The sequence below is a fragment of the Ambystoma mexicanum genome, chromosome 1q, assembly GCF_040938575.1.
Source record: "Ambystoma mexicanum isolate Mex_15411 chromosome 1q, UKY_AmexF1_1, whole genome shotgun sequence".
Classification (NCBI taxonomy): Eukaryota; Metazoa; Chordata; class Amphibia; order Caudata; family Ambystomatidae; genus Ambystoma; species Ambystoma mexicanum.
The window spans coordinates 1,549,869,140-1,549,941,228 of NC_090922.1; the positions used below are offsets into that span (position 1 = coordinate 1,549,869,140).

The 72,089-nt window shown below is 49.6% G+C and overlaps 1 protein-coding gene across 1 annotated transcript; it reads left to right on the forward strand.

Moving 5' to 3' along the window:
- The first annotated feature begins 1,917 nt into the window (after positions 1-1,917).
- Positions 1,918-42,632, forward strand: LOC138552051 (zinc finger protein 268-like). Its single transcript, XM_069642515.1, has 3 exons — positions 1,918-2,130; positions 7,180-7,243; positions 36,997-42,632. The coding sequence occupies exon 3, from the start codon at positions 37,999-38,001 to the stop codon at positions 39,619-39,621; it is 1,623 nt and encodes a 540-aa protein (XP_069498616.1). The 5' UTR covers positions 1,918-2,130; positions 7,180-7,243; positions 36,997-37,998; the 3' UTR covers positions 39,622-42,632.
- The last annotated feature ends 29,457 nt before the right edge of the window (positions 42,633-72,089 follow it).

Genomic DNA, 72,089 nt, shown 5'->3' on the forward strand with positions numbered 1-72,089 from the left:
ATGCCAACCCCCACAGTGGAGCAGTCGCGACCACCTCCCGCCACCAACTGCCACTAACTGCTAGGCTCAGCAGACTCTACGGCGCTCTGTGCCTGAAGGCAGGTTTTGTACTGCCTCCTTGCAGTACCAACAAACAGCCAGCGAAAACAGACTGCAGACACTGTGGCGCACTGCGTCTGAAGGGAGGTTTTGTACTGCCTTCTTGCAGTACCAACAAACAGCCAGAGAAAACAGACTGCAGCACCAGCGCATTCTTGCCAATCCTACTGATTTAGGCAGTAGGCTACCGCTTTTTAAGCCGTCCTACCACCTACATTTTGGGCAACAGATCCTACTGCTTTTTACAGTGGCAGGTAAATTATGTGATTCTAAGGCAATTCATTTGACTGTGCCGTGGGCGGGTAAGTGATACATTTGAGTGATGGGCTAATATCAATCCACTGACCTGACAGCTACATGACTGCCCTGCACTCTTGCCGGGACAGACCTTAGGTGAACCACCAGTGAAGGCAACTAGCAGAGTGTACCACCAACACACAGCATCTGCCTTTCAGACTGAGGAGGGTATCAGTCTCCATGTCATTCAGTCTTCACCTTGCACTGCAGGAATACATATGTACTGCCCGGGCTGCTGCTACAGAGCAGTGGCAAGCGTTGCCTTACCAGTTAAGTGTGATTACCTTCTGTAAAGTTTGTTAATTGAATTTGGTGTTAACTTACCAATCACAAATATACATGTTAAACATTTGAGCATCTTTCCATGTTGTGCTGTTTATGGGTTGTACTGAATGCTCCAGTGGTGCCAACAATGTATGTTTTGTAATTTCCTGTGATGTGATTGTTATGCTGAGTATTATTTTTGAAACTTGAAATATCCTACATCTTTTTGGTCATAAAATATTGGCAGGCATGCCACGTTCCGACTCCACTAACTGCTAGACTCAGCAGACTCTATTGCAACCTATGGGAATATTAATTTCTCACACTTTCTATGGTGAAATCTTCCTCCCACATGCCCAGAATGTTGACATGCTCTTTCAGATAATTGTGTTGATATTGTATTGTGCTGTGGTGACTGCTGAGTCTGCCCTGGGGCATCACTGCGCATGCTCTTATCTGCAGCTCCTTACTGCGCATGCGCAGATCTCGCAGTCTAGCACTGCGCATGTCCGTGGCTCTACCGAGGCTTAGATCATGATGGAGAGCTCGGCGATCTCCGTGAGGGTCTGAGTGAAGATCCTGTTTCATCAGCGCGCATGCGCTTTCATCAGCGCGCATGCGCTTTCAGTAACCCCTATATGCGCATGCTCCGATCAGGGTTTCTCAGCACTGCCCATCATGGTTTATAGAAATAATGCATTTTTGGATCATATAAGTGTCTCCTCTGATGCCTGCCTTTCCCGTACGGATGTTTTCGGAGTCTTATTTAGTAGTAGTGCGTCAATGGGCATGCGCCTCTCCTACCCACTCTCTGCGCATGCCCTTTGCGTCCGTTCCTCTTCCTGTTTATCTGTTCTGCGCATGTCTATCTGCTCTTCCCGTGTCTCTCTCTGTCTGCTCTGCGCATGTCTGTTTGCTCTACCCGTTTCCTTTCTATGCTTTGCGCATGTCTATTTACCAGCTCTGCGCATGTCTGTTTGCTCTACCCGTTTCCTTTCTATGCTTTGCGCATGTCTATTTACCTGCTCTGCGCATGTCTGTTTGTCTTCTCTGCGCATGTCTGTTCGTCGGCTCCGCGGCTTGGAGGCGCTGCTGGAGTCACGTGTCACTCTGCGAAGGTGCGGGCGTTGGATTGGTTCCCTCCTCCCGGTTTGTCCGTGAATCGTCAGCGCGCATGCTCTATCGAGTATCCCCTTTCTACGCATGCGCTGCTGATGCGTGTTCCTGCTCTGCGCATGTGCAGTTATCGGCTCCACCGCGCGGGTTTTCTGCTTTGTCCGGGGTTCTCATCTCAGTCGCTCTGTGAGGGTCTGGGCGGCGGGTGCCCCTCCCCCCAGCAATCCCGTCCACCCGTCCACCCTGCCCCCCCCCACCCTCCTGTCCTGCTCATTTACATCTCAAAAGCTGAATTCTGACATGGAAATCACTGCCCAAGTGAAGACCCAGTAATGATGTCATGATTTACTGGGGGTGAGTGACAGGGGGCAATTGCGCACTTTTGCAGTGAGAACATGATATGATATGTGCGGGGAGGGCGGAGGGGGGGCGGTGGGGGTTGAAGGGAAGGGGGCAGTGCAGTACATGGGATTGAAAGTAAAAAACAATAGAATACATAAAAGCAATAAGTAAAAAGTGCAAGAGTAACTGCACACATCAGGTGTCAAGGGCTGGTAGAAGCTGTAGGGAAACAGTCCCCAAGTGAGGGGGATGCCAGGGAGGCAGTGCAAGGGTGAAACTGGCGGGGGAGGGAAACTGGGCCCGAGATCGGAGGGTTGCCAGGTGACCAGTGCAGTTTCAGTCAGAAGTTCAGCAGTGGAGAGGAGGAGAGAAAGCGGAAGCTAAGAGGAAGGTTTTGAGGTGCTTCCAGAACCGGAGGTGATTCTTGAGTTTGAGGCAGGCTGTTCCAGGGGGAGGCCCCAGCCGAAGAAGGTGATCTACCACCAAGTCGCTGCTTGGATAAGTGACTGACCCTGAAGGAGTTGGTGACGGATGAGCGAAGAGCACGAGAAGGAAGATATTTCGGAAGCGAGAGTTGAAGGTAGTGAGGCCACAGGCCCCAGAAGGCCTTGTGGACAATGCAGAGGGTTTTGAACTTAATCCTTGCAGCCACTGGGAGCCAGTGCAGATATTTCAGTCCTGGAGAGATGCGATCCCTGGGCTTGAGGCCAAGGACAAGTCTTGCAGTCCTGTTCTGGATGAGTTGCAGAGGGCGGAGAGTAGCAGGCAGATTTAGAAAGAGGCTGTTGCAGTAATCCAGCCTAGAGAGAGCAAGAACTCTGGAGACAGTGAACTTCTGCAGGAAGGAGAGGAAAGGAAGAATGCCTCTGAGGAGGTGCAGCTGGTACTGTGACTTCTTAGAAGCATCAGAGATTTGAGGAGAGAAGGAAAGTGTCGAGTCGAAGATGACCCTGAGGTTTTTAGCCTCACAGGTGAGAGCAGGAAAAGAGCCAAGGGAGGCCGGCCAGAGAGAGACAGGAAAGGAGGGAGCGGGTGTGCCGATGAGGAGAATCTCAGTCTTACTGGCATTAAGGCAGAGATCATTGGTGACACACCACTCCTGGATAACAGACAGTCAGAGATGAGGTGGCTGAAGGGAGCCTGAAAATAACCTGAGTATCAACTGCATAGCACTGAAAGTTGGGCCAGAGAGCGGCAATGCAGTGGCTAAGCAGTGGCAGGTATTGGTTGAACAGCTAGGGAGAGAGGTTGGACCCCTGGGGAACACCACAGGTAGAGATAGAGATAAGGAGAGGAAGGACCCAAGTTGGTCCTGGGAGGGTCAATCGGAGAGAAAGGAAGTCAGCCAAGCCAGGGCCTGATCGGTGATACCCAGGTTATCACAGAGATAGTTGAGCTGGAAGGCATGGTTGACCGTGTTAAAGGCAGAAGAGAGATCAAGTAAGATGAGGACACATGGGGTGTTGGAATCAAGGTTGAAGAGCAGGTCTTCACGGATTTTCATGAGAGCAGTTTCTGTGCTTCTGGCAGGTTTGATGTCAGACTGATGGGCATGGAGACAGCCAACAGATTCAGAGTGAAGATTAAGCTGGGAGATGGCCAGCTTTTCCAGGAGTTTGCCCAGGAAAGGAGTGATGGGCAGGACGGTTCGGCAGACAGTTTCTTAAGAAGAGGGTGCACAAGGGAGTGCTTCAGGGGGGAAAGGAAGACTCCAGTGGCGAAGGAGTGGTTGCAGAAGTCAGCCAGAGCAGGAGTTAGGGGGTCTATGTAGGCCTTCATGGTTTTGGAGGAAGAGTGGTGAACCTGTTTAGACTAAACTTTCGTAGACCAGACTTGTCTAGAGACCTCGTCTGGGGATAACAGGGGAAAGGCAGAGAAGGAGGGAGGAGAGGTGGCTGAAGAAAGGCCAAAGGAAGAGCAGGGAGTAGAGGTAGGAGGGGGAGGGGAAGAGAGAGAGGCAAGATGTCCTGAGTTTTATACATGAAATGGGAAGCCAGAACCGTGCAGAGGGCCTGGGTGGGGACAGCTGAGGTAGAGACTGCAGTATGATTTGCCAGCTCCCTGCAGATTCTAAAGAGTTTGGTCAAGTTGTTAGATGCCGCAGAGACGCTGGCTTGGATTTGAGCTATCTTCTTGTTGCGGACAGAGAGCGGGTATTGCCTTTGGAGCAGGCGGCAGGCCAGTTTGCTAGAGGATGTACGGGAAGCACACCATTTCCTCTCAGCCACCTGGCACTTGCGTTTGAGGGTGACAAGGTCTAAGTCGTACTAAGAGTTGCACTTGGCTTTGGGCTTCAAGCGGTTTCTCGTGACGGGCAAGAACATCAAGAGTATCAGATATAGTGGAGTGGAGCATGGAAAGGGCTTTGTCAGGGTGTGAGTCAGCTGAAGGGGGAGAGGGAGTGAGAAAGTGGCGGCGAAAGCCTCAACTGACACACGCATCATGGTTTGGATAACCGAGAAGGTGGGTGGCAGTGCTGGAGGTGGCTTGGCCTGAGGGGTATAGAGAGTGAGCTGGGAGGAAATGAGAAAGTGATCACTGCAGGAGAGAGGAGTGGTGGGAATTATAGAAAGGGGAAGGTCTGAAGAGATCAGAACATCCAGAGTGTGCCCTGCAGAGTGAGTCGGGCCAGAGGGGAGAATAGAGAGTGAGAGAGAGAGTTGCAGAGGTCACAAAAGAGTCCAGAGGAAGGACAGGAAGCATCCAGGTGGATGTTAAAGTCTCTAAGAAGGAAGAGGTGAGCGGTCGAGACCAGGAGGGAAGAGGACAGGTCCGCCCACCCAGAGAGGAAGGAGGAGATCTGACCAGTTGGCCAATAGATGGTAACCACAGGAAGGGAATGGCTAGGAGAGAGAGAGAGCCTGCAGATGAGGCATTCGAAAGAAGAGTAGGCCTATGTAGGAATGACAGAGGCAGGAATCCACTCGGGGAAGATCAGGGCTTCAGCCCTTCCGGAACGGTTGGACCTGGGTGCAGAGAGGATCTTGTAGCCGTCAGGGAGTAGAGTGTCAAAGCTTGTGGCAGAGCTGACCGTGAACCATGTCTCGGTGAGACCGAGGACATTGAGGTCAAGTTCTTCCAGGAGGCGGCATATATCAGAGGAGTGTTTGACAGCTGAGCGAGAATTAAGAGTGGCAATATAGATAAGGTTGCGGTCCTTGAAAGAATTCCAGGGAGGGGTACAGATGAGAGGTACGCCCTGCGGAGGTGTAGAAGATGCCCGGGGGGGGCAAAAGAGGAAGGAGAAGAGGGCAAGGTAGCCAAGCAGGGGAAGGCAAGGAAGCCGGGGACAGCAGCAGCAACAAGAAAGTTGTTGAGGCGTGTTAAGCGTCTATCAAAGAGGAGACGACTTGCCTGAGGGCCTTGGACCAAGACAATACCATTCAGGTAAACATTTATGATGACCTTAGAGGAGTCGAAGGAGGTCAGGAGGGCCTCACACCGGGTGCCTCCATTAATGGAAGAAGAAGAGAGAGGAAAAAGCACAGATACCATATGTAAAGTCCATAGGTCTGGTGAGGGAACGACAAAGAGGATGTCAGTGAGGGTTTGCCTAGAGGAGGCACTGGTATAGGCGTCAGGGATAGGTAGGCCTGCTTTGGAGACCAGGATATCCTTTTTAAACTTCTTCCTACCAGATTTAGAGTGGAGAGCAGGGTAGTCGATAGAGAAGCAGTTGGAAAAGATAGGAGAGACAGATCACCATAGAGTAGGTGGGGAGAAAAGAGAAGAGGAATGGGGGAGAACACTACAGAAGGACGCAGGGAGGGGCGCAGGCAGGCTAGACAGAGAGAGACAATAAAGTTGGACAAGAGGACATGCGCTCAGACTATGGTAGAAAGTTTGCTAGTTGAATACCTTGCTAAGAAATCAGAACCTCAGAGTGGCACCACTTTCACAATTTAGTTTAGATACTGGAGATAAAACACACCTAAGTCTGAGAGTCCTGTATAGGGGGAAAATGCCTACGTTTCACAATGCAATTTCAAATACTTTCAGAATACAATTTTGTTTTAACTACTGGAGAAACACACCTAAGTCTGAGAGTCGCTATGTGGCAGGGTTGTCCAGGTAGATAGCAGGCTCTATTCCTAACCTGGGCAACTCCTAACTTGCTTAGTCGCTGCTGGTTGACGGCTGGTCACTGGCTTCCCATGCCAGTGACACGATAAGGAACTGCCTCTGCAGGAGCTGCCCTGTGCCTTGGGGCCCTTTGCATAGGCAGGGAGCTGCCCTGGGGAGTTCGTTAAGTGGAGCAACCAGGCCAATAGGGGGAGGAGGGAGGGGCAGGAGGAAGGAGGGGAAGGGAGCCTAGGTGGAAGAGGGTTGGGAAAGAGAAGGTGGCTGCCAGGGCTGGGAGCCTCTATCACCTTTACAAATATGGGCAATCAAGACCCTGGAGGGTCAGAAAAAGCGCAGCACTCACCTGGAGGACCAGGCCGAAATGCTGTTCTCGTGGATGTGCATCGTCTTTTCAGGATGCAGCCTCCCTTTCACCACCCACCATTCACACCTCTTAAAGAACATGCCCAGCTACACATACCCCTCTCGTTGCCTGCAAACAAGGCGGGGCCTGCAGCCATTCATACGCAGATTGCTGTAATGCAGTGCTTTGTGGCTGCCTGGGAGTGGGTACAATCTATTGAAATAAATAACCCCGAATCCAGCACCTTTAGATAGCTCAGTCCGCTGGTGCACTGGTTTGCTTTCCTCTGGGCTCTGGTTCGAGTCCCCTGTATATAGTTGAAGTAAACAACACAAGTATGTTTTTTTAAGTTGCTTTCCTGGAACAGTATTCTCAGTTGCATAAAGTATGGGAACGATGAAGGATTGCACAGGAAAGTAAGGGAATGTCATACCCTTTAGTTCTCGCCCACTTTGACCTCTGAATGGAGGGGGTGTTATGATAGTGGGGGCAGGAGGTGGGGGGTGAGAAACACAACTCTTTCTTTGGACATTTCAATGTTCTATTTTCTCTGTCATGTAAATGAATGGAGTATTTAATTAAGATTATTCTTATTGTACATGAAGTAATCATAAGATAATGTTTGCTTTCTCCAGACCTGAACACTTTACTGTTGTGTCCTCGTGTTCAGCAAAACGTCAGGATCACAGGCTACAAAAGGTAAATAACTTCTGTGATATGTTTTGCTCTCTGATCTTTGTGTCTGAGGTGGCTTGTCTCCTGGCCTACGTCCCGTGCCCTCATTGTCTCCTCTTCCCTTTCTGTACAGTAACCCCCTCCCCCACCTATCTTACCCTATCCGTGGACTAGTAACCAAAACACGCCCTGGAAATTCTTTTCAAAGAAGCATAACAAGCAATCCCAACCCTCAAGAGAAAGTTTGGATGAGAGCAATAGTATGGATTTTAAATATTTTAAACTTATTTTAGGGGCCCCTTAGAGACCCATTTCTCTTTCCACTCAATCAAACAAAATGTAGAGATCCAAAATTATGTCGTCTTACAGTCAAGACTTTGTGTGTGCAATTTATAAATGCTCACTAATATATATATATATATATATATATATATATATATATATATATATATATAATTTGAACAAAGTCACACACTATATAGGGGGGTCCCAAAATGTGAGTTTTTACCCATAGACACAATGGAAAATTATTTGCTCACTCCTACAGCCGAAACCGCTGAATGTTTTTTCACCAAATTGGTTGCAGGAGCAGCGGTTTGGTCCCGAAATTGTGCTTTTGTAAATTTGTTGTACATCCATCCTGTAGTTTTTTTCAAAACGACCAAAAAGTGCTCATTCTTTTGTGATATATGGGTTTGGTCCGCATACTCACTTTCCTGTTCGGTCCACGAACGGGCCTCCTATTGATACAGGGGCCAGCGTGAGGTCTGCGGACATCGAACGCTCCCACTGATTGGATGGTGAAAAGCATGAGGTGCGTCAGAATTTTGGAAATGCCCGCCCTTGTCTGCGAACATCACAGTAAAAACATATTTAAAAACACAACATTGCACTTGTCAAACTTATCAAACAATCTCTGGGGAGATGAGGGTGGTATGGGATATGGTCTTAAAAAAACAAACAACTGGTGTTTTCCTTCCTCGATGTCTGCTAACGATCCAGGACATTCCTGTGATGTCCGTGAACATCTTGGATGTTCCGGGGCTTCTATGCTTATTTGTGAATTACATGGTTGGTGAAAAGCCGTTTTTGGATGGCTTATAACTTTGGCACCACTCAATGAAACTGCATGAAATTTTGGAATGTCATTCTTGACCTGATTTTAAATGGTTTTGGAAAGTGTGGTGCTGCTAAGAGGGAACAAAATTAGAGGGGGTGTTCCAAATTTTGTAAAGGCTTATAATCTGGTGCGATTTGCAAATCTGTACAAATGTTTGCAAAAAGATTTTGGGGCCGATTCATGGAACAAACGTGCGCCGAAAATCTTGGCGCAAGCGTGAAAAAACAGGCGCTCGCGCACGCGTGCGAATCATGGAAGTCCCTGCGCGTGTTTTCCTCGGGATGTGTGCCAAACCCATGCGTGGCGCCCACGGGCGCACACATCATTGCAACAGCTCGAACGCCATGCACGACGCGCACAGGGAAAGCGTACAACGTCTGTGCACACACCAAAAAGGGGACGGGACACGGGGCGTAACACGCGGAATGGGGAACAACGCGTGAAAAAGAAGGCGTAATAGGGGAAGTACTGCAAGGAAATACACGGAACGCCCACACGCACGCGAACAACCCGTGTTCATGGATTCGAATATGGGAAACAGGCGCACGGCAAAAGACGCGCACAGGCGTCAACACGTCTGCCATACGAAGGCAGGCGGAAGCATCCCCGCGCACAGCATAAATGTGCGCGCAAACAACAAACACGTATATACCGCTACGATGAATGCCCCATTTGTCGCAGCACTGATCGTGGGACACCGCAGGAGGAGGAGAATAGCCAGAGCCCGCATTTTCTTTCCACGGACCAGTCTTTTTGGGTTGCCTAACGACCACGTCTATGACAGGTATAGGTTTCCACCTCATATCATCCTAGACTTTGTCAGGGAGTGGAAAGATGACCTTACATCACCCACCTTGTGCTCCCAAGCATTGAGCCCCTTGGAGAAGATGCTCAATGTCCTGCATTTTTTGGCCACTGGGTCATTTCAGCGGACAACTGCCATAGTGGGGGGGGGTCTCACAGGTCCCGCAGTCACGCTGCCTACACCAGGTGTTGGCAATCATCACTGCACGCCCCTCAGTCCGCAGGCACATATACATGCCCAGAACACCCGCAGAAAGGCAGGCCGTGGTCCGGGACTTTTACAGGGTGGCACACTTCCCCAAAGTGCTTGGTGCCATAGATTGCACCCATGTGGCCCTACGTCCACCTAGGGCCACTGAGCACATCTATCGGAACCGCAAGCACTGGCATTCCATCAACATGCAGGTTGTATGCGATGCTAAAGGAATCATCACCTCTGTCTATGCAAACTACCCTGGCTCCAGCCATGACAGTTTCATATACCGAATGTCCGCCCTAAGCCGGGCCCTGGAAGCTGGGCAGCATGGTGACACACGGCTCCTAGGTGAGTACAAATGCCTGTGCACATGCATGCATGTCACACACAGACAAATACCAAAACCCTAATAATCACAACTATTATCACCTCCGCAGGGGACAGTTCCTACCCTCTGAGCAACCGCATGATGACGCCAATCTGGAACCCCACCACACCACCCCAGGTAAGATACAACGATGCCCATGTTGCAACCAGGGGCATAGTGGAGCGTGCATTCGGAGTGCTCAAGTCACGCTTCCGCTCCCTTGACCGCTATGGTGGGCAGCTACTATATGCACCCCCAGTAGTGTGCAGGATCATTGTGGCAGCATGTGTCCTGCACAATGTTGCAACACGGCGGGAGGTACCGGTGGACATGATGGTGCCCCCACATCCCCAACCACAGGTACAGGCACTGCCCATGGGGGGGGACAGGGCACGTGGCGAGGCAGCCCGGACCCAGCTTGTGGCCACATTCTTCACCTAAACTCCCACCCCTGCAGAGTGCACACAGGCCTGGCACATACCAGGTGACAATCGATGATGACAAAGAGCCAGTCAACTGTCACAACCTTACTACCCTGAGAATGTTGCCACGGAAGTGCTACAATGTGTGCATCCCAAGCTACTTAAACATAACCATTCCTGTGTGACCAAAAAAGGAACACATGCAAGGTGTGTATCACACCCCCCCTCACCCAAACAGGCCATGACAATCCCTGGTATGTCACCCAAACCCTCCCAACCCACATCACCCTTGTCTGCCACACCATGACATGGCATGCAATAGCAAAAGCCCAACACATGACCAATAAGATACGAAGTGACATGTGATAAATGGAAAGTGTCCCGAGACAATGACGCCTGGCATGGAATTAGATTAAATGACTGACCAACAGCCTCCCACACATACCAAGCCATACACAAATGCTATCCACCAGTCCTACCATGAACACAACACTGAATGCCTGTTCACATGCACATTGGGCAAGCCAAAATCCCTACTCCTGAACCCATGTGCTCTGTGTGTCCCCTGCAACACACTGCTCAGCACACAGCACTTTGAGCAGCCATTGTGTTGCAGATACACCTTGAGCATCACATCACATGAAAAAGACTAATCACATCCACAACCAAATGACACATGTACATGATACACGAATGATAATAGATCATGTGCTGCATGGACACAGCGAGCCTGAGAATGCAATCTGTGTGCACCTGTGGCCATGGAAGAGTGGTTGTACGTGTGGTGGATCATTGTGCAACTGTGTGTGTCATTAGGCACATGCACTCAATATATGCCTGTGAAATCAAGTGACCCCCAGGGTCCTGTACACATCACATGTGAACATTGGCCATGTGATCCCCCCAGCATGTCAAACCACACCAATCCCCTGACACCTGAAAAGTAAACACAACACAGGGACAGGCATTGACCAGCAGAACACATCATGTACATAGTACCCCACAATTACAATGCCAGAGTGCCCAAAACACTGTAGCCCAAGCCAACTGTCCAACAACAAGAGGCCCTCCCTTACAGATCACCTTGACCTTCAGAACATCTGTCTCTGGGGCATGTAGCCTTCTTCCCGCAGGTCTACCTGGCTACAGGATCACCCTACCCCTTGCTCTCCATGTTCAAGCTTGCGTGTAAATAGAGTCCAGCCCCCTCAGAGGCCACCTTGACTGGTAAAAATACCAAATCGCAGAGAACTCCAAGTAGCCAAACCCCCAAACCAGGGAAAAAGCCTGTAGGCACCAAAAAACCCAGGAAGAGTCTCCAGTAGATGACTAGAAGTAGCAGGAAATGTCAAAGCACATGTACAAGCACAATGATAGAACAACCAAGGTAGCACAGTTGAACAATGGTCCAACAGGATGGGTACCATTTACGGTACATAACATACAATGATGATGCAACAACTGATGGGTAGTGTCACAGCTCTGGTGTCCAGGCGCTGGAGTTGCACGAACCAACCACCCCCTCCGTGGTCTGTGCGCCTGCAAGGTCAAACTTACACAGGTCTCTGAGACCCCGGCGGGGAAGGATGGTCAGGGATATGTTGCATGGACAGGCATTGGTAATCAGGAGAACCGGAAACAGGGGCAGCAGAGGGGAGGTGGATTTGCAAGGGAAAGCAGGCAAATTACAACTATTCACAAAAACACATACTCAATCAGAGAAAACATTTACATCATGCACATTGTACTAAATTAGTGAAATGCAAGCCAAAGAGACACTTATCTCTGGGGTGAGTGCTGGCCTCCTGCCTGCACACTCTCAGGTCCGGTAACAGGAGCACTTCAATGCTGCAAAGAGAGCGTGAGTTACTAATCTGAATGTGTGATTACAACACACACACACAACCCCATCCATGCCCCAAAGTAAGTGACTTCTCCACAAATAAACACCCCTGTGTGCTGCTTTGTACCCATACGTTGGCTTGGCCCACCGATGGTTCATACACTGTCAATGCAGTAAGGCAGGTGCATGTGGCCGTGTGGGAAATTGAGCACCAATGAGTCAATAATCACACATGATACAATGGTCCCTGGGTGAGCTGCTAGACACGTATAACAAGGTGCAACTTCAGTACAAGTTGTGTTCTGTCAGCCGCATATTTCAATAGGTAGTGCACCTGGCAATTAGCACACGCAAATGACATGCACTGGCCACGAGTCTGTGCCTCGTTGGGTGTCCCTGTGCGTCGTATCAGTATCTGGCTAGAAATACTACTACCCTAATAACTATGCTTCAATGGAGCAGGGGGTACTACAGGAAATGTTTGATGGCCCCTGTGTGTGCCCCTGACAACTTGTAAAGCCACATGGCATTTGGCCCTCAACGCATGCCAGCTGTACTGTGTGCTTCTCCAACAATGCCTGGCAAAGCTCCCCAGCACTGGTGCCACTTAGCATGCATGTGCAAGTGGCCTGGTGGAAGGTTGGCTGCGTTATCGGCCCTTGTGCTGCTCACCTTGGCTGGAGATCCTGGAAACACGTCTGCTTCTGTTGGACGTCTTCGCACAAGCCCTGTGCCTTTGCTTGCGCACACATCCACACGTCTGCACCACCAAATGTGCCCAGTTCTCTGGATTTGTTGTCCCTGTGTCTGCTGGCAAAGGTAGTCTGGAGGCTCATCTTCCTGCAGAAAGGACATTAGAGAAATCAATAAGACATGAAAGTTCCCTGTGTGTGTGTCTTCATGCTGGTTGTGACTGGTCCATGTTACAGAGCTACATCCAAACTCCTCCCACCATCATTGACAGGCCAAGGGTGCAGGCTACTGTCTACAGCATGAAGTGCATCAAGCACATATACAGGCAAGAAAATGACATACATCACAATCCACATCAATTAATGCATAAATCAATCACATACTCACCCAAATTCATTACAGACATTGGGTGGATGAAACGCAACCAATCCCCACTAGGGGTGTTAACACAAGTACAACAGCAGCAGACAGGCCACAGTTATGAGGCAAGTCCAAAGCCCTTGTGTAATATTTTGTAACACCGAACCATCCTAGCGAGCCCATGGATAAGGGAAGCAGGAGTGGCCTATGTGAGTAAGGACCCCAAGCTGCAAACACATACACAAGACAAGCTTGAAGGGCCCAGCTGGAACAGACAGTGGATGCTTTCAAAAGCCACAAAGCACCACCCTGTCACATGAATCCACAATAGACAAACAATATTAAACTATATTAACTAATTAAACTAACTATGAACAACCTACATAACCTAATTAAAATAACTATCAAATAGTTAATATGAACTAACTAACCTAAAAGGAAAAATCAAAAATGGCCACATACGACCCGGGGGGGCTGGGTGAGGCACCCAGGAGGGGGAGGTACAGGGTGCACCTCAACACCCACATGCGATGATGTTGAGACAAAAAAAAAACCTCCCTGGGCTCAACGCCTGCACACCACGACCTGTGTGGAAGATAATTCGTCGTCCGAGTCTACCTCTTCCTGTAAAGGATGACGTGGGCCAGGAGCCTGAGCACGCCTAGGCGCAGCTTGCCCCTCGTCGGCAGCAAGTCTGCCGGACGGGTGAGCTTGGTTCTGTGCAGCAATGACACGCAGGTCTGCATGCAGAACCTCCCTTGATACACGTGCTTCCTCTTGCAAGGTAACACGTGTAGCATAGAGTTCTTCCTGCGTGGTCTGGCTGGACAACCGATGCAACTCCCGGCAAGCATGTAGCTCAGCTGAGATGGTACGCTCAAGCTGCTCAAACCTCTCCTCTGACTGCACCCTCTGGGACATCAAGAGAACACCCAGAGTTGATCGGAGGGACGCATACTCACCCTCCATGGCCTTAATGTGTGCCTCCGCGTGTGCAGCAATTGCTTCACGCAGAGACAACATTTCAGCCTGGCGTGCCCTGTCAGAGGCCGCCATGCCCAGCCTGAGCGAGCGGGCCTTAGACTGCGCTGCCTGCCGCTGGAGAAGCACCTACCTAGCGGGGGGAGCACGGATTGCGCCACACGTTCCATACTCGCAGCAATGTTATCAAGTGCTGCCCCCTGACGTTCTGAATTGGCAGTCATGTCTTCCTCCCACTCAGTATACCTCGGTGGCACGCGGCCCCCGTGTTGCTGGGCTTGACACCTGCGGGACCCAAGGACTGGCGGTCCTCGTAGGCTTGGCACCGCCTGTGGCTGCACGGCTACATGCCCCCGTCTATGTGATGCCCCAGGCACATCAGCAACTGGTGTGGAGGGTGACCCTGCGTCCCGATCCATCACAGGCGGAGGTCCCACCACTGACTGTCCCCTCAGTGCAGGTGTCGCGGACAGAGTAGTGTCCATATCAGAATCACTCACCCCTGACGCCTGGACCTGATGCTCATTCAACTCGACATGGCTGTCACAGTGGTCATCTGGGCTGGACTCATAGCCAGCCAAAGACAAGATGGTCTGAAGCACACGTGTGTTTTCGCGGACTACCACCCCACGACCCTCACTTGTGCCGGGTGGTGGTTGTGATGACAACCCTGTGCCTGGCATGACAACACCATCCTCTGGCTCCATTGCGTCATCATCTGAAAAGTGGAGAGAAAGAATACATGAGTACACATGTCAGAAGCACATGACACACATACACATAGACATCACACAGACAGCCAACACATGAAGCAGACATGTCACACACAAAAGATAACCTGTCATGCATGCCTGGTCAATTTGACATAGTATCAGTGAGTAGGCATGTAGAACGGTGTTACATGGCTCCGAAGCAGGTTGATGCAGTGCACAACATGTGTACGTTACTCACTATCTACATTAACAAGTACTTCATGATGTGTATCAATAACCTTGAAGCCAGTGGAAGGGCTAGTTCAGGCATCACGTGCAATGTGCATGCAATGGGTTGCATGGCTACAAGCAAAGCCCCCCGCCCCCAGTGAAAAAGCAGGGATGCCTTGCTTGGTAGCAAAAGGCTGAACAGACACCTGTGTATTGGCAGACAGTGTTGACTGGCATCTATGGCATCATCTGAGTCAACTGACAACACAGCAGATGATGATGGGACAGTAAGCAGGACCCATGACAAACCCTCAGTAGTACACCCGAGTGTGCAAAAGCCACTACACCAGTTTGACAGAGTCAGTGGGCCTGAAAGTGGGGGAGGACTGTGCCCCACACAGACTGTGACACCCTAAACATGTGTGTGATGCAGGACAGGGCCAGAGTGGGCATGAGATGGCTGAAGAAATCCCATGAAATGTTGCACATACAAGACACGTACTACAATGATCATCCAGGTGAGGACACATAGGGGCATGCTTGGAATGCACATGGAGTATGAATGGGCACTCATGTCCCTGCAGAGCATCTGCCATCTGCACAGTCCAAGTGAGACACCCTGCATGAAGGGCAGAAGATGTACCCCACTGCATGTGACTGGCAGGTTGGCTGGTGGAAGTTAGCATGTACACAGGAGGCTTGAACAGGCCATTGCAGTAGCGCAAAAAGTTAAACAACAGTGCATTGGTGTAATTGGTGTGCAGGGGGGGTGGAGGGGCAAGAGGGCATGCCCACGTGGAGTACCCGCATGCAGGCAGAGGGCACATGCACGTCAGTCATGCAATGACATAGTCCCAGTGCTGAGAGGAAAACCACCCCAGGCTACATGCAGAAGGGCCAGAGAGCAGGAACATGGACCGGAGGGGCGTCTGAGTGACTAGCATGTGAGTAGGGTGCAAGTGTGGTGATGAGGACAGTCCCCTTCTGCTCTACATGTACACCATCCTGCACAGCAAGCACGCATCTGTGAAGCATTGCAGGACTAGCACATGAGAACCATGTACACATAGCATGTAGTGGCAGTCAAGCACAACACATCACACAGGCAAACCATACATGGGCCGCACATACACGCAACAACACTCACTGGACTGGGCATCAAAGTGCTGCATCTCTCCCACTCCTTCGACCATTTGTTCTGGTATGAACTTTGCAACGAGTGCCTCGTGTGGAGTGAGGTCATCCTCCTCAGGTCGTGGCCCACCGCCAGTCACCAGAGTCATGGTGTAATTAGAGGCACGCTTGGCCTTAGTGCTGCGTTTGAGGTCATCCCAACGCTTCTTGCACTCGGCAGCTGTGCACACCTCATGTCCGAATGCACTTACATTATCCGCAACATGCTTCCAGTGGGTATTACGATGGGCAGCCGTAGTCTGACAATTCGGCCCCACTATCATCTCACGTCTGTGAGCCCGCACGTAGTCCACAAGGAAGTCCAGTTCCTGCCTGCAGAAAGGCTTCTTCCTTGACGTGAAGGAAGCCGTGGCTGTGTCTGGGGTCCCAGCCTATGCTGCAGATGCAACCTTCCTGCTCTTGGGTAGTGGCGCGGACCCTGGCTGGCGAATGCCGCCCTGATCACTATGGCCAGTGGGACCGTTGGATTGAACCAAGGGAGTGGCAGGTTGAAGGACGACCGAAGGGCTGACTTGCGTCAGTGGCTACTGGGTGCCCTGGAATGGACCCTGCTCAGCAACATCCGCTGTGCCAGGGTCATTGACCGCGACTGTCCTGGTTGGTAGTCTCACAACCGGGGTGTTGTTGGCTGCATCTGCCCCTGCAGTTGCCAACACCCGGCTGTTCGGGGCAGCAGATGACATTGCTGCCCCAGGGACACGTCTCTCGGTCAGGGCAGCCCTGCATGCACCTATGGTGTTCCTCCTGACCTGCTGGAAATCTTCCAATGACTCTTCAAGTGACAACGCAGCCTGCACTGGCAGACCCTGAGCCTGGGTGGTAGTGTCCACAGCTGCACCTGCAGCTACCACTTCCCTTGGGCCCGTGGCAGTCGATAAAATTGACTGCCGAGTCACATGGGCGCCAGTGCCAGATGCAGAAGCTGCATCTCCCGGAACCACAGGGGGTGGTGGCATGACAGCACCAACACATGGCACATCATTGTGCTCAAGTGGCGCACCCTTGCCTCTTCCCCCTCTGCGGCCACCCTGGACACCCTGGAGTCCCCCTACTCCCTGGTCACCCCGGCCACGTCCCTGTCCATGCCTGCCACAAGGAGTACGCCCAGCAGAGGCGCCCCTCATCTTTGGTGGCCTCCCAACCATGGCACAGATGGAGTAGTGCTGGCACAGATGGAGTAGTGCCAATGGGAGGTGTAGACCACAATTGTCCTGGGCATTTTGGGTGAAGGGGGTGGGATGCAAGATGTTAACAGCACCCCTGCACCTGCAAGGCTGTATGTGACCCCGGTGATGTAGTGACGGGTACTGCAACGCTAAGGCACCCCAAAACTGCAGTAAAACTGTGCATGCAACCCCTGCAGCCTAGGTGCGTGGAATTAACCTCCCGCAGTACGCAGTGGCACCCAGGAACACGAAAAAAGCGTATGCGTGGGACACGCAGGCTACTATGACCTCGAAAATGGGTGCGATACACAGGGGCACCCACAGTGGGAAAATAGCATGTGCGACCCACCGTCTGACTAGCGCAATGCAGAAAAACACGCGTAGCCAATACCCCCGCCAAAAGAAGAGATACGTCCTTGATAGCTGTGAAGTTGTGATGGTGTCGAAACAACACGAAGTAGCAACACACACGTTGGTCTCCACGAAAGGCACGTACAGCGAACTGGCGGGAACTGCTCATATTTAACCCGTGCTGAGGGAAACGAATGCGCGCGTCACGTCACTTACACGTTTAGGCCCTTTCCTCGGATTACACGCATTCACACGCCGACGTGCAGTTTTTTCACTTGCTGAATCACTATGCACCCATCACGAGGGAAATGCCTGCGCGCATAACGTCAGAGGCGCTTATGCACTAAGGGCCTTTCCTTGAATTACACGCTGACGTGCAGTTTTTTCACGTGCCAAATCACTCCGTATCAAGCTGGAAGACCACGCTCCTGCCCTGAAGTCCATTTTCCTGCCCCCCAGAGCCCCGAGCACGCTCCACCTGCCATCTGCTGCTGCCTGACTGCCTGCTGCCCACATGCCCTGCTATTTGCTGCCTGCACGTCAGCCAGGGGTGCAGTTGCTGTGACCACCCCTGCTGGAACTGAAGACTCCCGACTGGGATACCATCCCTCCACAGCCCAGCCCAGGACCCAGTTGCCCACCCACACCTGCCTCTGGGGTTGCCATGTCGGGCACAACAGCATCTGGCACCACTGGCAACCCCCAGCCAGAGAGGCAGAGGGTCACCAGCTTCACTGCCAGGGAAGTTGGTGTCCTGGTGGAGCAAGTCCTGGAGCAGTATGATGCCCTCTATGGACGTTTGCGTGCCGACAATGAAGGACGGACCAGGATCTGGATGGACATCGTGACTGCCATCAGTGAGGAGGGGGTGGCAGTCCGCGATATCAAACATGTCCAGAAGCGCTGGGAGGACTTCAGGTCCAGGACCCTCGACAAGGCCCGGCACCTCTTGAAGGCAGCGGATGCCAAGGGGTGCCGGGGCCACCTGTCCGACCAACAAATGGGGGTCCTGGAGCGCATACACCCAGCGCTCCACGTCCAGGTCCTTGAGAGGCAGACCTGTCTGGATTCGAGCGGTAAGTGTACATGCATGCTGATTGGACGCTGTGCGTGTTGTGGTGTGCCAGTAGTGTGCAGTTTGCACATGTGTTTTTGTAGGGCAATGTAGGGATATGTATGAACAGGGGTGTGAGGCTGCCACATGTGAGTCCTCTCAGGTGTGAGACACATCGATGGTGTATGTGTTGGTAAGCATGCTGGGCAAATGCAGGTGTGGGAGCACACATGTTTGAATTTCTGTGTATGTACGTTGGCATGGTTGGGGTGTCACACATGGATGGTGGTTCCTGCTGCATGTATCTGAACTGTGTTCATATGCATGTGTGTGTATTTGACAAGTGTGCAACTGTGATGCAACATGGATGCATGTGACACTGACATGTAGAAGGCTGAATGCCAGATGTGACATGGATGGCGATCTCATCACTGCGACAGTTGTTGGAGATGTACACATGCATGTAAGTCTGGCGGCGTGTGTGCATGTGTTGTGCACTCCCCGTGTTTCATGTGACGTCAGGCTCACCTTCGGCTGCTGGTGCTGTTGTTTGTGTATGGATGGTGCTGCCTGGTGCAATATTGCTGTTGAATTGCTCATGTGTGTGAGTTGAAATGACATGTGTGTTGGGGAGTGTGATGCTGTGTCTGAGGTTTGACACTGCCACTCACGTGCAACTGTCATGAGTGTATCAGTCCATTGTACAGTGCCCTGATGCCTGTGTTCTATCTCTCCCTGTCTGCAGCGTCAACTGATGGAGAGGGCGGAGAGGGTGCTATGGAGCAAAGCGGCAGGGATCCCACCACCAGCCATAGACACAAGGCCCGGCTCCCCTCCCAGGTTGTCATCTCGTCGGGGAGTGAGGAGTCTGGTGCCGCGTCCCAGGCCGCATCTGCCGAGGGAAGGTCCAAGAGGCGGAGGTCGGAGGTGGACACCTCGGCAGCAGAAAGGGCAGCTGAGACCCCACAGAGTCCGACGGAGGAAGATGGCACAGAGTCATCCAGGTTGGTGGTGGGTTTGGTGGAGGAGGAGGCCCTGGAAAGGTTACACACGGGGTCTGGAGGTGGGGATTCCACTGGTGCTAGTAGTGCAGTGCATGGGCAGGGACAGGAGGGAGCACAGGCCGCCGTGGAGGTGCCTGTGTGTAATCCTGTCCCCGATCCTGTGACTGCATCATCCTGCACCAGCAGGGATGCCTACGTCCAGACCCGTTTTCAGGGAGGGGATCCGCTTACAACAACTGGCCTTCCTCCCCATGCGGACGTGGCTATCCGGGACCGGGTTGAGCCAGTCCTGAGTGGGATGGCGTTGCGTCAACAGGGCATGCGAGGTGACCTGCAGTGTTTTCATGAAGACACTGCACGTCATCTCGAATGCCTCGTTGACCACGTTGACCTTCTGGGACTGGTCACCAGGGCTGGATTCCTCCTTATGCTGGACCTTTTTCCGACCCCCTCCTCACCTGAACACCCTACGCGCCAGTCGTCCTCCATGCCATCTTCCACCCATGTATCACCTGGGTACCCTGTGGAGCTGCCTCTGACCCAGCGGCCAGGCTGGTGGAGGACACATCCCTGCCATAGTCGGGAGTCAGACGTCCAGCAGGGGTGGTCACCACAACAACTGCACCCCTTTCCGGAGGAAGACATGCAGGCAGCAAGAGCCAGAGCACAGGCACAGCAGCAACAGCAACAAGGTGGGAGCCATGATGGCTCGGTGCCATCGACATTGGAGGGGCAGGCATCGGCCAGAGGGCAGGAGGACCCAGGATTACAAGTGTCTTCCGTGTGGCAGCGGTTGGGCCAGGCCATAGGTTCGGAGCGGCGGCGGGCGGAAGAGGCACGGCTCACAATGGTCAGGGCGAGTGCATCGAGGCAATTCGCAGGGAGTTGGAGGTAAGCATGTCATCGTCCCTGCGAACCCTTGGGGCCATGGAAGAGGACCACCTCCAGGACATCGAGCAGGAGTTCGATGATGCCCTGGCCCGGGACATCGGGAAGTGAGCCGTCGGACTAGCCCGCCGCCATTGTAAATAGTTTTTAGTGTTAGGTTTCATTTTCGTTTTCATTTCTTTTGGGGTGATTGGACTATGCCCCACACATTTGTATATGGTTCTTTTCTTAGGTCGATTTTTAGATAGGTTTAATTTCTTTCGTTGGGCTCATGGACCCTTTCAAAATTCATTGTACATAGTTCGACTTTGGATTTATGTGTTCATTTTCTTTGGATTTAAGCATGGGGTAATGGATTTTGAATTTTACGTTTCCTTTGGATTTGTTTTGGTGGACAATGATTTTGGACCATTTTCCTTCAGGATTTATTTGGATTGCGTCTACATTTCATTTTTCATATTTTTGGACATGCATTTCTTTTCATGTTTGTTTAATTTTTTTGCCTTTCATATAATTGCATTGATCTTGTTAATAATACATTTTGATATTTTAATTCCATGTGTAGTATTTGCTCATTGGGTTCATGCATGTGAAATTGTGGTTGGGGGACATGAGTCAGGGCCTGAGCCTCACTGCTGGGTGGGTTGGGGTGCGGGGGGACATGAGTCGGGGCCTGCTGGCAGGTGCCCCTCACTGCTGGGTGGGTGGGGGGTGCGGTGGGACATGAGTCAGGGCCTGAGCCTCACTGCTGGGTGGGTGGGGGTGCTGGGGGACATGAGTTGGTGATCACTAATGCAAGGTGACATGTGTGCTGGCTGGGGGGCATGCCCATGGTGGATGGGCTGCGTGGGGAACATGACCAGGGGTGCAGGGTAGTCCCCTGTGGTGTGGGCTGCCTGCAGGGGCCGTGGAGCGGGTAGAGGGCACACCTGGGAGGACCCACACTGCCAATTCACGTGTGGGACTCCCCGTGCACCCCACTGGATACACGTGCCCTGCTCTGACAGTGAAATCGCGTATGAAATTCCCCCGAACCCCAGTAATACACGTACCCCGCTCGCACAGGGCCAATCGCGTGTGAAACTCCGTGCGAACCCCAGTAATACACGTACCCGGCTTGCACAGGCCCAATCGTGTGTAAAACTCCACGTGAACCCCAGTAATACACGTACCCCGCTCGCACAGGGCCAATCGTGTGTGAAACTGCACGCGAACCCTATTAATACACGTACCCCGCTCGCACAGGGCCAATTGCGTGTGAAACTCCACTCGAACCCCAGTAATACACGTACCCCGCTCGCACAGGGCCAATTGTGTGTGAAACTCCACGCGAACCCCAGTAATACACGTACCTGGCTTGCACAGGCCCAATCGTGTGTAAAACTCCACGTGAACCCCAGTAATACATGTACCCGGCTTGCACAGGGCCAATCGCGTGTTTAACTCCACACGAACCCCAGTAATACACGTACCCCGCTCGCACAGGCCCAATCGCGTGTGAAACTCCACGCATGCCCCAGTAATACATGTGCCCCGCTCGCACAGGCCCAATCGCGTGTAAAACTCCACGTGAACCCCAGTAATACACGTACCCGGCTTGCACAGGGCCAATCGCGTGTTTAACTCCACACGAACCCCAGTAATACACGTACCCCGCTCGCACAGGCCCAATCGCGTGTGAAACTCCACACATGCCCCAGTAATACATGTGCCCCGCTCGCACAGGCCCAATCGCGTGTGAAACTCCCCGCGCAGGGGGTGTACATGTATTCGGAGGGGGGCGCAGGGTTTTTTACTGGCGTTTTAGTGGTTGGGGGGCTGTATGCTGGTCCACTGGCCTGTGCGCCATGTACAGGATTTGTGCGCTGTGCATGGCACATGGGGAGGGGTTGGGGGCGTAACTGGCACTGCTGCAGGGTCGCTGCGCCACTCTGCGCCACGGCTGGTAATGGATGTTGGAATCCATGAATACGCTGTGCGTGAAAATTGATGTTGGCGCACGCGGCTGGCACAGACTGTCGCACGTGCACACTGTGCGCCAGCCGCGTGCGCCACTTGTGTGCTGAAATCTATGAATTACCCCCTTTATATCTAGATAAAAATGGCTTTGCAAAGTTTGGTGGGATTATGTCAAGAGAGAGCAACATTAGAGGGTGGGGTCCCAAAATATTCTGAAGGCTTAGAAATGTGGGGCCATTTGACGAATCTTCACACAAGTTTGCAAAAAGGTTTTAGATCTAGATATACATGTTTTTGCAAAGTTTGGTGGGATTTTGTCAAGAGGGGGCTAAATTAGAGGGAGGGTCTCAACATTGTTAGATGGCTTATAACTTTGTTGCCGTTTGACGAATGTTGACACAAGTTTTCAGAAAGATTATAGGCCAACCTTGAATGTTTGTGCAAAGTCTGAATGGATTTTATCAAGTGGGGGCTAAGTTATATGCCTATTGTATGTACATACATTTTGACACTTTTGAAAAAATAAAAACATGGACAGATTTCCAGCAAACCCATGTAAGGAGCATTGGCAAGGACCTGAAAGCATGGTTTTGCAAATGTGTCCCTGCTTTATTTTTTGACAAGTGCCATAATGTAGGTACAAAAATAGTGCTATACCTATGGTGACTGAGTTGTAGCCTGTGGCCACTGGCAGTGGCCAGATTGTCCAGGTCATGTCATACAAGGTCATGACCCGGACAATCTGGCTACTGGCCATGAGCACAAGGGACGACCAATGGGGTTAAAGTGGCCATGTCCACCAGGGACCGGCTATGTGGTAAAATTTTTTGAAATTGGAAAGGTTTGAAAGGGAAATAAATGTGCTTGTAGGTACAGGTTGAAGTGTTGTATGGGATTGAAGTATATATGCACGAGGAGGGTCAGCAAGAACTGGAAAGTATGGTTTTGCAAATATGTCCTGTGTTTTTTTTTTTTTTTTTAAACTTTGGTTTTTATTAGCATTTTGTGAAAGAAAAAAAGAAGAAAAAAAAACAGAAAAAGGGGCATAACCAAAGCCCCCATCTCCCCCTTTTCGTTACACCCCCACACTTCCCCCCCCTCCGTGCCCAATCAAAACATAACAGCAGTAAAGAGACCAAACTTCCACTTCTTTTCCTAGGTCTTTGAAGCGCCGCAACTTGTGACCAATTCAGTTACTGGCTTGAAGCCGACATCGCCCCGGGCACCCCTCATTTGGGTGTTGACCTTCACAGCTGTGATCACGCCCCGACCATCCGGGGGCACGATCTCAAAGTTAGTGAACATCCCATCCCCATATCTGCTGGACCCCGTACCATTCAGCGAGGAATGAGCATGAGTCTTTATTCACCAAGGCGGTCAATTTGTCCATCAAGAACATGTTCTTAAGTTTTTTTGTCCAATCATCTTTGTAAGGTGTTTCCGGGCTCTTCCACCTCTGGGCTAGGGCCACTCTGCCTGCTCTCAACATAGTTTCCCACATCCTTGGGTACCGGTGTATTTCCGCTTCCTCCGGGGGGAGGCCCAGCAGCATGGTCAGCGGGTTGAGGGGTAGAGGGTCCTCCGTTACCTCCGCTATCCAGTCTCTCACCGATTCCCAATAGGTCTGCACCTTCGGGCATAGCCACCACATGTGACCTCTAGTCCCTATCTGGCCACAGCCCCTCAGGCATTCAGGTGATACCCCTGTGAACATTTTCGAGAGTTTTGCCGGGTCTCTGTGCCACTCCTGCAGGATTTAAAAGTTGTGTTCCATATCCGAGGTGAAGAGATTGCCATGAAACGATATCCTGAAAATGCGACCCCAGGCATCCTCTGATATCTCCTTCCCCGCCAGATCATTCCAAAAGCCCCGGAAGCCTCGCCTAGCCTGGAGGTCATGGGTGTTTAGGACAGTGTACATACAGGAGACCGCACCCTTTCTGGAGGTCACTGAGTCGAGGAGTTTCTCGAAGGGCGTTAGTTGACTCCGCAGGTTTGGGCCCCATGCAGGGTCCTTGAGGATGCCCTTGAGACGGAGGTATTCGAATATGGAGAGGGTCCCACCACCCAGTCCCTCCCGGAGGTCCTCATAGCTCAAGAATTCTCCCTCCTTGAACAGCTGGCCCGCCCATTCCAGTCCCGCATCAGACCAGCGCTGGGATTGTCTAAACCCCCTGCTGCCCAGTTTCAGGGGGGGCCCCCACAGGGAGGTCATGGGGGACGGCCACGAAGAAAGATGCGCCGTCCGGGGGCATTCCCTCCAGATGTCCCAGAGAACCCCCAGGGTCGGGTGTGACAATACTTGTTTTGGGATAGATCTGCGAGGGGCCCACAGGAGGTCACAGACTTTTAAGGGGTGGACGTCCATGTCCTCCAGATATGACCAATATGTCCGTAAACCTTCCTTCATGTGTTCTAGGAGGACCCGCAGTTGTGCTGCATGATAGTACAATTGGAAATCTGGGAGACCAAAACCTCCCTCCTCCCTCGGGAGTGTCAGGGTGGCCCTACCAATCCGCTGGGTTTTCCCCTGCCAAATGAAGTCTTGGACACCCTTGTGTAAATCTATGAAGGTTTGAGCGGGTACCCGGGTAGGGAGGGCTGTAAAGAGGTATAAGAGCCGTAGTAGTATGTTCATTTTGACTGCCGTCATCCGACCATACCATGAGAGGATCATTCTTCCCCATCTCCTTAAGTCAGAGGCGATCTCAGTTAGCATGGGTTCGTAGTTGGAAGACCCTAGTTTTGTTAAATCCCTACTGAGGAGAACCCCCAGGTATTTTATAGAGTTCTTGCCCACCGCTATCCCGTGAAACCTAGTCAGGGGGTCTAGTACCGGGTCCACCAGGCGCATCGGAAGGAGGACTGACTTGGCAGTATTTATTTTCAGGCCTGAGAACCTCCCGAAAGAGCTGACCAGGGACAGGAGGGAAGGGATCGAAGAGCTCGGGTCCACTAGGTATGCCAGGATATCGTCTGCAAACAGGGATAGCTTGAATTCCACCTCTCCCCTTCCAATACCCCTGATATCTGGGTGGGACCTAACCGCTATAGCCAAAGCCTCTATCGTGAGGACATAGAGAAGGGGGGAAAGGGGGCAGCCCTGTCTGGTCCCTCGGGTAAGACGGAAGGATTCTGACAGCACTCCGTTCACCTGGACCCTCGCAGTAGGGGCTCTGTTGAGGGCGGCAACCCAGCTCAGGATGTGCGTCCCAAAGCCCATTCGTTGGAGGAGGAGGGTCATGTATCTACATTCTACTCTGTCGAAGGCTTTTTCCGAGTCCAGGGACAGGATGCATGCCTCGAGGTTTGAATTTTGGGCGAAATGAACCAAGTCTATCGTTTTGCGAATATTATCCGATCCCTGCCTGCCCCCTATGAAGCCCACCTGGTCCCCGTGGACTAGCTTCTGCATTATCCCCTCCATCCACCTGCCCACCACCTTGGCCAAGATTTTGACATCGATGTTGAGCAATGATATGGGTCGGTAGGACGAACACTCCCTCAGGTCTTTACCTTCCTTGGGGAGGACCACTATAATGGCTCCCATCATGGTGTCGGGGAGAGTGCCCCCTTCCAATACCGAATTGAAAACTTTCGCCAGGTATGGGGACAGGGTAGATCGAAATCTCTTATAGAAATACACCGAAAAGCCATCCTCCCCCAGGGAAGTCCCCACCTTCATCCCGCTGATCGACTTCTCCACCTCATCCTCGGTCACCCGACCCTCCAGCCCCTCTGCCTGCTCCCGTGAGAGGGACGGTATCTGTATGGAGTCGAGAATCTCTTTGATTTGGGCATCACCACCGTCATATTCGGAGGCATATAATGTCTCATAGTATTGACGGAAGGCTTCGCTGATATGGGGGGTGTCATAACCTAATGTTCCCCCGCTGTCCCTCACCTCCTTCACCATCCTGCTTCTCTGGACTTCCCTTAATTTCCAGGCCAGGATCCTATCCGCTCTGTCCCCCTTCTCGTAGTATTTCTGTTTAACCTTTTGGAGGCTCTTCTCCGTTTTGTGGAGGAGAAGGTCTTTCAATTGGAGCCTGTAGTCCTCCAGGGTGGCCACGCGATCTCGCTCTAGGGTCTGTACCGGGGAGCCTCCCGGTTGGAGGCGCGCTATTTTATCCCTCAGGTTCCTCTCCTGGGTCTCCCTTTCCCTCTTCTGTCTGGAGCCTATTTTTATAAGCACTCCTCTTAGTGTCGCCTTGAAGGCGTCCCAGAGAGTGTGCGTGCCCACCTCCCCATTGTCGTTTAGCTCGAAGAATTCTGTAATGGCCTCCAGTACAGTCTGGGCATGGACCTCGTCTCTCACAATAGCGTTGTTACATCTCTAGCGTCCCCTTCGTTCTCTGCACCAGTCCCCCGCCAAGGTGACCCTAACCAAGTCGTGGTCCGACCAAGGGACAGGGTCTATCCTGTAACCCACTATGTGTGGTCGGAGTACCTCGTCCGCGAGGATATAGTCTATTCTGGAGAAGGCTTTGTGGGTGGAGGAGTAGTACGAGAAAGAGGGGGTCCCTGCTCGGGGGGTGGGTAGCGTGTCCACTAAGTTCAGGTCATCATTCACCCTTTGGAAGCAGCGTGACGTGACGTCCAAAGCGGGGCAGGGGTTTGATGCACCCACCCGTCGTCTATCTCTGGATGGGTCTAGGACCATATTGAAATCGCCTCCCACCATCAATGGGCCCTGGACAAAGGTTTTCAGCCTTTCCCCCACTCCCTCCCAGAATTGAGCTTGACCCTCATTTGGGGCGTATACTACCATCAAGGTTATGGGCGATCCCTGTAGGGAGCCCCGTACGAAGAGGTAGCGGCCCTCGGGGTCCCTTAGGATGGAGTCTTTCACGAAACCCAACCCCCTAGCGGTCAGAATTGCAACCCCTCTTTTCTTTCCTTTGTGGGAAGCGTAGAATGTCTCCTCGATTCCGCCCCCCCACAACCTGGGCTCCCTCCCCCTCGCCCAGTGTGTTTCTTGCACGAACAGTAGGTCCAGCTTAGCCCTCCTAAACTCTCTGCCGATTAAGGATCTTTTCGTGGGGGTGTTCAAGCCCCGTGCATTCAGGGTTCCCACCCCCAGGGCCGGTCGGTCGGCAGCCATAATCGCTGTCGCCTTTCCCCTTGGTCACCGGTGTCACATGGTCGCTCCCTCCCTGCTTACTATGTTTCCTTGTTTGGATCTCTTTGAAACGTTTCCCCAACATCCCCCCCAACTCTTTCCCCGCCCTAGAACCCCCAACTTCTAAACAAACCTCCACCCCCCTCCCCGGCGTCCAGCCAATTAGTTTTTCCATTCCTGGATTGTTGGCTGGACCACCAGCCGGTTCCCCTCCGGCCAGGCGTCAGATGCAAAGCTTGCTAACGTGAGCCCTTCCCTTTCCCCTCTCGTCACTCCCCCGAACCTCTCAATTTGGTCCCTCTCCCGGGCCCTAGTTGATGCTTCTCTCAATTCCCACAGTTGTGATCCCCTTATGCCCCCTTATACTTGCAGTTCGAGGGGGTGCAGCAAACCAAGCGTCTCCAGAGTCCTTCTGGTTTCTAGTCCCGATGATCTGCGTGGGGTCGCTGGAGTCACCCCTCTGAGTCGGCCCGGTCTTCCTCCATTGGCGTTGGTGGTGTGTTCAATGTCTTGAACTTCCTCGCGCCGGTTTTTCTCCTTCTGGGGTTGGGTTGCCCGGGGGTGCCCGCATCTGAGCGCCTCCGGACCCTCTGGTCCCCTCCGGGGGGCGGGTTCGCCCACATAATCTTGAATGGCGCCCTTAATGTCTTCCTCCGTTACCAGCGTTGTGCGTTGGCCTGAATATTCAAAGGTCAAGGAGAAGGGATATCCCCATCTGTAACGGACGCCCTTCTCTTTCAATTGTTGTGTCAGAGGGCGGCACATCCTCCGTTTGGCTAGGGTGTAAGCTGAGAGGTCTTGAAAAATGGTGATCTGTGCGCCGTTGTAGGTTATCGCCCCCGCCTTCCTCGCAGCCTCTTGAACTTTGGCTTTCTCAGTATAATAATGGAAGCAGGCCAGGACCGTTCTGGGGCCCCCCGATCTTCCCCCGGCCCTGTGCACCCGGTCGAACGTGAGTTCCGTCGTCATTTCCTCAGCAAACAAGAGGGTGATGATGTCTCTCACCACTCGAATCAGCTCTCTCTCCGTCTCACCCTCCGTCTCTGGGATCCCAAAGAACCTTAGATTGTTCCGCCTTTCCCTGTTTTCATAGTCGTCCATAATCCTGGCTCTCTCTTCATCCCTCTTCTCCAGAGCCGCCAGCTGTGTGTCGAATTGGATTTCCTGAGATGTAGATGACGATTGATAATTTTCCATTTGTAGGACTCTATCCTCAATTTTGTCTACCCTTTGGTCCAGTTTCTCGAACTTCTGGGAGATTACAGATCTCATTTCTCTGATCTCCTGAAGGATGGAGGCAAAGCCCTTTTCCATCGTCATTGCGGGTTGGCCTGCGGGTTCCGAGTGGGCCATGGCTCCGGAGACTGTAGGGACCTCGATCGTTTTCTCTGTTTCTTGGAAGCAAAACGTTTGTAGGGCTTTCTTCCAGCTCATGGGGTGTCGTTGATCCTCTGCCACAGGGTCCGCTGCGGGCCGGGGGGCCTTAAGGGGGGATGCTGTGCCGTCCCAGGTCCAGTCCGTAGTGCGTCGCTCCGGTGGGGTTTGTGGTCAATGGATTGTCCCCTGCGGGGAGGGTGGGGCAGCCCTCCAGGCGGGCACTCGCCCCGCCAACTGAGGACGGGGGCCTCTCACCTGGGTTGCGGGCAGCCTGCGAGATCAGGGGGGGCTGGGGGAGCGGTGATGCAAAGGACGCCGGAGGTGTGTGTCAGTTCTCTTGAGGGGCGTGATCGTGGGGACTCCTTTCGGGGCTAGGTTGTCTATTGCCCCCCAGTTGCTTGGTGCGTTGTGGCCCAGTGGGCCCCTGGGGTCGTGCTGTGCTGACCCGGGGTCGTGGTCGAGTTGTTATGGTTCTCCGGTGCGTGAGCTCTGGTCCTTATTAAAGGTGGGGCCGCCCCCCAATCGGGCCCGATATGCGGGAAGAGGCCTCCGGGCGGGCACACACCCTACCGGGTCCTGGTGAGGGCCACACACCCAGGTCTGTCTCCTTGATCAGCCGAGTCCTGGGTGGTTGTGGGCAGGCACACGCCCTGCGAACTAGCACAGGGGCCTCCACCCACTGGGATCGAGCGCCAAGTGAGGCCTTCTCTCCCTCTGACTCCTCTGTGCTGGAGAGGTGGTGTGGATCCTCGGCCTCTTGGGAGGGGGGGGCTCCATGGACGTGGGTCGTGGCGTGAAAGCCCGCGGGATCCCAGCCGCGGGCCGCCGATGTTTGTCCTCCCCCTGGCTGCGGGCCACGATAGCCCTGATGCCCCTCTGCAGAGGGGGGCTGCGCTCCACCCACGAGGGCTGCTGCGTCCTGGGTCTGGCTGTGTCAATTTAGCCCTGGGCGGGCACTCTGCGGCATTTGCTGGGCCCGCTTTAGGTGGGGGGTCGTGGTCACGGGGCTGCTGCCGCCCCGGGTTTGCAGCAAAAGTGAAGCGTGGGGGGTTCAATCCCCGACCCGCCCCACCGCCTACCCCGCCCCCACCTCTGGGCCTCGGGGTAGCGCGAGGATCCCGTCCTCCTTCGTGTCTGGGAATGGGCGATGGGCCGACAGCGGGGGCCCGGCACTCCAACGGGAGTCCCCCGCGTCACCGGGCAGCGCCTCTTCCCTCGGGCCGCGACTGAGGGATCCTCCCTCCAGGCCCGCTCCTCACTCCGTCTCCGCGAGGCCCGTTCTCCGTTGTTCCGTTGCCACTGAAGACCGCTCCTTTGAGCCAAGGGGGCACGGGGGGTTCCGCCAGCCGAACCGGCACTTTGTAGTCGCCGGGGGGTCCGGGGGGGGCTCAATCCCCTTCGATGGCCCAGCTTCAGCGGGAGAACTGTGCTCAGGCTGCCATGTCCTGCGGGCCCCCTGGTGGCCTCCTGTGTTGTTTTTTTTAATGTATAAATAGTAAGAACAAAACACAGTGATATAACCTTGGTGTCGGGGCAATGGGCCTGGCTGTCAGTAAGGAGAAATGTGTACCGTCATTTTCTTATTGGGGCATGTGCATGACCAAAGCGGTAGGTTTGAATAGGACAAAATATTCTGCTTGCGGTTACAGCCTCAAGTGGTGGACTAGATTACAACAAACCTGCCCCACGATCATTAGCAAGGACCTGCTGGCATGTTTTTGGAAATATGTCTTGTGTTTTATTTTTCCGAAGTGTAATAATGTAAGTAGGAAAACTAGTGATATACATTTGGTAGTTGGGTAGAGGGCCTGGATCTCAGCAAACACAAATGTGTACTCTGATTTGCTTATTGTGGAATGCATCGTGGCCGAAGCCTATGCCCTATGGATTTGGAGACTGGCCATCTCTGACAGCCAGGAGCACTGGCCAGGTGTCCAGTTAAAGTACCGAATACAAAAGGAACGAATGCCAAAGGGTCGACTCAATTTGACCTAAAACAAAAGGGTTGAATGTTTTTTTTAAAAATATATATTTTTGGGGGTTTCCGTTTTGGAAAAAAAGTGGGTTTTACCACAAAAAAGGGGGTTTGGGGGGTGACCCACCCAAAAAAAATTTGAAAAGAAAAAAATACTACTAAAATTCGACCCTTTGGTTTTCGGTCCTTTTGATTCGACCCTTTGGTCATTCGATCCTATGCCTTCAAAACTTTGACCTGTAACCCACTGGCCATTGATTACAATATTATGGTATAGTGGACACTGAACTAGGATGCAGGGTAGGTGCAGTGAATAATAGTGGTGGTTTGGTTTGGCTGTGGTCAAGGTGGAGCCTTATGCCGTGGGCAATTTAACAGTGATAGTCACCCCCAGCATGCCCTGCTGATAAAAACAGATATAAGTATGTGTTGCAAAATAATTATTTCTTAATGGAGCTTTATAGTTCTTTTATATATGTGAAAAGCAGAATTATTAATAACTTATATACAGTGATATAACACCATCACACATTTTCACTTATACAAACCTATTAAATTGACAGAAAAAAACTTTGTTAAAGGGATGTTATGGACCATTTCTCCAACCTCTAGAGAAGGGAGAGGGAGGTCGAACCAGCAAGGGATACCATAGTGAACAGAGAGGGTGATAAGAAACTCTTATTCAGTATCGAGGATGTAGCGATAGCCATCAAGCCACAGAAGGCTGGGAAAGCGACAGGCCCAGATAAAATACTGATAGATTTATACAGGGAAGAACCCAGAGAGGGTGATAAACTCTTATTCAGTATCGAGGATGTAGTGGTAGCCATCAAGCCACAGAAGGCTGGGAAAGCACCAGGCCCAGATAAAATACTGATAGATTTATACAGGGAAGAACCCAGAGAGGGTGATAAGAAACTCTTATTCAGTATCGAGTATGTAGCGGTAGCCTTCAAGTCACAGAAGGCTGGGAAAGCATCAGGCCCAGATAAAATACTGATAGATTTATACAGGGAAGAACCCAGAGAGGGTGATAAGAAACTCTTATTCAGTATCGAGGAAGTAGCGGTAGCCATCAAGTCACAGAAGGCTGGGAAAGCGCCAGGCCCAGATAAAATACTGATAGATTTATACAGGGAAGAACCAGAGAGGGTGATAAGAAACTCTTATTCAGTATCGAGGAAGTAGCGGTAGCCATCAAGTCACAGAAGGCTGGGAAAGCGGCAGGTCCAGATAAAATACTGATTGATTTACACAGGGAAGAACCAGTCATATGGGCCCCGATACTCTGGAAGCTTTTTAATGCATGTAGCACAACTAACTCTGTCCCATGGAATGAGTTAAAATTGTACCTGAACTCTCAGAAAAAAATCAATGGTTCTCAGGCCCCAATTTGGTAAAACAATGAATCTGGGGGTCGACGCAGGGGTGCAGCCATTAGAAAAAGTAAGCCACTATGACTGCCTGGGCATACGGTTTAGTGATAGTGGCAATGGGACAAGCCAAAGCGCGAGAGCCACTATTACGCTGGAAAAATACAGTGGGGATACCCACTGTTTCTTTAACACACATGGTAGGGGTGCAGTTTCTCCGGCCCTGGACCTGTTCAAGAAGCACGCCACGGCTGTCACACTTTTCATGGGGCAGAATTAAGGGGATTTGTTGACTTAAAATCATTGAAAATAGTAGAAAATAAGTTTCTGAAGAGATTACTCTGTCTCCCCTCATAGATGCCCCATGCATTGTTGCACCTTGAATTGGATCTTTGCCCAATAGATGCAATTGCTGCCACAAATCCAATTCTATATTGGCTGCGGCTCTGGGGAACACCAGAACTTGACTCATTTAGAGCAGATGTGATCCACTTGATGAATCAGGAGTGGCCACATCAGGAAAACAAGCATCTTAGACCTAAATGAGCAGGAAGCATGAACCCAACTGCAGTTGCTGAACAAATTAAAGTGCAAATGTATAAAGGCAAAAATACATGAAGAATTATACAAAGGGCGTATGGTCACAGCATGTAGCAATCTAAAGTCGGCGCCAGAGTATATATGATTTGAGGCAGACTTTGGCTTCAGAAAATACACAGACTGGATTACACCACCATATGCCTGGACACTTTTTATTAACTTCAGACCGGGTTCCCTAAAGGTAGCTACATTTACTGCCTCATGGAGGCCTGTAAACGCAAGTGAATGCCCCCTGTGGAAAGAAAACGTTTTTCTTTGTTTGTAAGAGAGGCTAGAAAGTAAGATGGGGAGAGAAATGAGGGAAGAAGCACCAAGCACTAATATGGAGGGACAGGTGGACAGGGAAAGATGTTGCACGTTTGTTACATCTAAGGTAGGGGGCAGTGTTTCTCATTCTCTTTGATTCCAGCTTCTAAAGCACTCTGAAATTGCTCCCCCCTGCAGAGTGGTGTAACGTTTCAGAAGAATGGATTGGCTGGGCACATATATTGAACCTAGTTCCATAGTGGATGTCTAGGTCCAATAGGTTGGCGTTGTTTCCTTCATTCATGGTGCACGTGGTCAGCTGGGCTCATCTCTGCGGGGTGAAGGTCAGGCTTGCAGATGACTACACAGTTAATCTAACTGACTAATTCTAATCACAGGCGATGAGACTGTAAGAAACCCACACTCATAAACAATAGACTGGAATGAGAGGTGCTTTAGAGTTCACTGACAGTTATATGAGTATGATACAATTTACACCCAAGGATCTAAACCACCGCACCATAGACTCCCGGACTCAAATGCCAGCAGTATGGGGTGATTGATCTACATGATGTTCCGTGATTTAGATAGACACATGTTGTTGCTGGGTTGGAGAATGCAGGCATGGGATTAAGGCTGCGGTGGGTGTTCTGACTTGGGACAGCTCCATGGCTGCCTCCAACCTCGTAGTGAGGCCCTATATGTTTCTATGGGGTGGGGATTTATACTCGCAGTCCATGCTTATGTTTAGTGATTTTGGACAGTCAACAGGTTCTGGTCTCCAGGGATCGGGTCACCAGGTAGCGGACTCTCCTGGCAAAAGACAGCTGGACAGATGGTTGGGAATTAATGCCCAATTACTACTGTTCCCTTTTTGTTGAAAGCTATTGATGATCATAATTAACTAGGTGTTCGCCAGTCAGGGTTTCGTGCCATGCATGTGACAGAGACTGCTATGTTAAATTTGAGAGAGAACCTTGTTGAGATCACTGAAAGGGGTAAAGTTGCTCTGCAGATGCTGCCCGACCTCTCAGCAGCTTTTGACTTTCTAGATCATTCCAAGCTGCTGGAGAGGCTGAGCAGTCTCAGGAATTGCTTCGGGCAGGCTATAGATTGGATGTCATCCTTTCTCAGTTCAAGATCAGCCAGGGTTGCTATTGGTGGCTTCCAATCACAGCCAGAGATCCTAGCATGTGGCGTCCCACAAGGTGCATGCATTTCGCCTACCTTATTTAATATCTATGTACGTCCCTTATTTGATATGCTTGATGGTATAGATGTAACATTGTCCAAACTTGGATGGTCATGAACTCACTTGCTTCGAACAATGATAAAACTGAGCTCATGCTTGTCGGCCCAACTAATCGGCTCAAAGAATGACATAAACATGTCCTACAGATCAAGTCCTCCTGTGCCTATGTAAATACACTTTTGTGCCAGATCAAACCCTTTCTCACAACCACCAACCTTGCATCTGTTGCCTCAGCATAGGTTAATTCCCGTATTGATTATTGCAACAGTTTGACGATTGGCACCACTGAAAACAACATTAGAACATTGCAGGTGGTTCAGAATGGGGCCGTTAGAACAGTTTTTGGAAAGAACAAAAGAGATCACACAACTAAAGCCAGGAGGTCTCTGCACTTGCTGCCAGTACGTCATTGCATCACACACAAGATTCTTACACTTACCCAGGAATGCATTTGTCGACAAGTCTCCAGTTTGATGGGGACGGAGGCCAACAGGGTCCCATCAATGGCCTCAATAAGGGCAACTTGCGCTTTTTGCTGAGTTAGGATCTTGGTTTTTCTGGTATAATCATCATCAATGTAGTCGCCTGAGGCCTCTGAGTCAAGTGGCGAATATTAGCCACAGAAAGGCTTTATCTCACATGGCTTAACAGGTCAGTCAGGAAGTAATGCCTGAGGCCTCTGAGTCAAGTGGTGGATATTAGACACAGGAAGGCTTTATCTCACATGGCTTAACAGGTCGGTCAGGAAGTAATGCCTGAGGCCTCTGAGTGAAGTGGCGGATATTAGCCACAGGTAGGCTTTATCTCACATGGCTTAACAGGTCACTCAGGAAGTAAGTTGGAAGTCCAGGTTTATACAAACAGCCAGGTTTTTAGGGCTCTCCGCTTGTTGTTGTCTTCTGATTAGACAACAATCCACTCGTATCCCACTGTCTTGGAGGGTCTGATTCGACACCCAGCCAGTAAGTGTCCACTGTCTCCACAATCTAAACAAAGCATGATTGTTCTTCTTTGTTTCTTTTTTGAGATTCTGATAGTGGGCCTCGTACACCTCCCAATTGCATGGGTTCTGCTCCCGTTCTGATGGGAAAGAACAGTACGGTCATTGGAGGAGGTAGGCTTCCAGAGCCTGTATGCCATCTTTCTGCTTGCCTTTCCACATGTCTTTGGTCTAACTTGCTTACATTTTTGATCATGGACTGCAAGGTTTCTGGCTCGGGCAGGAATATACTTGACCATACACTCTTCTGATAGATCCTGCCTGAATAAGATCATGTCAATGTGTTAGGCATCCCCTCTGCTTCCAGAGTTACCAAGTCTTGAGCTACTCCAGAAGCGTAACAAGAATCTGAATATGTTGTGTGGTTTGCAGAAGCAGGGAGACTACTGAAGGGGGCACAACCGCCTCAACGAGAGATCCCAACACAATATACTCCCTCTGTTCCAATGCCAATGCCAAAGTCAATGCCAATGCCATGGCTGCCACTGATGTGCAGGACCTGTGACTAACTCTATGATGAAGAACACTATTGGTGTATGCTATGGTTCTGAGACAAAACAGCTTAAGCGAAACCTTTCTGCACATGAAATTATAGTGTGAAGACTTATAATCAGGACCCCATTCAAAATAAGATGTGGAATACCAGTGAGCGTGTCCCTTCTCCTAAATAACCATGTGTCTGTTCTGAAAGATAACCAGCATTGATAACTCAATCATATAAGATCCAAAGCAAACTTTATATAGGTGATGCAAATACAAGAACATATCTCTGCTCACAGTCTCTTGGTCTCTTTCTGCCTTTGTCAGGCTGAGCTTGCTCCTCCCCCTGCTCCTCACCTGTGGCTTCCGTCTGGTTGTCCTTGGAGGATGAAGACTGCTTCCATAAGGCTTTGGAAGGCTCCTTGGTTAGTTTCTCCTTGGACTTCCTGTCATGTAAATAAGGCCTGGCTCCGTCGGAGGCCACCTTGACAGGAAGTGGAACCTATCTCGGGGGGCCCCGAGGAGCCAAGCCAAACTGCGTCAAAAAACCCTGTGGCGTAGTCATTGATACGGTCCTGCTTCTTAACAATGATAACAAGAAGAACTTCAGGTAAGCAGGATCAGTATAACAAATTCCAGGTATAAGTGAAGATTCTGGTAGGAATGGAGACTCCGGTAAGCCCAGTAGCTGCCGTGAAGGATGGCCATTTCTCAGACTTCAGAGACCGCGCTTCGCCACCCTCTGTCAATCGTGGCTGTTGGCCAATGTGGCACTTCTTTATTGATTTCTGTGCCAAAGCATGATGTGGGAATGGTCAGTGAGCCACACATTTCATGATAATTGTGTTCATCCTGTTCATGAGATTGTGGATCAGTTATGCTTCCCATTTAACAAGTGTCTTCTGAATAATTCAGTAGTGTTCCAGGATTTGTATTAAGTGAAAACATGCCTATTTGCTTTTTCAAACGAGAATGTATGTGTCACTTGTGGAAGACTAATCCTGTGTTTCCTTTTTCCTTCAAACAGGGCCATAAAAGTAAGAAGCAAGGAAAATACGGTTTTGAAAATGTTCTGTTAAAAAAAAAAAAAGAATGTTACTCCGGTAGCTGTGTCTTGGGAAAGTCTTCTTCATCATGCCAACCAGTCCCAACGTATAGCTTCTAACCTTGGGACAAATATTCCACAAACTGCAATTGTTAATGGTTTTGGTGGAAATATATGGTTCCTATGTCCAGGCAATACCAGTCACTTGGCAGGTCTTATGTGTCCAACCCATATGATAACTCTGTACATCAAAGGGGGCTTCGAGCCATCACATTATGTTCACAATTAAGGTCGCACCAATATGCTCAATGTAGCATTCTGGAACGTAGAGATAAGTAACTGCATATGGGAACATACACGCAGGAGATACTAAGCCCCAGAGAGTCTATAGAAATGTGTTGGGTGGGATGAAACCTCCGCTGTGAAGACTTTGAAGAATACACTAAGGAGAGGCTAACAAGAGCCACCTTACAAATGCCATTTAACGGTAGACCACTGAATCCATACCGGGGAGAGGAGAGAATGTGAATGGACAGACAAGAGGGAAATGGCACCCACTTTGAAGTAGAGTTTTTGTACCTTCATGCATTTGGACTTGCAGACCCTCTTTACGCATTATTGTCTAAGGCAAGACACTGGTGTGCCACATTCAGTGTGAAAATGGTGCTCAACACCAACTTTGGACTTGATGCTTCAAAATCAATAACACCCCTGATGTGGGGCTAGTAGTAGTTACTGATGTTTCTGTAACATATGGCAGCATTTAAAGCCCATAAACCACAAATCTAGAAACCGTGCTCTGAACATAGACCGGTTGCAAGCAAAAGCCTTTGTCTATTTTCGGACTTGCCTGCTCTGGCTGAGGATTGCGGATCATGCTTGACACTCGTGTGAAGAAATTCACCTGACCTGGTGAGACCAACAGCGAGATTCAGAACACTATAGAAATATACAGAATTACCATTTAAAAATAACACCCTAACAATGGAGGTACATTCTGATTTATCGGAATGTGAAGCTACTTTCAAGGAAACAGGGCTTCTATGGAAACAGAAGACATTTCACTCTGAAGAGAGAGAACATAAGCGTTCTGAATGTGCCAAGGCTTTTAAAGAAACAAGTCATCTATTGAATCATCAGAAGAATCACACAAGGAAGAAACCATATGCATGTTCTGAATGTGATAAGGCTTTCACTGCGAAGGGTAACCTAGTGAGACATCAGAGGAATCACACTGGGTCGAAACCATATGACTGTTCTGAATGTGATAAGGCTTTCACGCAAAAGGGTAGTCTAGTGAGACATCAGAGGAATCACACTGGTGTGAAACCATATGCATGTTCTGAATGTGATAATGCTTTCAAGCAAAAGGGTGGACTATTGATACATCAGAGAAGTCACACTGGGGAAAAACCATATGCATGTTCGGAGTGTGATAAGTCTTTCACGCAAAAGAGTAACCTAGTGAGACATCAGAGGATTCACACTTGTGAGACACCATATGCATGTTCTGAGTGCGATAAGGCTTTCAAGATAAAGAATAATTTATTATTACACCAGAGAAACCACTCTGGGGTGAAGCCATATGCATGTTCTGAATGTGATAAGGCTTTCACTGTGAGGAGTCATCTAGTGAAACATCACAGGAATCACACTGGGGTGAAGCCATATGCATGTTCTGAATGTGATATGTCTTTCACGCAAAGGTTTCATTTAATGATTCATCTGAGAAATCACACTGGCGAGAAACCATATACATGTTCTGAATGTGATAATGCTTTCACTGTGAGGAGTCATCTAGTGATACATCAGAGGAGTCACACTGGAGAGAAACCATATGCATGTTCTGAATGTGACAAGGCTTTCACTGCAAAGAATACCCTAGTGAGACATCACAGGAATCACAGTGGGGTGAAGCCGTATGCATGTTCTGAATGTGATAAGGCTTACAAGCAAAAGGGTGAACTATTGATCCATCAGAGGAATCATACTGGGGTGAAGCCATATGCTTGTTCTGAATGTGATAAGGCTTTCACTGTGAGGAGTCATCTAGTGATACATCAGAGGAGTCACACTGGGGAGAAACCATATGCATGTTCTGAATGTGGTAAGGCTTTCAAGCAAAAGGGTCAACTATTGATACATCAGAGAATTCACACTGGGGTGAAACCATATGCATGTTCTGAATGTGATAAGGCTTTCAAGCAAAAGGGTGAACTATTGATACATCAGAGAAGTCACACTGGGGTGAAACCATATGCATGTTCTGAATGTTGTAAGGCTTTCAAGCAAAAGGGTCAACTATTGATACATCAGATAAGTCACTCTGGGGGGAAACCATATGCATGTTCGGAGTGTGATAAGGCTTTCAAGCAAACAGGTGAACTATTGAAACATCAGAGAAGTCATTCTGGGAGGAAACCATATGCATGTTCTCAATGTGATAAGGCTTTCACTGTGAGGAGTCATCTATTGATACATCAGAGAAGTCACACTGGCGAGAAGCCATATGTATGTTCTGAATGTGATAAGGCTTTCAAGGTAAAGAATCATTTAGTATTACACCAGGAAACCCACTCTGGGGAGAAGCCATATGCATGTTCGTAATGTGATAATGCTTTCAAGGCAAAGAATAATTTAGTAGTACACCAGAGAAACCACTCTGGGAGGAAGCCATATGCATGTTCTGAATGTCATAAGGCTTTCAAGGCAAAGAATCATTTAGTAGTTCACCAGTGAATTCACTCTGGGGAGAAGCCAAATGCATGTCCTTGGTGTGGTAAGGTTTTCAAGCGAAATGATCACCTTGTGGTACATCAGAGAAGTCATACTGGGGTGAAGCCATATGCATGTTCTGAATGTGGTAATTCTTTCAAGGTCAAAGGTGATCTGTTGATGCATCAGAGAAGTCACACTGGGAGGTAACGGTATGCATGTCCTCAATGCCCTTGCACTCTCTCACAATATACTGGATACTATTGCAACCCACTTCATCGGTGTCCGGTCAAATGATCGACAAAAAGGGTTGAATGGTCAAAGGATCGACTCCAAAGGACCGAAAACCTAAGAATCACATTTTTTTTTTAAATTATATATATTTTTGGGGTTTTCGTTTAGGTAAAAAAAGTGGTTTTTAACCACAAAAAAAGGGGTTGGGGGGAGACCCCCCCAAAAAAAAATTGAATCCTTTGGTTTTCGGTCCTTTGGTGTCGACCCTTTCACCATTCGATCCTTTTACTGTCGATCCTTTGACCCGCAACCCACTTCATCCACACCTGCCCAGCCTCACGACACTACATCCCCTATACCCCCCTATATACCACACCACCCTCCTACACCACCATCCAAGAGCCCCGCTGCTCACACGCAACCAGCGCATTTCCTATGCAGAACTCCACCTCCTCCACCAGCAGACACACCAGACTTAGAGCCCGTACTCTTACATCAGAACCGAATGCCAACCCCCTTCCTCCACCTTTCAAAATCTCCAACTAGGTTCCCGATTCACACACAAATTCACTCTGCACCTCAAACATCCTCTCACTCCCACTCACACATCCAGGCCCATCCAAAAACCCTGCCATACCAACACACCCAATACCTCCCACACATCTGGCCTCCACACAACCACCACATCGCCTCCTCACCTCAAATGTGCCCTCCTCAATGCTAGATCACTCACCGCGCACGCCCTAGAAATAAATTATCTCTTAGCCAACAACCACAGGGACCTACTAGCCACCACCAAAACCTTTGGCTGTATGAGGCATCCGGCCCTGCCATCACCCTTGCACTCCCAGAAGGCTCCACCATTCTCAGACAAGACAGACCAACTCGCTTAGGAGGAGGAGTAGCCCTCATATTCAAAGAAACTCATTAGCCACCCATGGCAGAGCAACTCTGATATGCTCTCTGTAAAGCTTTCACTGTCCCCAAATATGGGCATCAATATACGCACGCTATATTACCCCCCTGGCCTCCCATCAGACTTCCAGGGACACCCACCTACTTAGCAACAAAATCAAAGGATCTACAAAGACTCTCCTTCTTGGAGACCTGAACTTAGGACCACACCCAACCTAACAAATACTGCCCAATAACCACTGTGCCCTTCCTCCTCAAGATCCTGGTCAAACCTGCACTTTGCCAAATCCAACAATTCCTTGAAGCCCACTCCATCCTCGGAACTAGACAATCTGGCTTCTGCAAAGGACACAGTACGGAAACTGCCCTAGTTGATTTAAAAAAAACAGATCACACAAATCATGGATGAAGGAAAACAAGTCCTCCTGCTACTCCTAGACCTCTCGGCTGCGTTCAATCTGGTGGACCACAAGACTCTCACTTCACACCTCACCCAATCAACAAACTTTTCCAAAGAAGCAGCGCTCTGGATCACCTCCTTCCTGGAGGGTAGGTCCATGAAGGTGTTCTCCAACATTGCTAACGCAGCCCCCACCACCATCCACTGTGGAGTCCCACAGGACTCTTGCCAGCACCCACTCCTATACAACTTGTTTGCAAAGCCTCTCTTCGACAAACTTGACGCCCTGGGTATCGCATGCACCAACTGTGCTGACGATTCCCAGGTACTCCTTCCACTCTCTGGAGTATATGACAAAGACGCTGAAGCACTGGACACAATCTATTCCACCATCCAGGCTTGGATGGCGGCCAACGGCCTATGCCTCAATGGTGATAAGACCGAAATCCTTATAATAGGTCAAAAAACAACTGTAGCCAAACTCGACAAATTATACTCCAACTTCACCATTGATAAAACCATCACCCCCGTATCTACCTCTGTGAAGACCCTAGGAGTACACATAGACTCTACCTTATCCATAACTAAGCAGGTCAGCGCCATTTCCTCCACCTCAGCTTACACCACCAAACTTATAAATGCAATAAAGCCATACCTCTCCAAACCCAACTATCTATAGCCAGAGTAACCATCGGTGCCAAATTGGACTACTGTAATGCCCTCCTAGCAGGTACGTCCGCAAAGAACATTACCCGACTCCAAATCACGCAGAACCATGCACTAAGAGCAGCACTCAGCATCACAAAAAGAGACCACATCACCCATGCCAGACAAGAAGCGCACTGGCTCCCAGTTAAAGAACGCATCACTTTCAAAATCCTCACTCTCACTCACAAATGCTTCTCCCGCACAGCACCCTCATACTTAACAGAGACTATAACCAAATCCACCTCCACACGACCAGTCAGGGGTCGCTACGTCAACAAACTACACCCCCCCCCCCCACATAAACAAAGCTAGAGCTGGAGAGTTAGGCTTCCCCCACATACCGTCCAAGCTATGGAACTCTTTACCTGCTGACATCAGAGCTGAAAACTCCCTCTTTGCTTTCCAGAAAAAAATAAAAACCACCCTTTTCCCCTAACCCCTATCTTTCGCTTCTTCCCATCTCTGGCTCTATAAAGTGAAAAATGCATATGCTACGTAATTATAAATAAGAAAAATGAACCGTAAATATGAAAAATTATCTGTAACTAAAAAAAATGCTCTGTAACCAGCGCCACGATGCCTACGGGCTGTTGTGCGCTCAACAAATGTGAATAAATAAATGTGATAAGGCTTTCAAGCAAAATGATCAGCGAGTGTGATAGATGAGTGAACTCACATTGGGGTGAAACAATATTCATGTTCTGAATGTGATAAAGCTTTTATGCTGAAATTGTATCTATTGATAAATCAGAGAAATCATACTGGTGAAAACCATATGCATGTTACATACCATATACATATATTTACCTCTCCACCCCACTTCTACTCGCCTCTTACTCTCCCATATCACCTGATGAGGTTTCTAGACGAGTCCGCTCTATGAAAGCCTCATCAATACAGGTGCTCCCCAGCTTCTCTAGAACTATCAAGGACAAAATTGCCATCCTTCCTCCAGCCTTGGCTGATTTCTGCAATCGCTCCTTTGCCACTGGATCCTTCCTGTTACTCCTCAACCACTCCCTGGTGCATCCTCTCACCATAAAGCCTTTCTGACTGGCAATATACCACTCTATCTCCATTACCCCCTTCCTGGGCAATCTATTGGAGAAGCTGGCCATCTCCCAGCTTATCCACCACACTGACTCTTTTGGGTGTCTTCACGACCATCAGTCTGGCTTCAGAGCTGCCAGAGGCATGGAAACTGCTCTATTGAACACCCGTGATGACTTGCTTTCTAATCTCGATTCCAACTCTCCTTCCATTCTCATCGTTCTTGACCTTTCCTCTGCCTTTGATACAGTCAATCATGCCACCCTTAAAAATCAGCTCTGTGATACCCTTCGCATCAAAGACCTGGCTCTGGAATGGTTGATCTCTTTCCTCCGTTACCGACCTTCTGATGTTCAACTGGGCCCTTTTCTCTCGTCCATCTCACTCTTCACCTTTGGTGTCCCTCAGGGCTCTATCCTCTCACCTTGGGTTTTCAACATCTACCTTGCCTCCTCTAGCCCATTTGATCTCTTCCTTCTCCCGTAACTTTCAGTGTTATGCAGATGACACTCAGCTCTCCTTCAATCCTTCCTCTGCCTCCTCCTCTTCCTCTCTCATTCCTGACTCTCTGTCTGCTATTCAGGCATGGTGCACTGCTAAAGATCTGTGCCTTAATGCCAGTAAGACTGAGATCCCCAGCTCCCTCCTTCCCTCCTACACTCTGGCCTCCCTCCCCTTACCCCCTTATGAGGCAATGAAAGGTGCATTCCAGGAATCTCCTTTCATTGTCGGCCAATTACTTGAAGCGCACTGGTACTCTATGAAAAGGGAACAACCAATGGTCTTTTTCCAGATGTGCTCAGGGCCCAGTACAGGGTTAAATCCAGGTAACAGGCTGACAACCTTCTTCATGATCTAAACCAGATTACTACTCCAGCAACAGGGATCCTGACTGGGCTGAGCTGCCGTTGGACAGATGGGAAGGAGGCAGAATATGCCCCTTCCTCCAGCATGCTACACAACTATCTTCAACTCCTCGGTAACAGAATCAATATGAAGTTTGCAGCACATAAAGTTCAGCAGTTCAACCACTCCTACAACTCGGTGAACAAGACAGTCATGAAGAAGGGTGCACGAGATCTGCTCCAGAAAGGCACCATCACCAAGAATGTCTTAAACTGGACAGTGCTTAAGAAAAGTGTCCACACATTTATAGCAGAGTGCATTCTAACTAATTAAAAACATTTTTTTTATGAAAGCCACACTACAGGGTTAAATTATAAACTTGAATAGACACATCTATAAACTGGTAATCATTTATCATATCATTTTAACTACACAATTAGAATGCTGTTCTATTTTATGCAGATTTCCGTGATAGATCGAGTTCTACAATAAAATCTTTCATTGCATAATGCCTGTGTAACAGACTGTGATTCTTGAGACATTGTTTCTTACACAGCAGTTTCCGTACACATCTTTACTGCATAACTACGATGAAGGTACACACACTCAGATAATGGTGCATTGCAACATATACGTCAGACTTACAATATCCTGCACCCCGCCAACCATTAGAAGGTTGAGACAGGCTGCTGTTCCAGTTTTGTAGATAAAAGAAGAGAAGAGGCCTCATTACAACCCAGGCGTTAAGTGTTAGCAGGCGTTAAGTGTTAGCAGGCGTTAAAATGCAAGGCGCTAACCCGCCTTGGTGCTAATTACGGCACTGTAAATTACGGTGCCGTAATTAGCGCCTTCCCCACTCCCATTATGCCCTATGGGGCAAAAATGGGAATCGGGAAGGGTAAATGGGGAATGGGGATTTACTGCCCCACTCACCTTGGAATGGGGCTGTAAATCCGCCATCCATGGTGGTAAAGTAGGGAACTTACCGCCTGGGTTGTAATGAGGCCCCAGGTGTGAGAAGGGTGCAAAGACTGGAGGGGGGTATCTGAACTCCCGCCATCTATAGAAGTACAGTAGAAGTACAGAGCACCCCAGCCATGGTTCTCTATAGGGTAGCTAAGCTCTCAGGAGGTGATGCAGGCTGATCTTATGTACAGTTTAGTCCCCAAGCCCCCCACAAAGTAATGTCCACACACTATGTTATGTGCTAACACAGTTCTTTATCTAAATTCTAATATGCCAAATATATACAATGGGCCTCATTCTTACCCTGGCGTTAACCAAGGCGCTATTAGCGCCTTGGTTGACGCTGTTATTTTTCCGACTCCGCCATGGTGAATGCGGAATTACCGCCCCATTCCAAGGTTGGCGGGGTCAGTAATTCCCCATTCACCAAGGGCCCTTCCCCATTCCCATTTTTGCCCCATAGGGCTCAATGGGAATGGGGAAGGCGCTAATTACGGCACTGTAAATTACAGTGCCGTAATTAGCTCCTAGGTCCCTTTGCGGGTTGTTTTTTTAACGCCTGCAAAAAGCAGGCGTTAAGTACCAACCCGCAAAGGGAACTCGGAATAGGGCGGTAAGGGTTTAATAGGGAATAGGGCACCGGTCTCGTTAACGGTGATCGTTAACCCTTACCGCCCTACTCGGAATGACCCCCAATGTCTATGTGTTATCACACTTAGGGGGTAATTCATAGAAATCGGCGCACAAAAAAACCCATTTCGGCGCACAGTGTATTCATGGATTTATACATCCATAAGCAGCCGTGGTGCAGAGTGGCGCAGCGACCCTGCAGCAGCGCCAGTTACGCCCCCAACCCCGCCCCGTGCAGCAAAAACATTGCACAAATCCAGTACATGGCGCAAAGGCCAGTGGACCAGCATACAGCCCCCAACCATGAAAACACGTGATTGGCCTGGCGCGAGCAGGGTACGTGTATTCTGAGGGGTGCGTGTGAAGTTTTACACGTGATTTGGCAGTGTGTTCCCTCCCGGGTGTGCCCCCCCTCCCCATACCCCTCAGGCAGCCAACACCACAGGGGACCACCCCACACCGCTGGGCATGCCCCGCAGGCAGCCCATCACCCCAGTCCATAGCCTACAGGCAGCCCATCACCCCTTGCATGCCCCACAGGCAGGCCACATGGCACCATGCACTTGATAGCCCCGTCTTATGTCCTCACCCCCAGTGACGGGCACCTGCCAGCAGGCCCTGACTCATGTCCCCACCCCAACCCCAGTGACGGGCACCTGCCAGCAGGCCCCCGACTTATGTCCCCACCCAACACGTCATCACAATCCAGATCCATGGCCCTTATGGCCACCCAAATTCCACCCCACGCCACCCCAGTCCAAACACCCAACCAAGCATTCCATCCACTCCACATTGAATTCCCCATGTCATGATAGATCCCAAATAACCAGTATGCGCATGATTATAAGTCTGTCAGACCCACACAATGGCGACACTTGCATGAGAAAACCCACATTGTGAAATGCACAAAACCAATGAGAGAAGACCACACAAATGAATTTAAAAATAAAAATGTATTATATACAAAAATGAATGAATGAAACGAAATGACACAAGAAATAAATGATAAATAAAAGGATGTCCGAAATGAAGGAAAAAATATAAATGTTGAAATCAATAAAATGCAAAGAAAAATGTCCATAACATCAAATCCAAAGTCAAAATAAAAACAAAACCATTCCTCCATGGTAAAAATAAATATGTAAAATCAGGTCCATAACTATATACAATGTAATAATTAAGGGTCCATGTGCCCAACAATCCAAAGGATACCTAAGAAAAAACCTACCTAATAAATAACTTTACAAAAAGGCGGGGCATAGTCCATGCACCCCAAAGGAAAAAATAAATAAAGGAAACCTACAACTACATAACTATTTACAAAGGGGGCGGGCTAGTCCCACGGCTCACTGTTTGTTGTTCCGGGCCAGGACATCATCGAACTCCACGTCGATGTTCCGGAGGCGGGCCTGTTGCCTGGCCTCGAGGTCTCGCAGGGATGCAGCCAACGAATCCCTCAACTCCCTGCGAGTTTCCTCGAGGCCCTCCACCCGTCTCAACGCCCGGTGCATGGAGTTCTCTGCACTGACTATCCTGAGCCATCCCCTCTCCGTCCGCCGCCTCTCCGCATCTATTTGCCGGCCCAACCGCTGCCACACGGAAGACACTCCCAGTCCGGGGTCCTCCTGCCCCTCGGCCGATGCCTGCCCCCGGGGTGTTGATGGCCCTGAGCCATGATGCCTCCCACGCTTAGTCTGCTGCTGCCACCGACGCAACTGCCTCTGCCACCACCACGGCATCCGGGCTGATGGAATCCCCTGGCGCCGTCGTGCACGTGCCTTGCCCGATGGTGCCAGCACATCCTCCATCCGCTGGGGTCCAGTTGGTGGGGTGGCCACCCCTGCTGGACCTCCGACTCCCGACTGCGGCAGGGATGGGATCTCCATCTGGCTGGCTGCGTTGGTTGGGGCAGATCCACAGGGGGCCCTGGTGGCATCTGGGCCAGAAGATGGCACAGAGAATGACTGGCGTATATTGTGCACAGAGGAGGAGAGGGCCGCAAGACTGGCCGACACATGGAGGAAACCCCCGACCATGGACCCACCCAAATGGGCCACATTGGCACACAGTTGTTCGTGATGATGTGCGTGCTCCCCCCAGGAAGCACGCACGTCATCGCGAATGTCACGTGTGCGCAATGTGACACCAATCAGGACGGACTCCATCCAGTCACGGGTCCCCTCGTCTGCAGGTGGAGGAGTGCCAAATGACTTGGCCCTCCCCCCTACCTGCGGACGGGCCTGGGACGGGACATCCCTGCTGGTGCATGGCGATGCAGTCACAGTGTCAGGGACAGAGACATGCACAGGCACCTCCATGGCGACCTGTGCTTCCTCCTGCCCCTGCCCCTGGACTGCACACCAGGCCCCATGTGCGGCTCTGTAGCGACCTCCTCCTCCTCTATACACACCACCGACCTGGATGGCTCCGCACCGTCTTCCGCCGTTGCTAGCCCCTGTGGGGGCTCATCCGCCCCTTCTGTTACAGCCGTAGTGGCAGACGCGGTACCAGGCCCCTCGCTCCCAGATGATGGAATTACCTGGGAGGGTGACAGGGCCTTGCGTTGCCGGCCGGTGGAGGCATCCCTGCCGCTCTCCTCCACAGCGCTGTCTCCGCCCTCTTCTTCACTCCCCGCTGTGTAAAGGGAGACATTGAACACAAGCATCAGGGTACTGTATAATAATCCCCTAGACACAAAGCAATAGCACATGAGTGGCAATGTCAAATGTCACTTCCATCATGTCTCCCAACAACACATGGGTCAGTGCAGGCAACACACATGCAGGAACCGGCATGGTACATGCAACAGACATTTGCATCCATGTCCACGGCAGCGTACAAACATCCAATGGTGGGCTGTAACTCACATGCATAATGGGACATGCTGATCACATGCACACGCATCCCCGGAGGGTCATGCATCTGTCCCCATACACCCACAGACACAGTGGATACAAGCATGACTAGGCTGTATCAGTGAATCAACACATCGTCACGGACATGTGTCATGCATCCATTGCGCACACACTACTCATACACACAGACATGTACATCATGCATGTCCATGACAGCAGCACACATATCTCATACCCCAAACATGTCAAAGTACAGACACAGGCATGCATACATGTGTGCGTTCCGCATGCTGCTCCGCATGATGCATTGTAACACATACACCATCCATGTGGGTCACGCCTGACTGGACTCACATACAGCACCATCATGTCCCTGCACACACACTGCAACATGCCCTTTTTTAAATGGGAATGCATGGCCACTTACCACTCGACTCCAGACGGGCCTACATCCTGAGGATCTGGTGGTGAAGCACCGGGCGAATGTGGTCCAGGACCCTCATCTGATGGGTGGTAAGCTGGAATCGGCACCCCACTGCATCCGCTGCCTCCAAGAGGTGCCAGGTCTTCTTGAGGGTCCTGGACTTGTAGTCCTCCCAGCGCTTCTGGACATGTTTGATGTCATGGGGTGCCACCCCCTCCGTGTTGATGGCACCCACTATGTCCTTCCAGATCCTCTTCCATCCTTCCTTGTCGGCGCGTGATGGTGTGAAGGATTTGGAACCAGAGGAAACTCTGCCTCTACAATCTGGTTAATGGGTCTCATGTCCAGAATTAAATGCCACGACCCCTCTTTTGATTTTTGTTTCAGATACACTGCGGTATTACATGGTGACTCTGACGTCACCAAAATGCCTTGTTCCATCATTTTAATGTTGAAGAATATTTGTACTGCACACTATCACCACTGGAGTGGTGGCCTGGTTCTCTGCTGGATCTGAAACAAAAGGGGGGTAGGTTAGGGCGTGTTAGTAGGACAATGTTTGGAGAAGAGCAAGGGAGCTGTGAAGTACTGTAGGCAGCTTCAGTTTGGTTAACAGCATTCGCCGAGCTTATAGGTGTGGTATTCAGTTCTGAGTCTGTTGTGTGCTGTTGTGTGAGGGTCTGTGTGGTGTGTTTTTTGTTGCAGTGTGGTGAAGTGTGTGCAGGTTGCTGCAGTTTTAAGAGGTGTGGTTGTGTTTAGTTAGAGTGTGAGAGGTGTGTGAGGAGTGGTGAGGTCTTTAGAAGTTTTGTGGGGATGGTTAGTAGCCTTGTTGTTAGGAGAAATGCATACTCCTATTGTGTGTCTTTCGGGATTTAGAGGAGGTTGTCTTCCTTTCAGTGATTAAGTTTCAGCATGATAAGGCTGTCTCATCTCTCTGTCGTTATGTTACGTTAGCTAGTCTTTGTGTTTCTATCTTTGTATTTGGCCACCCCTACATCCCAATTTGTGGTTGGTGCAAACTAGTCCTTTCGGATCGATTTACTTGCAGCCTACGCCCGCACCCTATGCTCTTTCTGAGTGGGTAAGGTTGGAGGTAGTCCCTTTGTGTTAGGCATGTTTGCTATTTTTCTGTCCTCATGGGGTTGTTGCTTGTGTTCTGTAGCATCTTCTCTCTCGTTTCTTGTAGGAGTTCCTCTTAGTCAGTCCTAGGTGTAGGTATGGGTCATGGCTGATATAGGGCCTCATCACGACTTTGGCGGTAACCCTTAAATCCGGCGGTCGCGCTATTACCGCCGGATTTAAGGATTTCGCCCCAGCTTTGAGCTGGGGCAAATCCGCCAAAAATTCATGCTATTATCGCCGGCGGGAAGAGCGCTAAAATTCCCCATTGAGCCCAATGGGAAATGGGACATTCCTGAATGGGCTCAATGGGGAATTACTTTACCGCTGAAAACCTGATCCGGCGCTATTAGCGCCGGGGAGTTCGGCGGTAGGGCTAATACCGCCGGCGGTACTGCCAAAGTCGTGATGAAGCCCATAGTCTTAAAAATGCCCTGATCTGCCTCTCGAGACATATTATACTGCCTTGCTTGAAGTAACATTGCTCCTGGTTACAACTTAATATTACCTTCTCCACCCCCTTCAACAGGCCTACGTCTTAGGTGCCCGTAGTCCATAAAGAGGTTGGCACTGTTTCCATGTCTTCATCAAAAAATGTGGGAAACTGCTGCACTATCACCATTCGCTGTGGGATTTCCCTTCTTTCTATCTTGATCCAATAAGTAATGCTCATTTCGAACACCACTTCATCATCTGAAGGATAGTCTTTAAATATATCTTTGTCAGTGGCATCAGTCAATCTGTACCCTTCCCCAATGGCAATCACTGTTCTCCAGGGCCTGCCCACATCATCAAATCCTTTGAGCATGGCCAATTCACCTTACACTATGGCTGCCTGCAATTCTAGGGGAAATAATATGTCCCGCCTCTTCGTCCATAGGTATCTGTTGCCTTTTCTGCAATTTCTTTCCCCTATATGCAGCGTGCAAATATGTGGTCATGTGCTGCAAAACCACTTTTGACAGTGATCCCACTTATGGCCATGGCATGAACATTTTATCTGCTGTGCCCTTAACCCATTCTGCACTATAGTGCTTAAGCTTGGGTGCGTGTTTTGCCAGTTTTGCCAGTTGCTTACATAGGTGCAAAAGTGATGTGTCATCCCCCATCATGACAAGTACCATTCGACTGTCGATACTTACCGTTATTTTACACAAAAACGCTTTTCAGAAAAACAATAAAATAAGAGCGTGCACCAATCATCACTGCTCCAAACCTCTATGTCCAACTTTACTTCAGTATACCTATTCAGTCGATACCATCAATGACTAAATAAATAAATAATTTACTCTCAACCTCTTAACACAACCCATTACTGTGCCTGAGAATAAAAGGGAGTGTGGCATGGTCTTATGTTTTGGTTTCGGTGTAGCTCGAACCACAGTCTATTTCCATATGACCATGTGACCGGAGAGCATGTTTTCGAGCTTTTCATTGCATAAAATACTATTAAATGATGAACTCTCAGCACCTCCAGTGTTTTTCCATTTCACCTCAAACAGAAGTTTGTTTCTTTCTCACGTTAATGTAGCTTCTTGACAGACAACTAGGCTATCGGTGGCCTCGACTCTTGGTGCTGGTGCTTCCAAGGTCTTCCAAGGTCTCCACTCCCATAGAGTCCTATGGCACTCTATGGGACTGGGGATCAACTTTTAACTGGCGCCTAATTTACTGGACCGCCAAGGTTGTAATGCCCTGGTGTTTCCAGCAAGTCAGGCGCCAGTAAATCCTTACGGTTGGGAGGCTACCTGCTGGTTTTACCAACACGGTGCAGGCCAATCTTTTTAATCATCAAAGTTTTATTAACATTGAAACTCCTGAATATATGCTTGAGAGCTGACTGATTCTGGCAATTCAATGAAGAGTAACTCGGTTGAAGCAGTAAAGTTACTTTGAGATCAGCTTGACCGGGCTGCAAAGGAATTGTGTGGATGTGTTGTTTCTGGTGAAAGAAACTCATGAGAAATTGACCATGCGTTGGATGGACGCGGACATTGATGTGAACTACAAAGTAGGGGAGTTTGAAGCACATTTTGGGAGATGTGTGGGTAAACGTGGGTATATATGAGAGGACTATATTTGCTACTGTTGCATATGTCGGCATTTTTTGGTAATAAGACAATTGCAAATTTTGATGACAAACTTTTTACAGTACTTTTTAGGCAGAATGCCTGCTACAAAAAGAAAATATCAATTAAAGAGTGCCACCAGAGCACTGTGCAGCTAGAGCACTGTGCAGCCAGAGGACTGCGCAGCCAGAGGACTGCGCAGCCAGAGTACTGCGCAGCCAGAGCACGGTGCCGCCGGAGCACGGTGCCGCCGGAGCACGGTGCCGCCGGAGCACTGTGCAGCCAGAGCACGGTGCCGCCAGAGCACTGTGCCGCCAGAGGACTGTGCCGCCAGTGCACAGTGCCGCCGGAGCACTGTGCCGCCGGAGCACTGTGCCGCCGGAGCACGGTGCCGCCGGAGCACGGTGCCGCCGGAGCACTGTGCCGCCAGTGCACAGTGCCGCCAGAGCACTGTGCCGCCAGAGCACTGTGCACCCAGAGCACGGTGCCGCCAGAGCACGGTGCCGCCAGAGCACTGTGCAGTCGGACATTGACTATCGGTGTAGGGAAGACACTCAGTAATAAAATCAAAAGCAAATTGCAATCCAAGGGGGCAGCTGTGGCCTTAATACAACCTGTGTTAAAAAAAAGAGGCAAATCATAGGCCGAGGAGAAATCACTGACCTTTTAGAACCGACTATACATAAATCTTCTCCTCTCACCTTTACGAATACGCCCCTAATTGCATGTCACCATTGGAAGCTCTGACATTAATAGAACATCAGAATTGGAGCCGATAGATAACAATTCGCTCTTAAAGTTTTATTTGAGTCTGAGGCGCGATACAATCATAAAAAATACAATAGCCCCATTACAAATGATTGTGAATCCTATTGAGCTTACTACTATGGACATCCAGACTCAGCCAGATCGCCGGATTTAGTTAAAATGGCAGCATGGAGGGGTCACCATTCTCCACTGCAGGTTCATCGGGTGAAGATGATGACAAGGAACCTGAACATTTAAGAATTGTAAAAGCATTGCTCACGTTGTGTTAATCAATGTATAGAGAACAGCAGTCACTCAAAGAGGGCCTCATTAAATTGGTTGATGTGATTTTGTGTAATACAAAATGGCTACAGTTATTTACAGCTATTGGAGGCTGACCAAATAGGGGATGAAAGAAAGAAACTGAATAGCAACAACAGTGATTTCTCTTATGCAGTATGTAGGGAAAATGACTATTTTAACATTACACAAGGATATGTCAATATCCCGTGTGGCTATTGCTGAGGAGGAGAGTCAGAGAATTACTAAAGATTCCCAGGCAGTGAAAGGAAAGAAATCATGTAAAAAATAAGATGTAGGAATGAGTGCTGAAAGATATCTCAGACTTTAATTGAAATATCCTCAAAGGCTGTACAATGTAAAGAAACACACAGAAATCCAATTGGTTGAACAAAAATTCAAACTAATAAATAAATAAAAGGGAAAATAAGAGTAGGCAGCAGGGTCCTTTGGTAGCATGGTTAAAGAATAAAGCATGTACCCGAATAGACACTAATCAGGGAGGCGATCTCAACAAATAGATGAAAAGAAACAGCCCGAAGATGAAAAGGAGTCGCTAGATTGCACGGAGGATGAATAAGATTGCACAGAGGATGAATAAGATTGCACGGAGGATGAATAAGATTGCACGGAGGATGAATAAGATTGCACGGAGGATGAATAAGAATAAGATTGCACAGAGGATGAATAAGAATAAGATTGCACGGAGGATGAATAAGATTGCACAGAGGATGAATAAGATTGCACGGAGGATGAATAAGATTGCACGGAGGATGAATAAGATTGCACAGAGGATGAATAAGATTGCACAGAGGATGAATAAGATTGCACAGAGGATGAATAAGATTGCACAGAGGATGAATAAGAATAAGATTGCATGGAGGATGAATAAGATTGCACAGAGGATGAATAAGATTGCACAGAGGATGAATAAGATTGCACGGAGGATGAATAAGAATAAGATTGCACGGAGGATGAATAAGATTGCACGGAGGATGAATAAGATTGCACAGAGTATGAATAATATTGCACAGAGGATGAATAAGATTGCACGGAGGATGAATAAGATTGCACAGAGGATGAATAAGATTGCACGGAGGATGAATAAGATTGCACAGAGGATGAATAAGATTGCACAGAGGATGAATAAGATTGCACGGAGGATGAATAAGAATAGGATTGCACGGAGGATGAATAAGATTGCACAGAGGATGAATAAGATTGCACAGAGGATGAATAAAAATAAGATTGCACGGGGGATGAATAAGATTGCACGGAGGATGAATAAGAATAAGATTGCACAGAGGATGAATAAGATTGCACAGAGGATGAATAAGATTGCACGGAGGATGAATAAGAACAAGATTGCACGGGGGATGAATAAGATTGCACGGAGGATGAATAAGATTGCACAGAGGATGAATAAGATTGCACGGAGGATGAATAAGATTGCACGGAGGATGAATAAGAATAAGATTGCACAGAGGATGAATAAGATTGCACAGAGGATGAATAAGATTGCACAGAGGATGAATAAGATTGCACGGAGGATGAATAAGAACAAGATTGCACGAGGAATGAATAAGATTGCACGGAGGATGAATAAGATTGCACAGAGGATGAATAAGATTGCACGGAGGATGAATAAGATTGCACGGAGGATGAATAAGAATAAGATTGCACAGAGGATGAATAAGAATAAGATTGTACGGAGGATGAATAAGATTGCACGGAGGATGAATAAGATTGCACGGAGGATGAATAAGAATAAGATTGCACGGGGGATGAATAAGATTGCACGGAGGATGAATAAGATTGCACAGAGGATGAATAAGATTGCACGGAGGATGAATAAGATTGCACGGAGGATGAATAAGAATAAGATTGCACGGAGGATGAATAAGATTGCACGGAGGATGAATAAGATTGCACAGAGGATGAATAAGATTGCACAGAGTATGAATAATATTGCACAGAGGATGAATAAGATTGCACGGAGGATGAATAAGATTGCACAGAGGATGAATAAGATTGCACAGAGAATGAATAAGATTGCACAGAGTATAAATAAGATTGCACAGAGGATGAATAAGATTGCACGGAGGATGAATAAGATTGCACAGAGGATGAATAAGATTGCACGGAGGATGAATACGATTGCACGGAGGATGAATAAGAATAAGATTGCAGAGGATGAATAAGATTGCACGGAGGATGAATAAGATTGCACAGAGTATGAATAATATTGCACAGAGGATGAATAAGATTGCACAGAGGATGAATAAGATTGCACAGAGGATGAATAAGATTGCACAAGGGATGAATAAGATTGCACAGAGTATGAATAAGATTGCACAGAGGATGAATAAGATTGCACGGAGGATGAATAATATTGCACAGAGGATGAATAAGATTGCACAGAGTATGAATAATATTGCACAGAGGATGAATAAGATTGCACGGAGGATGAATAAGATTGCACAGAGTATGAATAAGATTGCACAGAGGATGAATAAGATTGCACAGAGAATGAATAAGATTGCACAGAGTATAGATAAGATTGCACAGAGGATGAATAAGATTGCACGGAGGATGAATAAGATTGCACAGAGGATGAATAAGATTGCACGGAGGATGAATACGATTGCACGGAGGATGAATAAGAATAAGATTGCAGAGGATGAATAAGATTGCACGGAGGATGAATAAGATTGCACAGAGTATGAATAATATTGCACAGAGGATGAATAAGATTGCACAGAGGATGAATAAGATTGCACAGAGGATGAATAAGATTGCACAAGGGATGAATAAGATTGCACAGAGTATGAATAAGATTGCACAGAGGATGAATAAGATTGCACGGAGGATGAATAATATTGCACAGAGGATGAATAAGATTGCACAGAGGATAAATAAGATTGCACGGAGTATGAATAAGATTGCACAGAGGATGAATAATATTGCACAGAGGATGAATAAGATTGCACAGAGTATGAATAAGATTGCACAGAGTATGAATAAGATTGCACGGAGGATGAATAATATTGCACAGAGTATGAATACGATTGCACGGAGGATGAATAATATTGCACAGAGGATGAATAAGATTGCACGGAGGAGGAATAAGATTGCACGGAGGATGAATAAGATTGCACAGAGGATGAATAAGATTGCGCAGAGGATGAATAATATTGCACAGAGGATGAATAAGATTGCACAGAGTATGAATAAGATTGCACAGAGTATGAATAAGATTGCACAGAGTAAGAATACACTGGGCCTCATTACGACCCAGGCGGTAAGTTACCGCCTGGGTTGTACCCTTACCACCATGGTGTTTAAACAGTATTTAAACAGAGCTATCCGTATACTCGCTGCTTCACAGTTGTTCGCTGTAACTCTGTTTGGCGTCTCGCGTTCATTTGGATTCATTGGACTCGACCTTGGTTTTTGGAATTACGGACTTCTCTTGGAATACCCTATTTGCTACTGGTGATTTGGATGTACTTTGCTGATTGACCACGGACTGTTCTTTTGATTGCTTTTGGATTTCCCCTTTGCACCTTGTTCTTCTGGCTTCCGGATTTAGTCCTTCACGATTACCTGGATCTAGGTTTTGCAATCAGGTGGACCTAATACTGCACAGCTCTGTGGGCTCTGCCGCTGGTTGCTCCACATTGAGGGGCGCTGCCCACATGAGTCCTGGACCCCCAACAACAAAGGGTTAGCAGTATCATCCCTACCCTTTTCTGGTAAGCCCCTTCCACTTTGTTTCATACTGTTGTTAACTGTTTTGGCTTGGTACTTAATCAATAATTTCTTTACAGTGGATTGGGGTCTCCAGAGGTTTGTGGTTCCGGAGTATAACATTTCCCACCTGTGGCCTCAAGGGTTGCACAGGGAGTGAACTTGGGTTCTCTCTGTGTGACACTTGGGGACGGAGGTTTCTTCTGCCTACACGACACTCAAGTCACAACAGACTGTGAAGTCGCCTTGTCGTGTAGTCAATGGAGGGAAACACGGACGACCCCATGTCCGCCATGGTCCAGGCCATCACAGTGTTACGAGCAGATATGGCTGCTGCTACCACAGCCATTCATCAGCGCCTCAATAACATACAAAGGGCCTCATTACAACCCAGGCGGTAAGTTCCCTACTTTACCACCATGGTGTAAACTCTGTTTACACCATGGTGGATGGCGGATTTACCGCCCCATTCCAAGGTGAGTGGGGCGGTAAATCCCCATTTCCCATTTACCCTTCCCCATTCCCATTTTTGCCCCATAGGGCATAATGGGAGTGGGGAAGGCGCTAATTACGCCACCGTAAATTACGGTGGCGTAATTAGCACCATGGTCCCTTAGCGCTATGGATTTTAACGCCTGCAAAAAGCAGGCATTAAACTCACCATGGCGCAAAGGGACCTCGGAATCAGGCGTTAAGGGTCGGCGCCGTTTACCGCGCTGTTAACCCCTTAACGCCTGACTCGTAATGAGGCCCACTGAATCTGCGTTTGATCCTCAAATCCTGCTTCTCTCGCACTGGAATGTCTGGAGAAAAAAACGAATCATTGAAGCTAGGCACAGACAATGCAGGCGTGGAGTTCGATGGATTGCAGATGGCAAGGGAGATCTGCGCAAGTCAACTGTGATGATAGCAGTGGACTCCATTGGCGAGGAGTTGACAATACGTGCCTCCACCTCTTTTGCCCCATCCGCAATCACTGACAGATTTGGCACCCCATCGCCATTGTCACCCCCTTGTGAAGCAGGGAATGGAGAAGTTAATGTTTCCCCAGGGGGATTGGAGAGGCGAGCTCTGCTAACAATTCCGCCACTTGAGAAGAATGGTTGTTCAGTTTCCAATTAGCTTTATTGTTTAGAGAGGCTTGAATGAGCGCAATGGCCTGCGATAACCTTAGGGCCCACATGGAGCTTGACATTGTCTTGGGAGTTTCAACCCCTTCATTTCCCTTAGGGTTGTGCAGCAAATGACTCATAGGCACTTGGGAATTCTTCCTGAATGAGGAAGATCGCCTCGAGCCTCTCATTCTCCAATGGAACTATCGAATTAGTATCGGCCCTCGATGATGTATTGGAGGGCGGGGGTACTCATTTCAATAGATGTGATGCATTTGGGGATTGAAAGCCCAGTCCCTTTCCTTCCATTGGGGGGACTGGAATAGACTCTTTTGCCACTGGGCTTCCCAAAATGTCCCCTCCTTCAGGGTTCTGAGGTAATTGTGGAAAGGCAGCCCCCCCCACCCCTCCACACCTAGCATCTCCTCATCGGTAATATCTAGGTGGGAAGTCATTGATGTTTTAAGTAGTTCAAAGAGTGTTGCCTTGTTAAAATCTGTATGGGACGATAGGGTTTTGGGGGGCCAGTTGGGGGGACTCACCTCTCTGTCCGGGTGTGCGATGGAGGTGATGGCTTGATCATCTATTCGGGGTGTATGTCACGCCCCCATCCACATCCACAAGCCCTCCTATTGCATCCCGTAATTCCATCAATATACGGCAGAATCATAGTACACAACAAGTCTCCACACGCACCATTGCACATCCTCACCTTCAGGTTTGCCAACAAGGGGCTGGCCGAACTCCGCAGCGCTGGTTTATGCCTCGCTCTCCATTCCTGCATTGGCGGTTGCCGTGGAGACACGCCATGGGCATTCCGCGTCTCCGCTGCCGACGCTTGGATGTTCTTCCTCCACGCGTCCAATCGCGTGTGCGCCAATCACGTGTGTGAGTCAAGTGATCACTGGAGCAAGCGTTCAAAAGCGACGCGCGAACTCCCATCCACGCTTCACAGCTGATCTTGGTTGGACTACGGACGCTGTTATCCTTGATCTTGGATTTTGCCTTTGGATTCCAACCCGCTTCCCCTTTTTTACCTCGCCTGGACCTGCTTCTTTCTGGTTTTGACCTCGGCTACTCCCACGGACTGCTTCTTGGATTTCCCTTGTTTGGTACCTTGTCTTGAACCGCTCCCCCTGGACACGACCTTGGCTTTTCTCCTGGACTGCAATTGGATTATCCTTTGGTTTGAACTCTGCTCTCTGCATCACGTGCCATCTAGTTTGGCTCACAGTACCAGGTTCCGTATCAGGTGGTGATTCCATCCTTCAAGTGCTTTGCCAGGCTGCTACCTTGTTGTCAACCCTGCCGGCCCCTCAGACAGACACCCTACATCACATTCCAGACAACCACTCAGGGTAATCTCCTTGTAGATAAACATTTAGGATTGTGCACAGGGTGTAATTGTTATCTAACCCGTGTGTTTGCCTTACAGTGGTCAGGGGAAAACATCTTCCGGCATTCCTGGTACCGGCTGACGACATTCACCACCTGTGGCCTCAAGGGCTGCTCGGGCAGTATATTGACTGTTTGCTTGAGTGGAACTTGGGGACAGAGGTATCATCGCCTACACGACCATCAAGTCTTGACAGACTGTGAAGCCCTTCTGGTCGTTCAGGCGATGGAATCTGCTGCCGGGGATCCTGTGGCCGCTCTAATGCAAGCGGTTGCATCCCTTAGAATGTAAGTGGCGGCTGCCACAACCGCGATTCATCATCGCTTAGACACCATCCAGAGCAACCGCAACCCTTTACCGCCAGATGCCGAATTTGGGGATCCGGCACCGCCTACCCCGGGCCCCTCTGCACCACTCACGCCACCTACTCCTGTGGTATTGCCCTCTCAGTTTCCTTTGGCATCCCCTGAGAAGTTCCAGGGGGACCCCAGAAAATACCGTACCTTTATCAATCAATGTAAGCTTCATTTCCTTTGTCGGCCCTTAGTCTTTCATGATTCCACCACAAAAGCCGCTTTTCTGCATTCCCATCTGTCCGGGGTTGCCGCTACTTGGGCTAATCCTTTCCTTGAAAACGATCACCCGGCCCTTTATGATTTCGACCTCCTGGTGAGTGAGTTGGCAAAAATATTTGACACCAGGTATAAAGCCCAGTCCCGGGACCTGGAGCTGCTAGAGCTATCCCAAGGCAGACAATCTATGATAGAATACATCACACATTTCAACCAGTTGTCAGCTGAAACCTCATGGCCAGAAAACAAGAAAGCCATGGTGTTCTACAAAGGTTTATGTAACGCTATGAAGGACGCCCTTTCTGTTGTACCTTCCCTTCCTGACACCTATTCTGATCTGGTAGACCTAGCCCTACAGGTAGACGCTCGGAAGTCTGAACGCCGGATGGAGTCAGGCCTTTCTGTAAAAACCTTGCCCTCTACCCCAGATGGTGCTGGTGAACCCATGCAAATAGGAGGTCTACGAAGCCCTATTACCCAAACCGAAAGAGAGCGTCGAAGAACCGACAATGCATGCTTCTATTGTGGCCTCAGTGGACATTTTGTCAAGGAGTGCCCTCGACGTCCAAAGAACAAGGCTTCGGGTTTTCAGAAAGCTCGCCCTTGAGTACAGGGGACAAGGCGAGCTCGGTTTATAACCCCAGGGTTCCTTCATTCGGTCCAATAAGGCCAGTAGTTGTTCAAGCGGTTCTTCAACCGGCCAGAGAGTGTTCACATGAAGTCCACATCGTCATTGATTCAGGAGCTACTGGTTGCTTCATCGACATATCATTGGCCAAGTCACTGAACCTTCCTCTGGTGACCAAGATACATCCCGAACCAGTCCAGACAGTGGACGGGTCCTCCCTCGTATCCGGTCCGATCAAGCAACAAACCGCCCAAATGGACGTGACCATCCAGGGCAACCATAAGGAACAACTGTCCTTTGATCTGATATCAACACCCCAGTTCGGGATAATCTTGGGTCTTCCCTGGTTGAAAAAACATAACCCTCTCATCGATTGGGGTACTGGTCAGGTTTCATTTGAATCTGAGGTATGCCAGCATTTTTGCCTACTGGACGACGATGTTCTCATCAGTCCCGCAAGGGCACTCGGGGGGCTACGCATAGTGGTTGAGAGTCCTCCTGAAGGGGCACACACAGTGGGAGCCACTGTGTCAGGGGTACCCCCGGAATACCACGATTTCCATTCGGTTTTTGACAAAGCCTCTGCCGAAGTATTACCACCCCACAGACCGTATGATTGTCCCATTGATCTGATCGATGGGGCAATGCTTCCCACGGGGCTCATATATTCGCTATCACCATCAGAAGAAATGGCCCTGAAGGAATACATATGTCATGCCCTTCAATTAGGTCACATCAGGCCTTCTTCTTCCCCTGTGGCTAGTCCCATATTCTTTGTTCCGAAGAAGGAGGGAGACCTCCGTCCATGTGTAGATTACAGACGCCTGAATGCGGTCACCATAAAAAACCGCTACCCTCTCCCACTCATATCGACCTTGCTAGACAAGCTGACCAATGCTTCTGTATATACCAAGTTGGATCTACGGGGAGCATACAATCTGGTCCGTATGCGCTCTGGTGATGAGTGGAAAACGGCTTTCTGCTCCCGTCAGGGGTTGTATGAGTATATGGTGATGCCTTTTGGCCTTTGCAATGCCCTCGCCACTTTCCAACGGTTCGTAAACAACATATTCAATGATATTCTGGACATATATGTCGTAGTATATCTAGATGACATGCTAGTCTTTTCCCAAACTATGGCCGAGCATGTCCTTCATGTTAGGGAAGTACTCACACGACTCAGAAAACATTCCTTATATGCCAAACCCGAGAAATGCCTATTTCACACAGCCGAAGTCGAATTCCTGGGGTTTCATATATCCCCTGGGGGGCAGACTATGAACCAGTCCAAGGTCCAAGCTATCATAGACTGGCCGATCCCTGTCACTGTGAAACAACTGCAATCTTTCTTGGGGTTCGCTAACTTTTATCGGAGATTCATCGCGAATTTCTCTTCCATTGTGGCACCCCTAACCGCATTGACCAGTCCCGCGGTGTTGTTTGACTGGACCGCTACACATCAGGTAGCCTTTGATACCCTCAAAACCTCGTTCACCATGGCTCCTGTCTTGTAACACCCGGACCCAGAACTCCCGTATGTTGTGGAAGCAGATGCCTCTTCATTCGTTTGGGGGCCATCCTGTCCCAACCATGTCCCTCCACCGGAGCACTACACCCGGTGGCCTACCATTCCAGGAAATTCACACCGACCAAGACACACTATACGGTCACCGAAAAAGAGCTCCTAGCAATCAGGGATGCTTTGCTGGTCTGGAGACATCATCTCCTGGGAGAAAAGCACCAGACCACAGTCTACACTGACCACAAAAACCTACAGGACCTAGCGTCATTGAAATGTGTTAACAGTAGACAAGTTCGTTGGCATCTTTTCTTTTCTGCCTATGATTTCATTGTCAAGCATAGACCTGGGGCGATCCATGGAAAAGCTGACGCCCTGTCTCATTCACCAGGGGGGGTGCCCCTTCCTTCGTATCCCGAAATGCTTCTAGGCGAAGGCCATGTAGTTTGTGCTTGCACACCACCCCCACCTATGTTGACTGCTATTCGACAATGGGTTGCACAACATCCCCAGATACTAGCTGACTGGGATCCTGACATACAAGACGGCTTGCCTTTTGTTCAAGGGAAACTATTCCTACCCACCAATGATGCACGTAACCAGGCTTTGGAGTGGTCCCATAATGCTCTCATCAATGGTCACCCAGGTCAACGACGAACCCTGGAATTATTGAAACGCTGGTGCTGGTGGCCATCGATGCGACGAGATGTGGAGACTTATGTCAACACCTGCTCTATATGCGCACAGTGCAAAACACAGAGAGGCCGTCCATTGGGATTACTACAGCCCCTGCCCATACCCCCAAAACCTTGGCATACGGTGTCCATGGATTTGATAACAGAATTACCACGTATTCGGGGTTATGACACAGTTTGGGTAGTAGTGGGCTCATACACCAAAATGGCCCGCTTTATACCATGTAAAGGCATCCCCACCGCTCCTTCCTTGGCTCGAATGTTCTTCAGGTCTGTTTTCTGTCTGTTCGGTCTGCCATGTGTCATTGTGTCAGATCGTGGAACACAGTTCATGTCACGTTTCTGGGTGGCCCTTACCAAACTACTGGGTATTGACGCACGCTTCTCGTCGGCCTACCATCCCGAAAGCGATGGCCAGACTGAAAGAGTAAATCAGGCCCTGGAACAGTACATACGTTGTTTAGCCTTGCAATTTCAATACACCTGGCTTGATTCACTACATTACGCAGAATTTGCCTACAACAACACCATGCATTCATCCACTGGGTTCTCCCCTTTTTACTCACTCTATGGCCAGCATCCACGTACTCTCCCTTTTTCTGATTCTGACTTTTCCAATACCCCCGCACTACGGACCAGGACTCCGGCGGCAAATGACTGTGCCCGGGATCTCGCTTCCATACATGCTCAAACCCTTGTCCATCTCCGGGAAGCACAGGAGTCGATGCGGACAGCCGCTAACAAAAGGAGAAAGGAGGCCCCTTCATACTCACCGGGCGATCGGGTGTGGTTGTCTACACGTCACCTACGCATACCAGGTTCACGTAAACTACTACCCCGTTTCGTCGGCCCAGATAGGGTCTCCAAGGTCCTGAATCCGGTAGCTTACCATCTTGCTGTCCCCACTTCGTGGAGGCTGCACCCTGTTTTTCACACGTCCCTTCTCAAACCCTGCCCTGATACCACTCGCATGACGCCCACTCCCGGTCCTGTTCCACTGGCCTCCCAGGAGGATTATGAGGTTAGCGCTATTTTGGGGTCCCGTATTGTTAGAGGGCAGTTGCAGTACCTGGTTGACTGGTTGGGCTATGGTCCTGAGGAACGGTCCTGGGTTCCGTCTCCTGACGTCCATGCTCCGTTATTGGTGGCTCGGTTCCACAAGGAGTACCCTTCAAGCCCACGGGGTCGTGGGCCTTTGAGGGGGGGGCTCTGTCACGCCTCCATTCACATCCACAAGCCCTCCTATTGCATCCCGTAATTCCATCAATATACGGCAGAATCATAGTACACAACAAGTCCACACACGCACCATTGCACATCCTCGCCTTCAGGTTTTCCGACAAGGGGCTGGCCGAACTCAGCGGCGCTGGTTTATGCCTCGCTCTCCATTCCTGCATTGGCGGTTGCCGTGGAGACGTGCCATGGGCATTCCGCGTCTCCGCTGCCGACGCTTGGACGTTCTTCCTCCACGCGTCCAATCGCGTGTGCGCCAATCACGTGTGTGAGTCACGTGATCACTGGAGCGAGCGTTCAAAAGCGATGCGCGAACTCCCATCCACGCTTCACAGCTGATCTTGGTTGGACTACGGACGCTGCTATCCTTGATCTTGGATTTTGCCTTTGGATTCCGACCCGCTTCCCCTTTTGTACCTCGCCTGGACCTGCTTCTTTCTGGTTTTGACCTCGGCTACTCCCACGGACTGCTTCTTGGATTTCCCTTGTTTGGTACCTTGTCTTGAACCGCTCCCCCTGGACACGACCTTGGCTTTTCTCCTGGACTGCAATTGGATTATCCTTTGGTTTGAACTCTGCTCTCTGCATCACGTGCCATCTAGTTTGGCTCACAGTACCAGGTTCCGTATCAGGTGGTGATTCCATCCTTCAAGTGCTTTGCCAGGCTGCTACCTTGTCGTCAACCCTGCCGGCCCCTCAGACAGACACCCGACATCACATTCCAGACAACCACTCAGGGTAAGCTCCTTGTAGATAAACATTTAGGATTGTGCACAGGGTGTAATTGTTATCTAACCCGCGTGTTTGCCTTACAGTGGTCAGGGGAAAACATCTTCCGGCATTCCTGGTTCCGGATGACGACATTCACCACCTGTGGCCTCAAGGGCTGCTCGGGCAGTATATTGACTGTTTGCTCGAGTGGAACTTGGGGACAGAGGTATCATCGCCTACACGACCATCAAGTCTTGACAGTGTAGAAGCGGGGGTAGATAGACACTTCCCTTTGGATTCGGGTCTGTCGTCTTGTTTGGTCTCGTGTCAAATCCGGGTTGACATTTCCTTTGTGCGGAGATCACTAATGCCAACGCCCATAGCGGAGCAGCCGGGATAACCTCCCGCCACCAACTGCCACTAACTGCTAGGCTCAGCAGACTCTGCGGCACTCCGTGTCTGAAGGCAGGTTTTGCACTGCCTCCTTGCAGTACCAACAAACAGCCAGAGAAAACAGACTGCAGCACCAGCACATTCTTGCCAATCCTACTGATTTAGGCAGTAGACTACCGCTTTTTAAGCTGTCCTACCACCTACATTTTGGGCAACAGATCCTACTGCTTTTTACAGTGGCAGGTAAAGTATGTGATTCTAAGGCAATTCATTTGACTGTGCCGCGGGCGGGTAAGTGATACATTTGAGTGATGGGCTCATATCAATCCACTGACCTGACAGATACATGACTCTGCCCTGCACTCTTGACAGGACAGACCCTAGGGTGCACCACCAGTGAAGGCAACTAGCAGAGTGTACCACCAACACACAGCATCTGCCTATCAGACTGAGGAGGGTATCAATCTCCAATGTCGTTCAGTCTTCAACTTGCACTGCAGGAATACATATGTACTGCCCGGGCTGCTGCTACAGAGCAGTGGCAAGCGTTGCCTTACCAGTTAAGTGTGATTACCTTCTGTAAAGTTGGTTAATTGAATGCGGTGTTAACTTGCCAATCACAAATATACATGTTAAACATTTGAGCATCTTTCCATGTTGTGCTGTTTATGGGTTGTACATTTTAGAATGCTCCAATGGTGCCAACAATGTATGTTTTGTAATTTCCTGGGATGTCATTGTTATCCTAAGTATTATTTTTGAAACTTAAAAAATCCTACATATTTTTGGTCATAAAATGTTGGCAGGTATGCCACGTTCCGACTCCACTAACTGCTAGACTCAGCAGACTCTATTGCAACCTATGGGAAGATAAATTTCTCGCACTTTCTGTGGTGAAATCTTCCTCCCACGTGCCCAGAATGTTGACATGCTCTTTCAGATAATTGTGTTGATATTGTATTGTGCTGGGGTGACTGCTGAGTCTGCCCTGGGGCATCACTGCGCATGCTCTACCCCGCCTCTCCTTACTGCGCATGCGCAGATCTCATAGTCAAGCAGTGCGCATGTCTGTGGCTATCTCCATAGATCATGATGGAGAGCTCAGTGATCTCCGTGAGGGTCTGAATGAAGATCCTGTTTCATCACCGCGCATGCGCTTTCACTAACCCCTATATGCGCGTGCTCCGATCAGGGTTTCTCAGCACTGCGCATCATGGTTTATAGAAATAATGCATTTTGGATCATATTAGTGTCTCCTCTGATGCCTGCCTTTCCCGTACGGATGATTTCGGAGTCTAATTTAGTAGTAGTGCGTCAATGGGCATGCTACTCTCAGAACCCACTTTCTGCGCATTGCGCACGTTTGCAGTGAGAACATGATATGATGGCATTAATAACGCGCCTATACAAGTGTTTCGAGGCGCGACGAGGCAATGCAGTGGGCAAGAAGTGGCAGGTATTGGTTGAACAGCCAGGGAGAGTGGTTAGACCCCTCGGGAACACCACAGGTAGAGATAAAGATAGAGGAGAGGAAGGACCCAAGTTGGACCTGGGAGGGTTGATCAGAGAGAAAAGAAGTCAGCCAAGCCAGGGCCTGATCAGTGATACCCAGGTTATCACGGAGACAGTTGAGCTGGATGGCATGGTTGACCGTGTCAAAGGCAGAAGAGAGACGAGGACGCAGGGGGTTTTGGAATCAAGGTTGGAGAGCAGGTCTACACAGATTTTCGTGAGAGCAGTTTATGTGCTTCTGGCAGCTCTGAAGTCAGACTGATGGTCATGGAGGCAACCAACTGATTCGGTGTGAAGATTAAGCTGGGAGATGGCCAGCTTTTCCAGGTGTTTGCCCAGGAAAGGAGTGATGGAGATTGGGCGATAGTCGGCAGAGGGTGCACAGGGAGTGCTTCAGGGGAAAGGAAGACTCCAGTGGCGAAGGGGTGGTTGCAGAAGTCAGCCAGAGCAGGAGTTAGGGGATCTATGTGGGCCTTCATGATTTTGGAAGAAGAGTGGTGAACCTGTTTTGATGAAAAATTCATAGACCAGACTTGTCTAGAAACCTCGTCTGGGGACAACAGGGGAAAGGCAGAGAAGGAGGGAGGAGAGATGGCCAAAGAAAGGCCAGAGGAAGAGCAGGGAGTAGAGGTAGGAGGGGGAGAGGAAGAGAGAGAGCCAAGATGTCCTGAGTTTTAGAGATGAAATGGGAAGTCAGAACCGTGCAGAGGGCTTGGCAGGGGACAGCAGAGGTAGAGACTGCAGCGTGATTTGCCAGCACCTTGCAGATTTTAAAGAGTTTGGCCAAGTTGTTAGAAACCGCAGAGACGCTGGCTTGGATGTGAGCTCTCTTCTTGGTGCGGACAGAGAGCCGGTATTGCCTTTGGAGCAGGCGGCAGGCCAGTTTGCCAGAGGATGTACAGGAAGCACGCCATTTCCTCTTAGCCACCCTGCACTTGCATTTGAGGGTGACGAGGTTTGAGTCGTACCAAGAGTTGCACTTGGCTTTGGGCTTCAAGCGGATCCTCGTGACACGGGCAAGAACATCAAGAGTATCAGATATAGCAGAGTGGAGCATGGAAAGGGCTGTGTCAGGGTGTGAGTCAGCCGAAGTGGGAGGGGAGTGAGAAAGTGGCGGCAAAAGCCTCAACTGACACACGCTTCATGGTTTGGATAACCGAGAAGGTGGGTGGCAGTGCTGGAGGTGGCTTGGCCTGAGGGGTAGAGAGGGTGAGCTGGGAGGAAATGTTAAAGTGATCACTCCTGGAGAGAGGAGTGGTGAGAGGGACAGAAAGGGGAAGGTCTGAAGAGATCAGAACATCCAGAGTGTGCACTGCAGAGTGAGTCGGGCCAGAGGGGAGAATAGAGAGTGAGAGAGAGTCATAGATGTCACTAAAGAGTCCAGAGGAAGGACAGGAAGCATCCAGGTGGATGTTAAAGTCTCCAAGAAGGAGGAGGTGAGCGGTTGAGACAGGAGGGAAGAGGTCCACCCACCCAGAGAGGAAAGAGGAGATCTGACCAGTTGGCCGATAGATGGTAACCACAGGAAGGGAATGGCCAGGAGAGAGAGAGAGCCTGCAGAGGAGGCATTCGAAAGAAGAGTAGGCCTACGTAAGAATGACAGAGGCAGGAATCCACTCGGGGAAGATCAGGGCTACAGCCCCTCGGGAACAGTTGGACCAGGGTGCAGAGAGGATCTTGTGGCCGTCAGGGAGTAGAGTGTCATAGCTTGTGACAGAGCTGGCCGTGAACCATGTCTCGGTGAGACCGAGGATATCGAGGTCAAGTTCTTCCAGGAGGCGGCAGATGTCAGAGGAGTGTTTGACAGCTGAGCGAGAGTTAAGAGTGGCAATATAGAGAAGGTTGCGGTCCTTGAAAGACTTTCGGGGAGGGATACAGATCAGAGGTACGCTCTGCGGAGGTGTAGAAGAAGCCTGGGGGGGCAAAAGAGGAAGGAGGAGAGGGCAAGGTAGCCAAGCAGAGGGAGGCAAGGAAGCCAGGGGGAGGAGAAGAGGGGACAGCAGGAGCAAGAAGGAAGTTGTTGAGGTGTGTTAAGCATCTATCAAAGAGGAGACGACTTGCCTGAGGGCCTTGGACCAAGACAGTGGGCCTCATTACGACCCTGGCGGAAAGGGGTTTGCGGCAGCGTTAGCTGCGCCAACCCCTTTCCGCCAATTACGAGTTCCCTTTCCGCCATGGCGGTTTTTACACCTGCTTTTAGCGGGTGTAAAAAACCATGGCGGTAAGGGAACTTGGTGTTAATTACGCCACCGTAATTTACGGTGGCGTAATTAACGCCTTCCCCACTCCCATTATGCCCTATGGGGCAAAAATGGGAATGGGGAAGGGTAAATGGGGATTGGGGATTTACCGCCCCGCCAAGGTCGGAATGGGGCGGTAAATCCCCTTACCGCCATGGTGTTAACGTAGTTAGCACCATGGCGGTAAAGTCACGGCCCTGGCGGTAACTTACCGCCAGGGTCGTAATGAGGCCCAGTACCATTCAGGTAAACATTTATGATGACCTTAGAGGAGTCGAAGGAGGTCAGGAGCGCCTCACACCGGTAGCCACCATTACTGGAAGAAGAGAGAGGAGAAGCACAGATACCATTTGTAGAGTTAATAACTCTGTCGAGGGAACGACAAAGAGGATGTCGGTGAGGGTTTGCCTAGAGGAGGCACTGGTATAGGTGTCAGCGAAAGGGAGGCCTGGTTTGAAGACCAGGATATCCCTTTTAAACTTCTTCCTACCAGATTTAGAGTGGAGAGCAGGGTAGTCGATAGAGAAGCAGTTGGAAAAGATAGGATAGACAGAGAGCACCATAGAGTAGGTGGGAAGGGAAGAGGAATGGGGGAGAACACTACAGAAGGACACAGGGAGTGGCGCAGGCAGGCTAGACAGAGAGAGACAAGAAAGTTGGACAAGATGACATGCTCTCCGACAATGGTAGAAAGTTTGCTAGTTGAATGCCTTGCTAAGAAATCAGAACCCCAGAGTGGCACCACTTTCACAATTTAGTTTAGATACTGGAGATAAAACACACCTAAGTCTGAGAATCCGTATAGGAGGAAAAGGCCTACGTTTCACAATGCAATTTCAAATACTTTCAGAATACAATTTTGTTTTAACTACTGGAGAAACACACTTAAGTCTGAGAGTCGCTATGTGGCAGGTTTGTCCGGGTAGAGAGCAGGCTCTATTCCTAACCCGGCAACTCCTACCTTGCTTAGTCGCTGCTGGTTGACGGCTGGTCACTGGCTTCCCATGCGGATACCTGCAGACACGATAAGGAGCTGCCTCTGCAGGATCCACTCTGTGCCTTGGGGCCCTTTGCCGTATGGGCTGCACAGGTAGGGAGCTGCCCTGGGGGGTCCGTTAAGTGAAGCAACCAGGCCAGTAGGGGGAGGAGGGAGGGCTGGGAGCAGGAGGAGGGAGGGGAAGGGAGCCAAGGTGGAAGAGGGTTGGGGAAAGAGAGGGTGGCTTCCGGGGCCGGGGAGCCTCTAACACTTTTACAAATATGGGCAATCAAGACCCTGGAGGGTCGGAAAAAGTGCAGCACTCACCTGGAGGACCAGGCTGAAATGCTGTGCTTGTGGATGTGCATCGTCTTTTCAGGATGCAGTCTCCCTTTCACCACCCACCATTCACACTTCTTAAAGAACGTGCCCAGCTACACACACCCCTCTCATTGCCTGCAAACAAGGCGGGGCCTGCAGCCATTCATACGCAGATTGCTGTAATGCAGTGCTTTGTGGCTGCCTGGGAGTGGGTACAATCTATTGGGCCTCATTACAACTCAGGCATTAAGGGTTAACGCCACCGTTAACCCTTAACGACTGATTCTGATTTTAACGCCTGCTTTTAGCAGGCGTTAAAATCCATGGCGCTAACCCGCCATGGTGCTAATTACGCCGCCGTAATTTACAGCGGCGTAATTAGCGCCTTCCCCACTCCCATTATGCCCTATGGGGCACGAATGGGGAAGGGAAAATGGGAAATGGGGATTTACCGCTCCACTCACCTTGGAATGGGGCGGTAAATCCGCCATCCACCATGGTGTAAACAGAGTTTACACCATGGTGGTAAAGTTGGTGCACTTAGCACCAAGGTTGTAATGAGGCCCATTGAAATAAATAACCCCGAATCCAGCACCTTTAGATAGCTCAGTCCGCTGGTGCACTGGTTTGCTTTCCTCTGGGCTCTGGTTCGAGTCCCCTGTATATAGTTGAAGTAAACAACACAAGTATTTTTTTTAAGTTGCTTTCCTGGAACAGTATTCTCAGTTGCATAAAGTATGGGAACGATGAAGGATTGCACAGGAAAGTAAGGGATTGTCATACCCTTTAGTTCTCGCCCACTTTGACCTCTGGATGGAGGGGGTGTTATGATATTGGAGCAGGAGGTGGAGGGTGAGAAACACAACTCTTTCTTTAAACATTTCAACAATATATTTTCTCTGTCATGTAAGTGAATGGGGTATTTAATTAAGATCGTTCTTATTGTACCTGAATTAATCATAAGATAATGTTTGCTTTCTCCAGACCTGAACACTTTACTTTTGTGTCCTCGCGTTCAGCAAAACGTCAGGATCACAGGCTACAAAAGGTAAATAACTTATGTGATATGTTTTTCTCTCTGATCTTTGTGTCTGAAGTGGCTTGTTTCCTGGCCTACGTACTCGTGCCCTCCTTGTCTCCTCTTCCCTTTCTGTACAGTAACCCCCCGCCCCGCCTATCTTACCCTATCCGTGGACTAGTAACCAAAACACGCCCTGGAAATTCTTTTCATAGAAGCATAACAAACAATCCCAACCATCAAGAGAAAGTTTGGATGAGAGCAATAGTATGGATTTCAAATATGTTTAACTTATACTAGGTGCCCCTTAGAGACCCATTTCTCTTTCCACTCAATCAAACGAAATGTAGAGATCTAAAAATCTGTCATCTTACAGTCAAGACTTTGTTTGTGCAATTTATAAATGGTCACTAATATATATATACTATTTGAGTAAAGTCACACTCTATATAGGGGGGTCCCAAAATGTGAGTTTTTACCCATAGACGCAATGGAAAAATATTTGGTCACACCTACAGCTGAAACCGCTGAATGGATTTTCACCAAATTGGTGGCAGGAGCAGCGGCTTGGTCCCGAAATCGTGCTTTTGTAAATTTGTCGTCCAGTAGTTTTTTTCAAAATGACCAAAAAGTAGGTAACTTTTTTGGGGATATCTGGGTTCGGTCCGCATACTCACTTCCCTTTTCGGTCCACAAACGGGCCTCCGATTGATACAGGGGCCAGCGTGAGGTCTGCGGACATCGGACGCTCCCACTGATTGGATGGTGAAAAGCATGAGGTGCGTCAGAATTTTGGACACACCCACCCTTGTCTGCGAACATCACAGTAAAAACATATTAAAAAATACAACATTGCACTTGTCAAACTTATCAAACAATCTCTGGGGTGATGAGGATGGGATGGGATATGGTCTTAAAAAAACAAACAACTGGTGTTTTTCTTCCCCGATGTCTGCTAATGATCCAGGACATTCCTGTGATGTCCGTGAACATCTTGGATGTTCCGGGGTTTCTATGCTTA

Excerpts from the sequence above, each read along its gene's own strand:
- LOC138552051 (XM_069642515.1), top strand. The coding sequence starts at position 37,999 with ATGGAGGTACATTCTGATTTATCGGAATGTGAAGCTACTTTCAAGGAA.